This window comes from Arachis ipaensis, chromosome B6 (genome assembly GCF_059453495.1).
Source record: "Arachis ipaensis isolate K30076 ecotype BB chromosome B6, ASM5945349v1, whole genome shotgun sequence".
Taxonomy (NCBI): Eukaryota; Viridiplantae; Streptophyta; class Magnoliopsida; order Fabales; family Fabaceae; genus Arachis; species Arachis ipaensis.
The window spans coordinates 6,397,544-6,458,491 of record NC_142441.1 but is presented as its reverse complement, the minus strand read 5'-3'; the positions used below and the strand labels follow the sequence as shown (position 1 = coordinate 6,458,491).

Below are 60,948 nucleotides of genomic sequence, written 5' to 3'. Positions count from 1 at the left end.
AACAAATTAAGTATAACAGGATTATGGATGTGCCATTAACTTGTAACTGCATGTGATCATTCTCATCAATTCTAGTTTAATTTGTTAATATTGAGAAACCTCTCTGCCAACCTTTTGTTTAGTACTAACTTTTTTCTTTCCCCCCTCACATTTTTATACCCTACCATCTCACTCATTGTTCATCATAACATAGCAAGCCATCAATCAAATCTTCCCAATTTTCAATTGTGGTAATAGTGTGTTTAATTCATTGCTCAAACATGAATCAATTGGCGGACTTCGGACGCATATTCCAAATGTTTGATCATGATGACGACGGGAAGATCTCAAAGGAGGAGCTTTTAGAGTCCGTAACAAAACTAGGGTTAGGCGTCATGAAGCATGATTTGATTCAAATGATCGCGAGACTCGACGCGAATGGCGACGGATACGTAGACTTTGACGAGTTTGAGAGGTTGTACAAGAACGTAATGGGTGACGACGACGACGTCTGCGGCGGCGGCGGCGGCGACGGCGACGAGGAAGAGGACATGAAGGAGGCTTTCAAATTGTTCGATCAAAATGGCGACGGGTTTGTTAGTGGTGAGGAATTGAGTTCGGTTTTGTGCTCATTGGGCTTAAGGCAAGGAAAGAAGACCTTAGAGGATTGCAAGAACTTGATCAAGAAAGTGGATTTGGATGGCGATGGCATGCTTGATTTCAAAGAGTTTAAGCAAATGATTAAGCTTGTCAACTAATTATTAATGTGTGTATCTTTTATTGCATAGATGATTATTATTAGCTTTTGCACATATGATATTTATATCATCAGGAAGAAAATTGGATGTATCTCCATTTCAATCTTCTGTTTAATTATAAATTTAGTGAAATCCAGGCTTCTTTTCTATGTTCATTTCTATTTTATCTCTACATTCTTATCTAATGGAGACGATATTCGATCTAAGAACGGGAAGAGAAAATTTGATATGTGGATTATCTCTGTGAATAAATGCAAATCAAACAAAGCACACGTCACATTGAAGTGATTTAGAAAACCAACAACTAAAATATAATAACAGACTGTCAAACAAACAAAAATTAAAATTACATAACAAAACATAAAGTAAGTTTCTTCTTGTAAGTTATTGATGAGCACTCTATTTATTTTATCAATCCCGATAAGTAACCAAGGATTCTACCAACTCCAATCAATTCTTGCTTATGGCTATATTTAATAAAACTATTTTTATAAATGTGTCTAACGAAAATATTTTTTGTATAACTGTGTCTAATAAAAATATCTTTATGAATGTATCTCTTAAATATGTCTTTTTATATATATTTTTCTTATTAGAAGTGTTTTTAATATTAATTATTATTGACAATAAATTAATAGATAATATATTAATATTCTATACTTTTCCTTATTGTATTTGCCTCCATATTCTTCTTTCAAATAATTTTAGCATACTAATTATTATCATTCTATTTTCACAACCTTACCTGGTTCATCTCACTCCTTATTATCATATATTTATATTTGTTCTATGGTGTTTGCTGGTACAATAATAAAGTAATACGTTTAAAATATAGACAAATAATAATAAGTTACGTGGAATTTATTTTCTTCATCAGCATTTAATTTTTGTTTTTTTAAATATATATTATATCACCACTTTTATTAATATACTCCTTTAATTAAATAAAAATAAAAAAATATTTTTTATTTAATTTTATAAAAAGTCTTAAACATCTTTCTTTTATTTCATTAGATAAAAATATCCTTTTAAATTAACAAAATTTTAGAATTCAATTAATCCTAATTTTATACTTTCAAATAATTTAAATAACAAAACAAAAACATATTAAAAAAACAAAAAATCAAAATTTTTTCATCTTCTTCAATTTCTCTAATCATTTGTGTCCCTTTTAAGCAAAACATATAAAAAAAACAAAAATTCAATCGTTCTTTATCTTCTCCAATTACCCCTCTGAAGCAAAGCAGTGAAAGTCCCAAACCAAAATCCTAGGTTCTTTGCCGCCGCCGTCCCAGGCTCGGCGCTTCCGCTTCTTCCTCTTCCCCCTGTCCGGAACCCAGGTAACTTGGCACATCGTCCCCATCCTCGCTGGCTTCTGTGACTGTGGCTTGGAGCAGCTCGCCATTGGGTCACCGCTTGCCGTCGTCTCTGCTCTCGCCGAAAGTTAGTGGCCCTGCTTTTAATTTTGCTCTAGTTGCTGAATGCTCGATTTTTTCTTTTTCCTTTTAATTTCTAAAATTTTTGTTCAAATGTCATTGTAATATTTGTTGCTGTGTTGTAATTGTTGGGTTGTTGAATGATTATTTGATCTGGGTTGTCTAAAAATGCTTTTTTTTATTGTGATTTGATCTGAATTTTGGTGGATCATTGTGAATGAAACTGCCTTTTAATATCTATCATTTGTTAATATAACTACATAAATACAAATACTTTTAATATTAATGCTTTAATTTAAAGATTTTTACTTTACTTCAGCGTTATTGCTCCTTGTCTACTTGAAAATTGTTGATCTGCTTGTTTTATTTATATATAAATAATGTATTTTTATCATAAGTCATAACCATACTCTCCCATTTATTTATTGCCTTAAAATCAGTAGTGTTCTTAAATTTGATTCCAATATTTTGCATCAAATGATTTATCCATGAGCCTTATTCTTTAGGTTCCATTGCTCTAAAGACATTCCTTCCTTTCCATTTAGATCTCAGTCTTATTATCAATAAAGATCATAATGTCCTTTTCTTTGACCTTTAATTTTTCTGATAAAAATTAAAATATTAATTCCATACTTAAAATAATAATCTCACCCTCATATTTTTTAATAACACTCTCTCTCATAAAACATTTTATTATACCATGGATGTTTTCAAAGTATCCACCGTCAATCAAATTATTATAGCTAAAAATATATACTACACATACCCACTAACACTACTGCCCATTAACATGCTTTAATCCATCACCTTAATATGCTTTCTTCTCTTTCACTAATCACATTGATTTATAAGAACCTTAACATGCTTCCAATTACTATTAAACTTAAGTACTTCATTTTCAAAAATCTTTATACTTCTATTATGTCAAATAATTTAAATAATAACAAAGAATAATCTATTACATTTAACATCTTATTGCATCCAATTCTCAGACAAATTTTAATATTATTAGTACTCATTTATTATACACATCATCGTCACTTAAGGCCATCCACCATATTGTTTTCACCTTTGACTCACAAAATATACTTTCCAAGTTTCCATCTTCTATTTTATATACACAAAAAAATAAAATTGTTTTTAATGGTTTCTTTTAAATATTCAATTGCCTCGTAGGATAATGTTTGATGATTTGAAGATGAAAAAATAATTTCAAAAATAATTTGAAATTTCTGAATATGAACAACCGTTGATTATTTCAAAATCATGATTATCATACTAAATTAACATCAATATTAAATATAAAATAATGTAAAAAATAATTGCATACCCACCTTAATAACTTTACCATATATACAATAATGTTAAATGAAATTTAAACAAAATAAATTATAACCATCCAAATATAAAGTAATAATTCTGATATAAATCAGCTTATTACATATTTATATAATTATTAAAATAAGTTTAAATTTTTCATTCATTACCCTTTTTGAATACATTTTGAGAATTAATTTCTAATTTTACTAATTTTTTATATGGATTAAGTCAAATATTTTTTTTCAATGCAATACTAATGTATAATATACATTTTCTTTTTGTGAACATATACATTTTTTTTTAGTAATTTGGAAAAAACAGATACAAAAGTCTTTCAATGAGTGGACCAAAAAACTGGTCCATTTATATTTTTATTTAGTGCATAAAAGTAGAGAGAGAAGCCAAGCCCAAAAAAAAAAAGGTAGAGAGAGAAGGGTTTTAACTAGGGTTGAAGGTTCAAGCCAAGCTTCCATCTTTCTTCTTTCACACTCACTCTCACTCTCACTGTAGTACTTCCGATTCCAGCGATCTTGCTCCGTCAAATATGTGGGCTCTTCGTCGAGCTTCTCTTCCTCTCAGGTAATCCTAACCCTAATCGTCCTCTTTCTCTTCTTTTCTCTCCCTGCTATAAAAAAAAATCAATCTTATAGCTCCGTTCGCGTCCCCTAGTCTCGATTGCAACTCCGCTTTTGTCAATTTTTTGAATTGATTTTGTAATGGAGAAATTGGATAACAAATACGAAATTTGAGGGAGAAAAAATAATAAAATTAAATCAATTAGGATTTTTTTTTTTTTTTTTGATGTTATGCATCCGCGACACTAAAACACAATATCAATAGATTAAGAAATGAAGATAGACGAGCTAAATTTTATTGATTAGTACGTTGTTCTTATCAATTGGATTGCCTCACATGTCTAGCAACTTAGAATACATATATTATGCATTGTCTATTTGAAAGAGAAAGAATGTCATTTCCTTTATGAAATTTTTATTTGTCTGTTTCAGGCTTTACATTTATTTCTATAACTATAATACTAGTGAGGGTTAGGAGCTGATTGTTTAATGGTGCGAACTTTTTTTCCTAGGAACCGAGGGTTTAATGTGAGAGCTTCTTGCATCAAATCAGTTTCGGGTACTCGGGTGGAAGATGATTCTAGTACGTTGGACTCATCTAGAATGGCATATGGTCGTTTTTTGTTGCCGAATATGTTCTACCATTCCGGGCATGCCTCCTTAAAATTCACTGTGAGTAGGCGCGAACTTTCTTCACAAGCTGATGCCAGTAGCACGAAAGATCAGGATGATTTGGAGGATGGGTTTTCTGAGCTTGAGACACCAGCTGCTGATTCTGAATATGGTAAAGACGAATTCAATGATATTAAAGATGGTGAGGAGCCACGCGAGGAGTTGGAGTTTTCAGACACTGAGGTTGAACCAAGTGAGAAAAAAGTACGTCGACGAGCTCAGTCCGAAATTTTCAAATTGATTGATAGTTCTCCAACTACTTCTGTTCATGTGCTTATGGATAAGTGGGTTGAAGAAGGGAAAGAACTAAGCAGACAAGATATCGCACTGGCCATGGTTAATCTTCGAAGGCGCAAACTGTATTTTAAAGCTTTTCAGGTAATTGGATCAAACTATTTTTTTGCTCCTAATAAATAGAACATAGCATTAAAAGTATTGTGCTAGCAATTAAGTTAATTTCTCATTACCCTTATATGTCAATAATGGTGGATATTTGATGTTTTCTTGAATAATATTTTCAAGTAATGTCATTTTGAAACTCTCAAACTGAGCAAATTAATGTTGTCATTCAATGTCATGCCATGCTATGCTCCAACTCCTCCGTCATGACTTTGTTGTTCGTACCTTAGCCACTATTGATTTTTTTAAGAAGAATCTTGTGAGTGTTTAGTTTCCTTTGACGTAATCCTTCTGTTTCACTCCCTCAATGTTTCACGGAATGAATACCCCTTTTATGTAATGATTAGAATTTGGGTCATGAATGTGTATCGAACATTACAGCTGCTAATTTCATTTGTGACCTTGTGCGAAATTCTAACATTCATATCATGTTGATCAGCTGTAAATGCACCTGACCGTAAGTAAATTGTTCTGCTGTTGCAAGTTATGGGCATCTTTTCATCAGTTATTTGTTGTAATTATGTTCACATGTTAACTTTGGCTTTTTGTAGGTTTATTTTACTGATTTGTTGCTAGCTGTAAATGTTTTTCTTTTATTTTTTATTTTTACATTAATAATGTCTTCCAATGTGATTTTATCTATTTTTTATCGTTGGTTCTGTGTAGCTCTCAGAGTGGGTTGTATCAAAAAGTCAGCTTGAAGTTACTGAGAGAGATCATGCTACCCGTGTTGATTTGATTGCTAAATTGCGTGGGTTACATGAAGCGGAGATGTACATTGAGCGTATTCCAGAATCTTTTAAAGGAGAGACAGTATATCAAACCCTTTTAGCAAGTTGTGTTGCTCAGAACAATTTGAAGAAAGCAGAGGAAACTTTCAACAAAATGAAAGATTTGAAATTCCCTCTTACATCATTTGTTTGGAATCAGTTGCTTCTTCTGTATAAGAGGCATGACAAGAAGAAAATAGCCGATGTATTGTTGATGATGGAAAATGAGAATGTCAAACCTTCGCCTTTTACTTATAAAATATTAATAGACGCAAAAGGCCAGTCCAAAGATATTGATGGCATGGATCTAATTGTTGAGAAAATGAAGGCTCAAGGGATTGAACCAGACATCCGAACAAAAGCAGTTTTGGTTGGACACTACAAAACTGCTGGGCTTGAAAAAAAAGCCGAAGATATGTTGAAGGAAATGGAAGGTGAAAATTTGGAAGAGAATTCTTGGCTTGGTCGATATTTGCTTCCTCTATACGCAAATCTGGGTAAGGCTGATGAAGTGGGAAGAATTTGGGAGGTCTGTCAGGCTTCCCCTCGAATTGAAGATTGTCTCGCTGCGATTGAAGCTTTTGGAAAGTTGAAGAAAATTGATGAAGCAGAGGCTGTTTTCGAAATGATATCAAAGAGGTGGAAGCTTTCTTCCAAGAACTACTCAGTCATGCTGAAGGTTTATGCAAATAATAAGATGCTAGCAAAGGGCAAAGATCTCATTAAGCGAATGGCAGAGAGCGGGTGTCAAATAGGCCCATTGACATTGGACGACCTAGTGAAACTTCACATCCAAGCAGGGGAAGTGGAGAAGGCAGACACTATTCTGCAAAAGGCTATCATGCAAAGCCAGTTGAAACCATTAATCATTTCTTATATTGCTATTATGGAGCAGTATGCTAAGAGGGGCGACGTCCATAATTCAGAAAAGATTTTGCACAAAATCAAACAAGCTGGCTACACGATTCGTCTGAGGCAATACCAAATTCTCGTACAGGCCTATATAAATGCCAAGCTTCCGGCCTATCGGATTAGGGACAGCATGAAGGCTGATAACGTATTTCCCAACAGGGATTTTGCAAATCTGTTGGCTCAAGTTGATGGTTTTAGGAAGAATCCAGCTTCGGATTTGCTTGATTGAGGAAATCAATAGATATTTCTGTAAGGGTTGCTTCTACTCAGCCTTGCAAGCACTATTAGTTTAGTTGTTGATCGAACATCTTTAGAATTAAAATTTTTTATATTTAAAAAATCCTTTATGACTAAGAACAAAATCTGTCAGCTGCATAATTTTATTATATGTGGATTTTTGGATGAAATGGTAGCTAATTACAAAAGATGTTAGATGCTGTTGTGCTATATTAAAGGGTTGGGAACTTAATTTCATATTATTGACCCATTTGCTAACAAGTAATAATAAATAAACCACATCAATACATTAAAGTCATCATTGAGCTTGTAGTCTTGTTCAGATTACAGATGTACATAAGTCTATTTGATTTTATGATTTATTATTCAAGTTCATCATGTTATGCTCTGGATCATCATTCCTAATCTTAACTACTGTATAACCAGTTTTGATGCAAATGATCTATGATTTTGGCAATACGAATCTTGTTAACAAACCTCTTTGTTTTCTCCTTAAATAACTCGTGATGTAATGAATCTAATGATATGAGTTGCACTATCAGACGGTTAGCTAAATTTAACTTCATCCTTTCCACAATATCTTTTGATTTATGTTTAGGTATCTTCTCAATGAAAATGATTGTTTCTTGCAAGTTTGGCGCAGTCATTAACATGTGAGTTGTAAAGTTGTGCACGTTGGCAGTGGGAACGTTTCTTATTATCTATGATTAGTCGCGTCATTCAACTTGAGTGTTTTTTATAAAGAGAACTTCTTCCATATTTTTTAAGGTAACTACTGAAATGAAGATGGAAAAACATCTTTTTATAAAGATGTTTTGTTTAAAAGTGATTTATTTATTTAGGAGACCACTTTAATAAAGATATTAAAAATATCTTTTTTTTTTAAAGACGTTTACACATGTCATGTTATTATTGGACATTCTTATTAAATCAGTTAATAATTTAATTTTTTATTATAAACCAGAACAAAATCGGTTTATTATAGCAACAATAATAAATCTAATTGTCTGCATTATAATTATTAGACCCGATTTGATCTGATCGAATCATACCATCTAAACCGAATATCTTTAATTTTTTTTATAAAAAGACAATTATATTCCTGACTTTTTGTTTTTTGGCCATTTAAATCCCTAAAAATTAAAAAAATACAATTAAATCTCTAAAAAAAATTGGGTTTATTGTTATTTTATAAAAAAAATTGGTTTTATTCTAATTTGTTAAGAAATTCAAAAATAACCGGTTCATTAATACGTCCAAAAATAATGCGACACGTAAATGTCTTTACAGAAAGATGTTTTACGCATCTTTATGAGAGCATCCCCCATTTATTTAACTACATTTTAAACAAAGACAACACTTTTATAGATATTAAAATTTAATCATACAATCCATCATCTAAGGGTAAAAAAGAAATATTTTTAAATAAAGACAATTATAAAGTAGAGTAAAGTATCGTTTTTGTCCCCAACGTTTGTGGTAAGTTCTATTTGTATCCCTAACGTTTAAATCGTCCTATTTGTATCCTTAACGTTTATAAAAGTGATTCAATGTTATCCTACTATCAATTATACTAACAAATCAGATTATATTTTTCAATTATTTTCACTTAGATGTATTCATTCTCAATTAGGTCTCACTTGGATGTGTTCGATTTTAATATTATACCCACTATTTGTGTTTAGATTCAATTATGTCTATAGAAAAGTGAATTATGTAAATATTGTAGGAATTAGTTTCAACATTTGATGAGCTATTTTTCAGAGTAGATCATCGATTCTATCCCAAACATTTGTATTCTAACTTCAAGAAGAGATTTTTAAAACTCAAACTAAAGCGCTCATGATGTGTAATTGACGGCAGGATAACATTGAATCATTTTTACAAACGTTAGGGATACAAATAGGACGATTTAAACGTTAGGGACACAAATAGAATTTACCCCAAACGTTGAGGACAAAAACAATACTTTACTCTATAAAGTATTCATTGTAGTATCCACCATTTTTTTAATTGACTGTTTACCAATAAAGAAAAAAAATTTCTTCACATATTTTTTCTTTTTCAAAATAATTATTATTTTTATTTTAAGTTGTAGGATTTATTAAAAATTCCCTTTTTCTTTTTTTTCCTCATTTTTTTTTATTTTTCATTATCAATCTAAACAAAGTATTAACGTGTGTCCTAAGATTATAATTAATAAAAATTTAAAAAAAATTATTTTAATTAATACACAATAAATATATTAAAAGTTAAATTTTGCATTTTTTTTATATAAAAATATTTTTAATTGGTAACTTTTGATAACATTATTTGAATTCGTAGGTATATTTTTCACTTTTAAAAGGGAGTTTTTAAGAGAGAAATATGAGACCTTCAATCATATTTTGAACTAAATTTTTAACCAAGTCCCTACTCTTCTCTTTTATACACAAGTGGAATTTTTCTTCTTCTTGATGTTGTTTCTGTTTAATTTATTTTTTTCTTTTTTTTTCTCTCCTCATTCTCTTTTATTATAATCATCGTGTATGATAAGGAAATTAACAGCAGAAACAAAAAATGGAGGATTAATTATGAAAATAGAATTGAAAGGCACAAACTTTAATGTAAAAGGATAGAATTAACAGAAAAGAAATTATTTTTTCTACTAGACCTCTAAAAAACATGTTCTTAATAACTTTGGTTACTTGAAGGAATTTTTTACTAGACCTTCAAAATACTTGTCCTTGACAACCTAGATTTGAAGTTGAAGAAACCACCACGCAGAATCACCTTAGGTTAGATCCTTCAATCTTCTTCATGCAACAAGCGAAGCAAATCACTCACCTCACTTAATCACACTAAAACAATGTACTCGTCGTTTTCATCTTCTCCTAACCAATGAAATACATATAACACCCAAATAACAAAATACATTTGTAGCAAAAATTCATGTGCTATATATAAACATTTGTATATTGTACCAATAAAATATGCACAACACATAAATTTTAGTGATAGCACAGAAATTTTGATGTGCAACATAAATTTTTGGAGAATTACACACAACTCATCCAAATAACAAAATACATTTGCAGCAAACAAAATATATTCGTAACAACGATTTGTGTGCTATATGTAAAAATTTGTTATGTGAAAAAGAATTGTGTGCTATATTAATAAATTTGTGTTATTTGTAAAATTTTTTGTGTTAAATTTTAAAAGTTTGTGTGCTGCAAAAAATGCAAAAAAAAAAAAATAGTGACATACACAAACTTTTTTTTCTACTAGATTCTGTATTAATTTGGTTAGACTTAATTACAAAAATATTTGTACATATAGCATCACTCTTTTTAAAAAGAGGCAATTTTTCTAAGGGTTAAGTATTGTTTTCGTCCCTAACCTCTTGGGTCAAAATTAAAATCGTCCCCGACCTTTTTTCGTTATTAAAATCATCATCAACGTTCAAAAACGCTTTAAAATCATCCTTCCCCGAATTCTTGGACCAAAATACCCTCATCATCATCATTCTCCTTTTCACCTTCCTCACCCCACCACCTCCACTGCCACAACCATTACCACCACAACCACCATCAACACCAACACCACCACCAACACCAACCAACACCAACACCAAGAACACCAAATAACAGCAACAACACCATACCACCACCACCACCACCACCACCACCACCACCACCACCACCACCACCAACACCAACACCAACTAACACCAACACCAAGAACACCAAACAACAGCAACAACACCAAACCAAAAAGCAGAAACAGAAAGCAAGAATGCAGGAAAGCAAGAAAGCAGATGTAGATGGCGGAGGCGGCGAGGCGGCGAGGTTGCGAGGCGGAGGCGGAGGCGGCGAGGCGGCGAGGAACGGCGACGAAGGTGCGGCGGTCTCCCTCCCTTGTGCGCACTCTGTTCTTGACGGCAATGTGGCGTGGCGCGGCGCGATGGACGGTGGCTGTGGCAAGGCGACGATCCTGAGTAACGCAGCGGTGACTGGCGCGATGGTGGCGATCCTCCAACAGCGGCGATCCCCTCACCCCTTTCCCCTTCCCCCCACCCCCACCCCGCGTCCTTTCCCCTTCCCCCCTTCGCCGGCGCCGTCCCCCCTCCCCCTTCCCCCCACACGCGTCCTTTCCCCTTTCCCCCTTCGCCGGCGCCGTCCCCCCTCCCCCCTTCCCCTTCCCCTCTCCCTTCTCCCCTGCCCCCTCGCCCTTCCCCTTCTCCCCTCTCCCCTCTCCCTTGCCACCTCCCCTGTTTTCTTTTTTTTATTTATTTATGATGACGAGGGTATTTTGGTCCAAAAATTCGGGAAATGATGATTTTAAAGCGTTTTTGAACGTTGAGGATGATTTTAATAACGAAAAAAAGTTGGGGACGATTTTGATTTTGACCCAAGACGTTAAGGACGAAAACAATACTTAACCCAAATCGATACGTATTGTTTTCTTAAAAAAATTAGAAGATGTATTAAACATGTTTAAAGATAGACACCTTTCTCACTTTCAAAAAGGAAATTTTTTTTTTTCTTGGGATTTGAGTAAAAGAGATTTGCTTGAGACGTTGAGTGCAATATTTGTTGAGGTTAATGGCAATCTGAATCTTCTTCATAACAAAGGCCAGATGCAGCTTGAGCTACCAAAGGAACTACGTCCCAAACAAAGCCGTCAGAAATCAAACCAGAAAACAGTTAAAAAGAGATGAACTTGGACATGGTCACGTGCTTCTAACATCATTGCTGAGCCTTGCACAATTTGTTTCTTAATGTTCGCTGAAACGAATGGAACCGCGTATCTTGTCCAGGTGCAACATGTGGAACGTGCTCCAATAATCAGGGAACATTCATTCTAATTAAGAAATAAGAATAGTTCCACTATGATGGGAAGATTCGTAATTAACTAACAATAGTTCCCATGTGCTTTTTAGTTTTATTCCGCAGTCATATTTAATATCTATTATCTATTATATATTTTTAATTTTTCAACTAAAATGTGTCACATGTCACTTTTTCATTATAATTGAAATTAAATTTTTTTCTTCAAAATTAAGAAAAATTCTTCCATCCTCTATACTAATTTTACAACCAAAATGTGTCACATATCACCCCCTCATCGCAATTGAAATCAAATCTTTTTCTCTAAAATTAAAGAGTTCTTCCCTTCTCCTTTTTCCTTTCTCTATCTCTCTCATTCTTTTAACTATTCTGTCTATTTTATATATCATTATCAATATCAATGACTAATTACTAATCTGACAATCAAAATGTGCAACATGACATTCTTTAATTGCATTAAAATTAAAATTAAAATATTAAAATTGAAATTGAAATATACATATATTATGTATCATATATTACTATCTAATTTAATCGTCAAATATGTCACATGACACTCTCTTATTAAAATTGAGAGAAAATATTTTTCTTCAAAATTAATAAACTCCCTTCCTAAATTCTCTCCTCTATCTCTCTCTATTTTTCTATTTCTCTCTACCATTTTCACTCTATATATAATTTATATTTTATATTAATAATTTGACAAATCAAAATCTGTCATCCGATATTTTTTTATTACAATTAAAATAAAACTTTTTCTTCCAAAATTAACAAACTCTCACTCTCACTTTCATTCTTCATCTTTATATTTCTCTCTCTTTTCTCTCATTCTCTATTTTTTCAACTTTTTATTCTACAGAAAATAAAATTAACAAAATTATATAATTCAAATAAAAAATTATATTTTTTCATATAAAAATAATAACTAAAAATTTTATTATTTGATTTTTTTATCTACAGAGACATTGATATTCTTAACCAGAGACTTTTATCAACATACAATTTTTTTTTTGTAAAAATAGTTTGATTTTTTTAAATCTTTTGTGTCATGCATAATCTATACTATCAGAACAAAGTGGACCGTAATTTTAAAAAATTTATATTCCCGTAATGTTATTACGGGTAAAAATACTAGTTCTTTGCTCAATTCTAGTCCTATGCTATTTAAAGATAAGTGTTTGCTATGATGCTAAAAAGATATTGTCTAATTACTAAATAGGTAAAATAATTAATTTTAAATTTAAAAATATAAAAATTAAAAAAAATTATTTTAAAGTTATTATAAAAGGTAATTTAAGTAAAAATTAGACACCAAATAAAAGACATAGAATTGACCTTAAAAATATAAGTGACATAAAACGTGATACTAATAAATTAATAAACTAATAATTTGTAATTTTATGTTAAAAAATAATATTAAAAAGGTAAATTTATTACATATTGAATTATAACAAAATTGAAAAAATTAATGTTATATGAAATATTTTTTAGTATATATATATTTTTTTGTATATTCTTTACTTTTATATTCAAACTGATTAATAGAAAGCGAAATAAAAACATACACAGAAGTGTGCATATATATATATATATATCAAAATTATAACATTATTTCTTTTATGCATGTCAACTTAATAGCATTAGTATCTAATAAATTCCAAAAATCATACTTAAAAATGAATGCAAAGGCTATTATATGGTTTAACAAAAATATTATATTATATGTACACTAAAATTAATCACTACGTCATTTTATATAAATATATATATTATTTAACTTATTTTTGACGTATTATTTTATTTTAATTTATATTTTATATTAGTAATTAATTTTAATCTACGTCTAAATGGTATATTCAATTGGAATCTCATTCTCTAAACTAATGTTAAAAAAGAGAATCCAACTTAACTAAGTCATTAAATATTAAATATTAAATCTAAGACATAAATACAAAGACATGAGAAGGAAAAAGATAGTGACAGAGTCCAAGGTGATACCAAATCAACTTTGGTTGCTTGATGTGTTCTGTCTGTACCTAATAAAAGACAACCAAAGTCATACACAAACAAGCATCGATCGATGCGTAATGCCCATGACCGTTTTATACAAATCACACGCCATTTAGAAAAGACTTTTCCATCTTCTAAACCATAACATATTCAAGAATCCATTTAAAACTATCAGAATCCATTTCACACTTTGAAAAGAAAATAAAGAAGAAATCATTCTCACTTGCATTGTTTATTTAATTTTCTTTCTTTTTTGCTGTGTTTTATTTATTATATTTAGATGGCAATCCTTAAGATAACAAAGAAGCACAAGAAGCATTTCAATAACCCTTTCCCTACTTCTTCTGCTTCTGCTTCAACCACCATTCCTTATGTCAAAGGCTCTCTCTTCATCAACGCCAAGACAGTGCCTACTTCAGACCAGAACTTGTTCTTCCCAATTGGCAATGATTTCAAGCTTTCTTGGTTCCCAAACAATGGTGGGCACCTTTCAATTTCACACCTTTCCGAACCGACAAGGCCTATATGGAGTTCTATCCCAGGACAAGCTTTTCTCTCGGCTGCAATGGCTGACACTGAGGTTGAGGAGAGTAGAGGATCATTCCTTGTCAAAGATGGAGACGTTCATTTGGTTTGCAACCACCAAATCATTGATGGTATAAGGGTGATCAATGATAATTGCCAGTTTGATCACAATTTGGAAGACCATGAAAAAGTTTCTGCAGATTATTCTCCATGTGATGATGATGCAGAAGAAAAGGCGAAAAAGCCTCCGATTTTGTTGATCACTGGAAGGCTATTCAACAAGACTAAGAAGACAAAAAGGTTTCAGAAACATGGCATCAATGCAAGTATTCAGTTTGAAGCAAAAAGGCCTTCTGTGTATGCAACTAACAATAATTTTTCACTCACATATCTGCATCAAATGTTGCTACTTTGAACATTTTGAGTTTTAAGACTAATTCTATAATAGATTTCCATACTTGCATCTTGTATTGAATACTTGTATTCGTATTTTTGTGACATAGGTATGCAAGGTATTGGATTCTGTTCAGTCAGAAAACCAATCATCAGGTTGGTTTTCAAGTGAAGATTGAGAAACCAAGCTTCATTTCAGGAACCAAGAAGCAGGTTCCCACAACTACAACAACAACTTCTAGAATCTACCGAGGATTCAAGAAGAGAATGAACAATAGAAAGAAGAGGCTTGGTTGGTGTTGGTACCTTACAAAGCCAAGAGGTTTTGTACTAGTTTCCTCAGTGGAGGAAGAAGAAATGGGGAGCTTTGAGATCCCAAAAGCAGAAGAATTCAATAGAGTTTGGTTGACATATGCGAGTGAGGAGAATGAGAGGTTTTATGGCTTTGGAGAGCAATTCTCTCACATGGATTTCAAGGGAAAAAAGGTCCCAATCTTGGTTCAAGAACAAGGTATTGGTAGAGGAGATCAACCAATCACCATGGCAGCCAACTTGGTCAGTTACAGGTAGTTTAAAGCACCATCTTCATACACCGAATTCAATGTAGTATGAATCATTAAGATACACTTATACATGATATTGTTGAAGAAAAATGTTTTTTGAAATAGATGAGATTTCAATGTTGGCAGGGCAGGAGGTGATTGGAGTACAACTTATGCTCCTTCTCCATTCTACATGACATCAAAAATGAGATCTCTATACCTTGAAGGTTATGACTATACTATCTTTGATCTTACAAGACCTGACAGAGTACAGATACAGGTATTGAAATTGTGTGGTCAATTTGGTAAATTGGAGAATGTAAGATAGTGGGATGGAATTAAAGTTGCTGGTAGAATCAACAAATGATCAGTTTAATTAATAGTGACAAAATGAGCTAGAGCTTTGTATAATGGAATGACAAAATGCATCAAACACTTGACAAATTGGAATATACTTATCTGCTGCTACAATCAATATATATACTATATAGTATGCATTTACAATTTTTTGGACAATGGATTATGCAGATCCATGGAAATTCAGTTGAAGGGAGGATATTGCATGGGAACTCACCTTGTGAACTAATTGAGCATTTCACCGAAACCATTGGAAGGCTACCTGAGATTCCAGAATGGATAATATCAAGTGCTATAGTAGGAATGCAGGGCGGCACAGAAGCCGTACGCCGAATTTGGGATGAACTGAGGGATTATGATGTTCCTGTCTCAGCATTTTGGTTGCAGGTAATGCCTCACATCTACACTCAAAAGAGAGTTAAATTGATTCCTTAGACACTAAGCAATCCTGATATGAAGTTTTGAACTATTCATTCATTCATTTGCAAGAATTCAAGTGGTCTCTATCTTGAACCAGCATAACTAAGCATAACTCTCTGCTAATTTGGAGTTTCATTGTTTGATCGTTGTGGAAACTGCACAGGATTGGGTAGGGCAGAGAGAAACATTGATTGGTTCACAGCTTTGGTGGAATTGGGAAGTGGATGCACAAAGGTATTGTGGATGGAAGGAACTTATCAAAGATCTTGGTGATCAGAATATCAAAGTTATGACATATTGCAATCCTTGTCTAGCTCCGGTAATGCTTCCCTTTAATCACTTCATCTATAAACTTGTTTTTCTCTAAACTTAGATTTTTCAGTTAAAATTATTGTACTTATGTATGCATGTTTGGCTAGAGATAATGTTACTCACATCTATTTTCTTTTTTACTGATCTTATGTTAAAGGTTGATGAGAAGACAAACAAAAAAAGAAACCTGTTTGAGGAGGCAAAAGAGTTGGACATCTTGGTGAAAGACAATAATGGAAATCCATACATGGTTCCAAACACGGCCTTCGACGTGGGAATGCTCGACCTAACACACCCAAAAACTGGGACCTGGTTCAAGAAAGTCCTAAGAGAAATGGTGGATGATGGAGTAAGAGGATGGATGGCTGACTTTGGTGAAGGCCTTCCTGTTGATGCTGTTCTATATTCAGGTGAAGATCCTATTTCGGCTCATAACAGGTACCCAGAACTGTGGGCCAAAATCAACAAAGAAGTTGTTGAAGAACAAGAACAAGAGTTAGTTTTCTTCATGAGGGCTGGTTTTAGAGATAGCCCAAAGTGGGGGATGCTGTTTTGGGAAGGAGATCAAATGGTTAGTTGGCAAACAAATGATGGAATAAAGAGTTCAGTTGTTGGACTATTAAGCAGTGGAATTTCTGGATATGCTTTTAATCATAGTGACATTGGAGGATATTGTACTGTGAACTTGCCTATTGTTAAGTACAGAAGAACTCAAGAATTACTTTTAAGGTGGATGGAGCTAAATTCTTTCACCACTGTCTTCCGCACCCACGAAGTAAGTAAAAATTTCGAGTTTCCAATGCATTTGATGAAAACTTTCCTCTTTTTGATTCCTTAGTTAGTATTTTAGCTACATAGCAAAACTTCAAATGCTTATTTTCAAAAGTAAATATAGAAGATTGAGTAAACATTGGATTAGTCCTTTAAAGTTTTCTGCAATCTTGGATTAGTCTTTTAAAGATTTTTTTGTATCAAACATCAATTTAATGATGCAGGGAAACAAACCATCATGCAACAGCCAGTTCTATTCAAACCAACATACTTTTTCACACTTTGCGCGCTTCACGAAAGTATATGCTGCATGGAAATTTTACCGAATTCAACTAGTGAAGGTGATGCCAAAACCTCTCTTTACACACTAATTTAGTTATATACATTGAGCATTCTCAGCAGCAGGCAATTAAAAATGACCCTTACTCAATGTTCTTTCTGTAAACAGGAAGCTTCACAGAAAGGACTTCCTGTATGCCGCCACCTATTTCTACATTACCCGAATGATGAACATGTTCATCACTTAAGTTATCAGCAATTCTTGGTTGGTTCTGAGTTTCTAGTGGTTCCTGTTCTTGACAAAGGGAAGAAAAAAGTTAAAGCCTATTTTCCATTGGGAGAGAGTACTAGTTGGCTACATGTATGGACAGGAAAAGTGTTTTCAAAACAAGGAATTGAAGAATGGATAGATGCTCCAATAGGATACCCTGCTGTATTTGTTAAGGTTGGATCCATCATTGGAGAAACCTTTTTGAGTAACCTAAAAAGTTTAGGCATTCTTTTGTGAAATAATTCATTCATCATAGAAGGATGTATATAAGTAGTACCTATGTAAAGTCTCAATTCATGCCATTGAATTATTTATCTTGTATCATTGCTATGGAATATAATGTAAATTGTTGAAAGGATTTAATTATCTCAATCATATATGTCCAAGAAATGCTTGTACATTGGACTGTCTTCTTAATATATGACACATTTATCTGTCAAAATGTTATATTTCTACAACTTAATTTCTTTTAGATATGTAACATTGTTCAAAACTGAATTCAAAAGAATAATCAATATATACATACATACCAATCAAAATAGCCTTGATTTTCATGTTGGATGGACATCTTTTGCCATCAGATGAACATGCTTCAACACACCAAGATAAACTTTCAGTCAGAAAGGTAAAACTTATCCAATGATCTTTGACTCAAATGGTACCTCCTATTCCATTGCCTGCCCCTAATTCCAATAAGAGCACTTTAGAACAAACAAAAGCAAAGGGTGGAACTTACACAAACTGTTCCATGCATGTTAGGCTGAAGCAGCAAAAGAGTTTTCATCTATAAGTTCCTTGTTAAATCATGATTCATCATCAGTAATGTTGGTTGAAATGTTAATGCAGTTCTCTCTCTGCTGATGACAAGAAAATTTTTTGTATCTGTTTTATTTGTGTTGAATAAGATTTGTGCCTATGAGACTGGAATACTTTAATGGTATATTCTGTCTTTGGTGCCAAGAAACTTTATCCTTGGCAGTTTAATACCACAATTAGCATATTCTTTAATGGTATCTTCTGTCTTTAGTGCTGATAAACTTTATCCTTGGCGGTTTAATTCCCACAATGAAGCATATTCTTCATGTGTTCCCACGTCTATCCATTTATCTATTCTTAATATATAAAAGTAGATGGATAAGTTTATCCACATCACTTTTAAGACATCTTTCTCCTTCTACTAATACCATGTCAGTAATATCATTTACTTGGCAAAATTTTAGAATCAACCACTCAATTTTTGCCAAATCAACTATTATTTCCAAATCAGCAAAAAAATAAAATATACAAGTAATAAAAATATATACAAATTAAATTGAAAAATTACCAATGACAATAATTAGACATTAATAGTGTCTAACCAAATTTGTAACCTATAAGAATCTATATCCCTATATTTATTATATTTTACCGTTATAAATAATATAATAAATTTATAACTCCAATAATTAATTTATTAATTTTTATAAATAACTCATCAAATGTAATAAACATACATATTACAAATGTCATAATAATTTATTAATCATAATAAATTTTACGTTACAAATATTCAAATTTCATACTATTTGAACTACTTATATAAGTCTCTTATCACTGTTGGGTCAATTCTAAAGCCCATTGTTCACATTGTCTACAAAAGTCATTGTCTACTTAGCAAAACCCTTCTTCAAATAACATCATATTTAGCACAAAAAATTTATTTTCGCACTACACAACATCTCAAACTTACTCAATGTCAATGGAGTATCATTCTTTGGACAATATCACCAACTAAACAAACAATTAGTTTATCAAAGTTCACGTAATTCGTCTATGAAAAACATTAACACCCACAAATGAAGAAGAGTTTCTTTCTTTAGAAATGATTATATTAGATAAAAAGGTACAAACAAACATATTTATTATATTTTTTATTGTATTTTTAAATTGAACATTTTCCAATACTATTTTGAATTTGCATCAATTGAGACATTGTCTGACAGAGTGGGTCAAAGAAAAATATTAAAAGGTAATTTCGCTTTATACTATTTCAATTATTCTTATTAAAAATAACTTATTTAAAAAAAAATCTACACATTTTTTTTCTTTTTATTGTAGATGTCATTGGAAAACTGCATGCACATCAAAAGATTAAGGAGAAGAAAAATTATACAAATTCAAGACACATCTTCAAAAGAAGAACATACATACAAAGATGGAACAAACAACACAATAAAAAGTGCATACAACTAGTGACAGAACTTGAAACAATTTTGGGGGGCCAGATAGAAAATAATTGTCAAAATATTTTTGATATGGACCCCATTTAAGATAAGCTCATCTAATCTCATCTCTCTGGTTTGGGTGATATTGCCAAACTTAAAAGCCGTTTTTCAAGATCTCGTTCCAAAAAGTTAAGGTTAAAGTCATCAGATGTAACTTTTTGAACTTTTGAAGGTTATATCTCACTTTCTTCGTAATTCATTAAAGTAGAAGAACTATCTACGTGTGTTAATATTGTAAAAGTTATATATTCTCTTTTTTAAATATTAGCCTTCCTCTTAAAAAATATATCAATTCTTTAATTTTTTTATTATTATTTTATATAAAAATTTGAATATATATCCTATAAAATATGTAAAGAAAAAGTTAGAAAGACAAATATTAAAATTTATAATATTTATTGATTTTTTTTATCAATTTATACAAATACAATAATATTAATACTTATTGAATATTCGATTATTTTTTATCATATAAAAAATTAAATTAAATAAATAGTAAAATATAAAATAATATTAAATTAATTAAATAAAAAATATCTAATTTTTTATATTTGAACTTAAAGATAGAGAGAGTGTTGTTTATTGAACTTATTAGATACTTTAAGTCATAGTAAAGTGTTTAAGTCAATTAAACAATTTTTTATCTTTTGAAAAAGTACTACTAAATTTTTTATAAAAAGTTTGGAGGAGCCATGACCCCCCTTGTCTAAACTAAGCTCCGCCACTGCATACAACTCAACAATTCATAAAGAATATATCTTTACAAGAATCTACAACAAAAAGAAAAAAACAACTTTAACAATAATCAATAAAGAAAAAGGAGGACGAGCGCCACATAAGAAGACGAAGTCCATCAACCAAAGCAAATGCAAAAATCAAACCACCAAATAAAAATGTCACTTTGTACAACTCCAACATCCAAAACTTTTGTACTATAAATTATTTTAAACAAAATACTTTTTAAATTTAACTTCAGTTTATACATATTTAATTTAATTCTACAAAACATAGTCAATTTTAATATTTATTATATACCATCATTAATTTACTAATTTACTGTCCGCGCATCGAGCGCGTTTCATTCTAGTTCATTAATAAATTCACTAGTATCTCGGGGACTCAGTTATGATCTCCTTCCATGCATCGATTGCGTTTCATTCTAGTTCATTAATAAATTCACTAGTATCTCGGGGACTCAGTTATGATCTCCTTCCATGCATCGAGCGCGTCTCATTCTAGTTCATTAATAAATTCACTAGTATGTCGGGGACTCAGTTATGATCTCCTTCCACTTGTGCAAGTTGAGTGCATGGGGTTCACATCTTAATTCATGATGGCTGCCCACATGAAAAAGCATAATGATCATAATCCTGTTATGAAGGGAATTAATAAGATCAAAATAAGGAATTATATATAAAAAATTGTGTATATATTACCGTTCTTTTCAAGTAAGCCAGAGAGTCTATGATTAGAGATAAATGTTGCTATGTAAGAAACATCTTACAACTTTATTAGAAAATCCAGAATGGTTACAAGCATTTTACATATCATTCTTAATGAATGCAGCTAAATAAGTGTATATATACATGAACACAAAATTTTATACTTGGAAAAAAAGATCAGTTCTATATGCTCGTATCGCTTATCCTTGAGTTTTAAGGAACCAAAGACATGGTCGATGAACCACGACCGTGTTATCAGTGTGTGATTAATGGCCCGGATTTCACTAGCTTTCAGGGTTTCCATCTGTTCCTGTTATAACAGTATAACAGTCTAGCTAATCAAGCATCAATATTCAAGATCAACCATAAAACTGAATTGAGCATTCAATTAATTTGTTTTGATATTTCAGATAGATATATGCCACCATTGTAAGCTTTAATTTTAGGTAGAATTTCATAACAGAATTGTTCATACATAAGATTGAAGATTGATCTTCTACTAAAGTACCTAATGTGAATGATAACAAAGCATCAATGGGTCACACTGTGTATTCTGTCACAACAGAACCCTATAATCCATCAACACCATTTTTTGAATTCTTAAATCCTAATCTAACATCGAAGAATAATTTGAACTGATTTGGGTGGGATGAATGTACCAAACTATGCTATATTGCAAGACAAAGGTGACACATGAGAGTCTTAGTAGCAAACTACCACTATGGACTCTCTAGTCTCTCCCTATAAAAATTGATTTAATTCAAATGGACTATTAGCCCATGTATCAAATATTAAACTGATAAGAACAGGAGACAAATAATGATTATGCAGTTCTTATAGGTTGGAACAATGCGGCAATTAAGGTTATTAATAATATGATAAGAGAAATGATGAGAAAGGTTTAGGACCACCAGTCAAGTTTTCTACAGCAATTTTAGCTGGTGTACAATCTTTCTCATGCACTATTTACTTGATAATGCACCAAAAATACTACATCATTTTATGAAACATTACTATCTCCATCATTTCATTATTGGGATACATCTTGAGGGGCCTTAAATCAATAAATACAATTCCAAAAAGAGAGAGAGAACCTGACGAGGTTAACAAGGGATGCGAAGTTAGTCTGACATCGCTTGTTCTTAGCAAGACAAGAGCGTTTATATAATCAAAGAGTGAAATAAAAGGACACGACCTTACTTGAACAGGATCTGTTCTATAGGCTCGTACAACTGTATCCTTGAGTTCTAAGGAGACAGGAACCGAAGTCTGGTTGATGAATCATGACTGTGTGATCAGGGCGTGATTAATGGTCCAGATTGAGTCCTCTTTGGGGCACCCATCTGTGGCAGTGGAGGATCGTTCTCACCGCATTAACTGTGGTGGGGTGGTCACACGGTTGTCTGACAGACCACACAAAATATTTTTTCCTATTACAACAAATTTGCAAAATGATTTCTTCGCTCGAGAAATTTTTTTTAAATAATTTTGAAAATGAAAAAAAAAAAAACGAGGAAACTAACAGACGTTTATTTTAGGGAAAGAAAAAGGGGCTCAAAAGATATTATCCTTGGGGCTAAATATTTAGAGGAGGGATTGCACATTTTGATTTACCTGGCAACAGAAAAATAGAAAACCATTGGAATGGTGTTGAACTTGCATGGGGTCCACCATGGAAGCTTCGTTGGTGATGAGTCCTCCTGTCGGAACGGTAGTACAAATGAAGCAGATTGCGGTGGCAACTGGCAAGTCGAAACAAAGAAGCAGTTCCAAGTGTTTTTTTGTTTTCCTTTTGATTTTGGACACACAAATGCTTTGGTTTCTCATCAAAAGTATCCTAACTCATAAGTCACAATACTGCAGGTGAGGGGGACTTGCCACGTTCAATGGATAAGTATGGAATTTCAATCCTCTTAATGGACACGTGGCAAGTGGCATATTTCGCTGGTCCAGTCAGATCATTTATTTGGGTTTTCGCCATGTCTAAACCCAAGATCAAGTCCTTAGTTCATTAATCCTTTTTTAATATCCCAAATAGGTCCTAAAAATTTGGTAGTCCCATACATTTGCTCCTCAAAAAAATTAATTAAGGCTTGGGTCTTTAAAATTAGTAGATTATATGCTATATATGTCTTTAAATCAGATTGAATCGGTTAACATGATATTCTATATTTTACTTAAAAATTGTAGGTATAACGTATCAGATAAAATAACATGTATCGCGCTTAGGACATATTAGTCCTTGAACACATGGCTAAAATGACGTTATTTTGGGACAATATTAAACAACGTCATTTTGAGAAGACAAATACGTTCATATCTTTATTTTCTAATGTTTAAAACTTTTACGTTTTAAAGCCAAATAAATCTCCTAAAATTTTTATTATAAGTTAAAAAAGTCCTTGAATTTAAGTGGGTACCTTATATAAAAATCTTTTTCCTTTCTTTCTTTCTCTATAAAATTAAAGTATCCCAAAACCTCACCTAGATTTTACGAGCTAATCCTTTATAGACAGTATGTTGTAGGTGTAGATTAAGTAAGAGTTATGAAGTGGTTATGGATAGGTATTTAATAATAACAAAAATAATATAAGAGTTTAAAACTTTTATTCTATTGTGATGTTGTTGTATTGTGTTGGTTGCTTGGTTAACTTGTGATAGAATTTTATGTTTTGGTATTTAGATGAGTGAAGATATAGTATCTATATTTTATCACGTTGAAAGTTTTGTTAGAGACAACAAAGAAGTATTTGTGTACATTAATAGAGAAAGTAAAAAATTTTCTCCATCCATTGACTTGATCTATTTCTTTGACCTATAGAAATTTTTTTTGGACTTGGATTACCATGACCAGTTGACCACAAGGCAATGTATTAGTATGATTCCACATCTGCTAACTTGAAATCTGGTATTCACCTAATTCATGGAGATAAAGAGATTAAAGTTCTGCAAAAGAACAAGATACTAAATGAGGATACTACCGAATTCTAATTGTTTGATTGTAATTGTAATTGAGATTTGTCCTTTCATGTGCTTGGAACTGCATACTTTGACATACTTTAGGTAATTTTATCATAATTTTATTTTAATTCTGGTTTTAGTTGCTTAATTCGAGGAGACCAATTTGACATATATACTATAAATTCAGGAAACTTTTTGACTTATAATAAAAATTTTAGAAAACTTATTTAACTTTAAAATGTCGAAATTTTGAGAATTAGGAAACAAAGGTGGGGTGGGACGTATCTGTCCCCTCAAAACGGCGTCGTTTGTCGTTATTCCAAAACGATGCCGTTTTAGTCATGTGTCCAAGGACTAATGTGTCATGTGCGCAACGCGTGTTACTTTATCTGACACGTCACATCTACAACCTCCACGTATGAGGGAGAGTATCGTGTTAACTAGTTCAACTTGGTTTGAGGACCTATATGGCATATATATAGTAATTTTGGAGACCCGAAACCTAATTAATTTTTTTGAGAGACAAATCTATCATGCTGTAAATCTTTAAAGACCTATTTGGAGTATTACTGTTAAATGTAACAAATATTAGGTGGGCTGTTAAAATGAGTAAATTTTATCTTTAATATTAAATTTGTTTAAATTTTAAGTTAAATAGATTGAGTTCGATTAACCAAAAAAAATGACAGATTATATAAACTAGTACGTGGAATAAACAAGCCGTTCGTTTAAATTTTTTTATATTTTTTAAATAAAAAGACATTTTTAACCAATATCTTTTGTAATTTGACTCGAAAATTTAATCTATCAATTAATAAAATATTGTTTATTTAATATTTTTTACTTAAAAATAATATTTTTTATTAAAATATTTTTTAAAAAATAAAATAAAAAGTTAAACCTGTTTAACTCATCAGATTGGTTATAAAGGGTTTTTTTTTTTTTTTTGGTGACTGGTTATAAAGGGTTTAAGTGACTTTTAAGTTAAACATTTTTTATCCATAAACAAAACGAATTTGTTTAATCCACGGATATAGGTGGGGCATGCCTAGACACGCTGGAATAGCCTGATTGATAGTTGTAATTGAGAATTTAAGTTATGTGTTATTTATATAATAATTTATTGGTCGATAATAAATTAAATTAATTTTTAATTTGTTAAGTTAAAAAATATCATAAAAAACGGAAAAAAAAAATTTAACTGGCTTGTCGCCATAAACGCCCGTTGGAAATTCAACTCAAATGAGATAAATGAGGCGATTTAATTAAAAATGTTACGACAATTATGACACCAAAATCTTGATTGAAAACATTAATTGAAATAATGAATTATGGTTTATCTATTGGACCAAAATCACTCATTTACACGTCATCATATGTCATTATTTTCTTATATCCAATAAAAAGACCATTTGAAGACATAACACAAAAACGGCAGACTCATAACCATGGTTTTTGAGGGTGCAAATGTGCAATGTATCTCATCTAGTTTGATTAAGTGCACAAACACTTGTGACATTTTTTATTTAACCTCAAGAATACAAGAATCTATTAGTCCACTAAAATTTTTTTTATCATCAATGTACTTAGTACTTGAAAAATTTATAAATTTATCAAAACTTGGGACGAGTCTAGTATGGTAAAAGTATTTAATGATTTTTAAATCAAGATACTAAGATAAATTTAGAATAAATTTGGAGTGAAATCGCAAATATAATTTTTTTTTTTTTTTTTTTTTACATAGAACACTTGCAAATTTACATTGGATTAGAATTTTTTTTATTTTAAGCATTTTTAAATAAATACTTTATTTATTGATATATATTTTTAAAAAATACTTACATTTTTTATTATTTATGTCATTACCATTGCTAATGAGATAAATAATAAAAAATATTATATAATCAAATTATTTTTGTAATTAAATTCATAGATATCAAACTTCCATAACAAAAGAATCAACTTGGATTGGTCAACTAGTAAAAAAAAATATTTAACCTATGAATATATGATATTCTTACAACTTAATTTTTTTTAAATATGCAATATTGTTCAAAACTGAATTCAAAAGAATAATTGATATATACATACATACCAATCAAAATAGACTTGATTTTCATGTTGGATGGACTTCTTTTGCCATCAGATGAACATGCTTCTTTGCATTCTATAGAGTAAAAATAATTAAAAAAAATCATATTTTATAAATAATAAACAATTTTTGTATTTAACAAACTAGTTCATTTTAGAAAATATATATTTAATATTTGATTTTTTTGACATTTTTAAAATATTTTTAAAACTTACTTGTCATTAATATCTTTTAAAATTATTTTTGTTAACAATATAAACTTTCAACTATTATTTTAATAGTTTACTATTCAAAAAAAATTCTTTCTCCATCCAAAAAACTACCTTTTTAACTGAAAAAAAAAAATTTTTCCATAATTGAAAAACTTTTATAAAGCAATCAGAAAAACAGGAAATAGTTGCCACAGAAAACAATGCATGTATTGTTGTATACAACATCACTGTTTTCTGCAATCTGCATGTACCATCTTTAGCCTACAGCTTCTAAAGTTTACAGGTTGTTGTAAGGTAGAAAACCTGAAAACATTTAAACAAAATGAATATTTACATTCCAATGTATAAAAAAAAAAAGAAAAAAAAAAGAAGAAAGTCATTTTGGTATATATCAAATTCCTCCATTACAAATGACCATTCCCCTTGTGCACAACAGTGGTTCTTTCATAACCAAATGACATCAACAAAAATGGGGGCCTTGCTTGCTTCTCTGCATTCCATGGCATATATGAAAATATCTGTGCTTTCACCATATTGTAGTGTTATGGTTACTAAGGAAAACATTCAGCTTCACAATAAGTTGCACCATCAAATATCTAGCTGATCAAGATCAATCGTGTTTGCGGAATTTCTTATCAGATCCTTCCGAACATCCACCTATTAAAAAGAAAAACAAGAAAGAAAGATTACGATAATAAAAGTTTATTGGTGATTCAACTATGGAAACTGATTCTCTTAAACTTTTACATGACTTTGTTCCTTGTGATCTGTCATCTCTCTACTGATTTAAAAGGTGGAATCCAAACAATACATGAGATATCCATATGAAATAGTAAATAAAATCTAAGAGTAGTCAATCAAGCAAATCATTCAAGCAATTTTAAGATTGGAGGTCATGGCAACAGGGCATATTAGTGACATTACCCGAGTGCCCATAAGAGATGAAAAAACAATGTTCGCTTCAGCTGCGTCCTCAACCGTTAATCGCTTCAATAGCCTGCGTTCTGGATCCATGGTTGTCTCCCATAATTGCAAAGGCATCATCTCTCCCAGCCCTGGATTTATAAACACGTAAAAGAATGTATATTACCTCAAAAAATTTCATAAAACAATTTATTCCTGCAGAAAGATTGGAACTTCATTGTTGAAACATCCAAGTCATATCAAGTTCAACAAATAGATTGCATAAGCTTCAAGAAACTGATAGTTTTTTATACCGTGCAATTCTTCAAATAATACATAATAAATTTATTCTCTTAATTCTTTTCAGTTGCTATACAAGCTTACAAACAGTTGTAATATACAAGAAGCATGAAATCAACATAACATTTCATCATACCTTTGAACCTTTGAATGGTGTATGATGCATTTGGAGGAAATGTTTTTCGAAGTTTTTTAAGGTCTGCATCATCATAGCAGTAGTTTACTTGTTTTCCCCTTACAACCTGTTTATTTCAGTAGAGAGAGTTGCAAGTTAGCTTGATTGTATCTGATAGAGACAGGGAAGGCATTACATGAAGCAAAATTCTAGGCACACCTTATACAGTGGTGGGACACCAACATATATACACCCTTCATCAAACAAAGCTCTCTGCAATAAAGAAACAATGAATCAAATTTGATAAGTTTATTTACTTTTTTGTTCTCAAATGAGATGGGTTTTATTTTTCTGAGGTGAAGTAGATTTTGCAGGCATTCCCTACATATTTACCTGATATCTAAAGAAAAATGTTAGTAGTAGAGTTCGAATGTGAGCACCATCTACATCAGCATCAGTCAAAATAATGATCTTATGATATCGGAGTGCTTCCATCTTGAAATCTTCTCCCTGAACCAACAAAAACATAAGTTTAGTTAAATTGATGTATAATGGTTGATGATTCAGGTGCAAATGAACAACCATTTTCATTCTGATTTACTAGTTTTTATTAACATTTCAATCAATGTGGAATTTATTTTGATTCATTTACTTTTCCAATTCAGTGTTGAATTCATTTAGAGATTTGACCCAGATGGTTTGCAAGCACTTTCGATTCCCTTCTTAACTTAGACATTGATATCCAAAGCAGTTGTAGCCTTGCCTAATTCTAATATACCTTTATATCCATCTTCGATTTCCTGTTTCAAAAATCTCTTCACACTTAATATCTATTGTTATTTAGTTTTATAATAATGGCCTTCCAACTATTTGAAGACTGTCTTCACAATTTATGATTTAAACTTTAAGGTGTTTGCTTTACAAGATTCTAATCACAAATAGCTAGCACTTTTTGGATAAAAGAAACAAAATGTCATAACAGGTTCAAGTTAATTATTGAAGAGCCTCCATGAAACTAACAATTTTATACCATAGTTACATGAAACACAATACGTTCCGGCACAGGAACGGGCACATGGACGCAGTACATGTTACACCTTAGTTAAAATATCTTATATGGAAAATCTACTTATGGCGTTCTGATACACAGATGAATTGTGAATTGGTACGTCACCTATTTAGTGAATTTATGTAACTGTTATACTTGAAAAGGGTCTGTTACTTTATTTTTCAGAGCATTTGTTCTTCTCTCCTTTACTTATTTTCTTTAACTCCTTCATTAACAATGAATGAATGAAACAGGAAAAGTTTTAACCTTCACTCCAAGGCCAAGACCGAGAATTAGATTTTGGATCTCTTCATTTTTGTACATTGCAGCTTCATCCCTCCTTTCAATATTCAGAATCTTACCTCTTAGAGGTAGAATGGCCTGCACCAAATACAATTTGATGGATATACACTTAAATAGCTACCAAAAATTTGAAGGAACAAAAATGTTTCTATAAATGTACCACCAATATATATATATAACAAAACAACTGCTTACACATGTCAGTAAACAAAGAATTCAAGTCAGTTTAATTTCAGCTCATATAGTTGGCCTATGCATTTTTAATGTTCCAAGTTAAAACAACTGTTGTGTTTAGGAGCATGTTACAGATATAACAAAGCCAATCACGTGCCTTCACAAAAGAGTTGATCTTTGTTATTTCAAACTTTCAAGGACTCCTAACAAAACAAGGTTAAAAAATGTTTTGCATATCAAGAAGTTATAGTTTTGAAGGCTTTCTTAAAAAAATTATATACCTGGAATCGCCTGTCACGCCCTTGCTTAGCACTTCCTCCAGCTGAATCACCTTCAACTATGAATATTTCTGCAATACATGGAAACAAGCACAGAAAATTTATCATATTCGATACATTTTGATATTAATTGGAAATAACACTGAATTTCACAACAACAATAATAACAGTAGTGGTTGATAGGCTCTTACTGACATTTTAGTATAAATTCTAAGATGAATTTTCGTTCATTTTTAAAAGGAAAAAAATTAACTATGAGGGATAAAAATGTCGGTTGATGATATTTATTGGCTAGAAGATGCTTTTACAAATTTATCTATTTTTTCTATTTGTATTCAATTGATTATGTATACATTAGTAAAAAATGTGTACATAACCAAATAAATTTTTAAGATCATTTGTAGAGATAAAAAAGCAATTACATATGGAAGCATGCATCATTGCAAAAGGTTTAGATCATGCCAAATTCTAACAGGTTTAGATCATGGAGATATTTCTTATCATTGAACTAGGTCAGAACCAAATAGAACAATCTTTCGAAATTCAAATGGATCTTTATGAAGCATAATATATTCTGCAAAATGGAAGCATGCATACCACATTCTTCAGGATTTGTGGATGAACAATCAGCAAGCTTTCCAGGAAGAGATGAAGATCTTAATACACTCTTCTGTCTCACCAATTCCCTAGCTCTTTTTGCTGCTAAAGCCGCCTAATTAATCGATAAATTCATCATAGCAAAAGTTTTCTGGTTAAAATATGTAAAACAATGATATAAAGAAATCTAAACTTTTCTTTTATATAGAGCAAAATAATCAGACTAACAAGTTTACAAAAGAGATTGTTACCTTGAAAGCATTAACAGCTTTAGAAAGTATGGAATCAAGAACATCTGGATGCAACTCCAAATACTCCGAGAGATACTCTTGCAAAGCTTGATCAACCACTTTCCGCACCTCAGGATTTCCCAATCTTGTCTTTAATAACAAAGAGAACAGTAAGAAAGAACTCAAATGAGGACAGGAAAAGCTTCAATATTCAAAAGTAACCCAAAGTCACAACTATGCAGTCCACTAAATTAATATAAAGTACCTTCGTTTGTCCTTCAAACTCTGGATTTGGGACCTTCACTGAGACAACACATGTTAGACCCTCTCTCACATGCTCACCACTTAAAGTAATGTCCTTATCCTGGTAAGACAGGTAAACACTTTGTCACATCAAACACGACAAACCATCAAAAGCACCCTTAAACAAAGCACGATGACATAGATTCTGGCACCATATACTGTAATTCATAAATACAACAGGATTCCATCAGATAAAATCACAATAAGATATGCAAGGAATCTCATATTTCAGGAGAGTGAATAAGCATAACATCAGGGGAAAGAAGTGGGTGAAAAAATACTTGAGAAATACCTTGATAACTTTTGATTTCTTTCCAAGACTATTAAGTGTTCTAGTTAAAGAAGCCTTCATACCATCGATATGGGTGCCACCATCAATAGTGCGTATACTATTTGCATATCCCAATATAGTGTCTGAATATGCATCTTCACACCTATTGAAGAAAACAAATCCAGCATATTGATAAAAAGTAATACTGAATTTAAAAAATTAAATCATGACACAATTTATGGAACATATCTAGGCAACAAAAATCGTAAGAGGTGAGAACGATCGGGGGCTTACCATTGAAAAGCTATATCAATACTGATTCCATCTGTTTCTTTGCTAAAACTCAGAACATCGTGAAGAGCTTTCTGGAACAGGTCATTAGTCAATAATCACTTCAATAGCAATGAAAACATCTAACCAAAATAGAAAAGAAAGCAACAACAGCTAAGAAAGTAAATGAAACGGTTCAAAATGGACAATAACCACACAGTACAAAATAAAGTAAACAATATAAGACCTTATCAGTGTTAAGCCATTTCACATATTCAACCAAACCTCCAGCAAAGAAATATTCATTATATTGGATCTTTTCTGGATCATCATCTTCTTTCTGAAGTGTGATAGTAAGCTGAAAAAGATCAAGCAAAAGAGATAGTAAGATGTAGAGTTGAAGAAATCTTGCAAGTTTATGAAGTGCTTCACTAAATCACTATATGTTATAATGAAAAGCGATAAAAATAAGATCTAACCACATAAAAAATATAAGTGAATGTTAAAAGAGAAACCTCAAATAAAAATTATTTAATCAATAATTTCACCTTTGGGTTGAGGAAGGCCAACTCCCTAATGCGCCCAGCTATTGTGTTGTAGTCAAACTGAATAGCAGTGGTGAATACTGCATAGAAAAGCTTGCATTAAAGTGAAGCATACACAAGACTTTTGAAGTCTTAAACTTCAGAGTTAATAGTCAAAACACAACCTACAAATGAATTAACATATAAGATTATATGAACCTTCTTTGTCAGGCCAAAATCTTATAGATGTTCCCTGACGATCTTTCTTTTCATTTGAAAGCACAAGGCATGTCAGAGTTGTTATTGGCTTTCCACGAGAATACTTTTGCTTGAATTCTAATCCATCACGCCAAACTGTTACCTCTAACACCTGTGAAAGTAGATATCAAACAAGACTGTTAGATATATCAGCTAGTAACCTCTGACTCAAAACAAAAAATATTAAAGCAATGGTATTATTTGTTCATATCTAGATCTAGGTCAAAACCCATGGACAAATAAGGATGTTCCAAAGTGAGTGCAAATGTGATTCATAAAATTATGCATCACAAATCTCCACGCAAATCTCAACAGAAGGTTGAACTGGAAATTTGGTTTTTTTCTTTTTTTTGAGGTAAAACTGCTAAAGGAAAGGAAACATACCTCAGACAAGGCATTGACAACGGATAAACCAACACCATGTAAACCTCCTGAAACAGAGTACCCACTGTTGGCCCCGCCAAATTTTCCACCAGCATGCAAGACCTGATAAGTTTATAAGACAGTATATAATTGTGTCAAATTGAAAATATGCAAAAAGATCAATTATAACATGTTAAAATGTACTGCAAAAGTAGCTGAAACTGCTAGACAGCATAAGGCCCAAATTTCAAAACCTCTGAACTTTATCTTTACGGAACTATACAGTGATAAAGTCTGTTCATAATACATATCTAGAAATGAACAAGTCTATTGCCAAAATATGCTACATAACGATCAAATTCGCATCTCATGTATGTTATACAGTAAACAAAACAGATAATCAGGATAGGGAAATAGCTTGATGTGCCAATGGCGTTAAAAAGGCAAAAGTTTGATTCCTTCCCTTGAGCAATTGGACAATATGTTTAAAATATGAGAACTGTACCAAGCAGAAATCAACTCCAATTACTCAACTAAAGTTCAAACTTCAATTGGAGTACTGGAAATCGGTTCTTTGATACAATAACATAACAAACTCAATTGGAATTTAATTGCATTGTATCAAAAGAAGCATGTAGCCTAGACCCTCTGGACATGTTCAAAGAATAGTCATATGCATTGCAAACTTAATATTCAAGCATATGGAACAATACCGTCAACACTGTCTCCAAAGCCGATTTTTTTGTAACTGGATGCAAGTCGGTAGGAATCTGCATTCCATGAGTGAAATTAGTATGTATAGTTAAAAGCTCAAAATCATCCAACAGATAGTAAATAAGTAAAAGTAGCTCAAATAACTCAAAAGTCAGATTTAACTTTTCAGAATGGAATTACTTATTACAGTAGAAGCTTCAAGAGCTAAAAGCATTGAAAAAGATGTACTGCAAATTTTAGTAATTCCATAAGCACAATATCATTGCATAGTTCTTGATTAATATAGAAAGCAAAATCAGTATACTATGTACAACTAAGATTTATGAGTCCAAATTATACATCTAAAAGGACAACTGGACAAGTTTCAAACTTCAAATTAACAATGCCTACTGTCATGGTTGAAGAGCCTTGTGAGCACATAAGCTTAAGATATACTGTCATACAGAGCTATGAGAAAAATTAGAAACAAAGCGTACCCCACGACCATCGTCAGTTATGCTTACAGAACCATCCGATTGTAAAACAACATCAATCTTGGAAGCAAATCCAGCTTGTGCCTCGTCAACAGCATTATCCAAAATTTCATAAACCTAAGATGCACTCTGGTTCAGTCAGATAAAATACACCACAAGACTATCAAAACTGCTGCAAATATGAAAGTGCAAAGACGATACCAAATGGTGCAACCCACGTGGGCCAGTGCTTCCAATATACATTCCAGGTCTTTTCCTAACAGGATCCAAGCCTTCAAGTACCTATGAAAGTTACAACTATATTAAGCCTGTGCCACTTCCAAAGCATATTTGGTGAAGCAACCCACAATAAGTGACAAGAAATACAGGCACTCAATTTCCTTTTCAACACAATAACACATATCACTTCCAATATGCAGTTAACTAGTTTCATTAAATTGCATTATTAGTCCAGATATGAACTAACTAAAAAAAAATACCTGAATTTGATCAGAACCATAAGCTTTTGAACTTTCACTCCTCTGAGAAGTTTCAGCTGCTGAGAGTGACGACATATACGCCCTTGGTGTGACACCATTTTGCACCAAACGGAAACTAGGCAACTTTCCCAGCTGCAAACTCACCCTATTAAAACCACAAAATCTCTCATTACTTAATGTTACAGTGTTAAGACGCAAAACAAACCAACCCCTCATGGTTTAAATATTCAGCAAAACAAAGCAGAAGAAAAGGGCATTTAGAAAGCGTTTGTTGGGTTGTTGGCACTAAAAAATCTTCCCTTTTTTTCCCAAAAATAAAAAACTCCGATTATTTTACCATTAGCAACAAATTGGGGTACCAAGTTTATTGATATGCAAAAACATGTAAAGAAACAGAAAAAGGGGTACCTGGGTTTGAAGAGTGAAGAGGGAGAGGTGGAAAGAGAGAAAGATGAAGAGAGAGTAGCAGAAGAATGGGGAAGTGGATGGAAGTGGAAGAAGGAGTGAGAAGAAGTTGCGGAGAATAAGCGAGAGGAAGCCATGAAGAAGCGAAGAGTACGAGGAGGAGGAGGAGGAGGTGGGCGTAGAACAAAGAGAAGAAGCGCCATCACTCACAGTCACAGTGACTCTGTTGCGTTCTGTGCGTCATAGAAATCAAAATGTAAACATAAACAATTTTTGGAGTTTGGACCAAGGATGTTGTTTTTCCCTCCTCTCACTCTTTCTATCTTCAATCTTTATTTATTATTTTTTTTCCCTCTATAAAGCTTATAAAATATAAACCCTACATTTTATTTTAGCGCATGTCACCTGTTTGATGTTTTTCCCTCCACAAAACATGAGCACCATTTTTTCCCTTCAATTTGAAGGTGCTTTTACTCTACTAATTTTTGTTTATTACTATTATGATTAGCCTAATTCAAATTTTTTTCTATTTAATAAAATAAAGTGAAAATAAGGTTGCTTTTTACTCCTTATCTTAATTAAGGTACTTATATAGTTATATTAGGAGCTCCATACTCAAAAATCTAATTTTATAATTTCATTTAATGTCAATGAAAATAAGTGTTATTTTACTCAACATTTATATTCATTAACTTTTGAAAATTTTAACCGAATACTATTCTTATTTCCACTTATTAAGAACAATTTCCATTTTAATCACACCCTTTATTTAAACTCCTAGAACAATTTTCAACAATCAACAAGCAACAATACCACTCCCTTAGAAGAGTTTAGTGAGCAGTTAGTTTGATAATGTGACAATAATAAGCAAAACTTCAATCAAATTTTTGGACCTTAACCATTTCATTTTTGGAGTCCAAATGACACTCAGAAGCAATATGAATTAACTTTGAGGAAGGCAAGAAGCCATGTTCAGATACTTCCATACATCAAGTTGAACCATACATTCTAAATTTCCTTTCTAATAACAGTATACAAAGAAATATACAAGGTAATGGTTTCCCTGAAAAACACAATGCAAGGTCCCTTCTTTACACACTACCCCCCGAGACAGCCAAAAAGCTTAAATAGAGGAAATACGGAAAAGGTAAAAAAAAAATGATAAATCAACAACTCTATTCAGCACAGGGGGTAAGAATTCAAATAGATAACCCCTTTAGTCTCGTCATTCTTGCACAGGATCATGATCACAGCGAAATCGATTTGGTTAGAAGTTACGTGCACTCCTGAAACATAATTTGAAAAGTGTTGTGAATTAATTGCAAAAATGAAGCAACACTAGCAGAAAGGCAATGTCCAAAATGACCTAGGGCATGTTCTGATAAAAGCAACATCCCAAATCCAGTACTTCATAAATCAAAGCTTCAATAAACTGAAAATTATGCTTTTAAGTGTCAACCTCTCTATTATCACCTTACCAAAAAACTAGACACACAGACCCTCTGTTTCCAGTATCAAACTGTCTCAGTTATAATCTATTGTACTGTTATACATTTGTAACCAGAGGAGGCTGCTACCATTCATAAGAAATTCAACAAGTTGTCAGAAATCCTTAGAGTACTACAGGTTTCTTGTAATTTCATAATAATTTAAACAGATTAATTGATCATCAACGACGAGTGGTAATCATCTCTGTTCTTGTAACTCAACAAAGCTTATCCTATCCGTTCATAGTTATAACAATGGTAAGCAAAAAGCCTTAAATTTCTGGGAATAACCACAAGAATAAGAAAACACTATCATATCAGAGATAGAAAACTGACCTGGCAGAAATTGAATGCAAACTATGTACCGAGCCCCTAGGAGCACTAGATCGCCGCGTCCTTTGATCATTTTCCTTGCTAACCCGCATAGCAGCCACCTCCTTTTCCATGGAAGCTACTTCCCGACGCATTTTTTTGGCCTCGACTTCCATAGCTTTGTTCAATGTATCAACCTTTTTCGCCAACATCTTACAACAGTGAAACAACAAAATGAATTAGGAGATAAAAATGTTGAATCAGTAATCTTATTTAAGAAAGCAGATATGAGACCTCAATTGCATCATCCTTGTCTTTGAGAGACTGATCTTTCTCATGACAAGCTTTCCTGAGAGATACAACCTCCTTTTGCAGCATGTCATACAGCATTCCAGAAACATAATCTTCATGTTCTGCCTTTGTTTTTTCAATCTGAATGCCATTTGCACTCCGTTCCTGCGTAGCAATTGTCTCATTTGTGATGGTCTGATCACTGATGTTGGTTGGCATGTTATCTACCTCATTTGTATCTGTAGTTCGCCTTTCTCTCTCCAGAGATCTACTGCCACCATCAAACGATCTAGAAGAATGTTTTGTATGCTTTACTAACAGACTAGCACTATTTGATCTTAGAGACCCTAACTTTGGACTCAAGTTTTTCCTGGATAGATGTCCATTAGAGGAGGATAACATGGGGCTCTCACCACCACCAAAAGACTGACGTCGCGAATGCCCACTCACAATATTTCTTCCATCTAATATAATTTTAGAATTACCATTAGATGCTTTAATCCTTTCTTCCAAAACTTTGAAGCGCAATTGATATTTATCCTGTGAATCAATTAATGTGTTAAGAAGAGACTAATAAAGAGAAATAAAGAGTTTGGAGTAAGTAATTAGTAGAACCTATATAACCTTCATTTGTGCTTCTGCTTTTGCAGCACGCTCAGCTACAGCCAATTTGTCACGTAGTTGTTGCATTTCACCCTAAAACGTAATGGAAAGTAACAAAGTTTAGTAAAAAGAATAACCTATATGAATAGTGAGTGCACAGCCAACGCAGGTCAGAAGGTAAGGGGATATATAGAATAAAGAATATATCCTGGTACTTGCACTTGAGTTAATATGAAAACCCCAAATTGCCATACCTACTATGTTTGATCACAAATAATATTTCTCTTACCCTCTTTAGTCTTTATAGCAATAGCAGTTCGTGATAATATGACCTTGGCATCACATATGCATATGATATAACCACAATGATGGCTAAGAGTAGTGTCATATGGTAATAGTAAAACTAATACATTTCTTGCACATACAATTGTTTTGCAAACATCAGTCAACTTGAGAATTTTATCAAAAAACACCCACATAAGTAAAGGACAAAGCAATAGCAAATTTCAGAAGAATTTACACTTTACATGCCTGAAAAAATCTTCTTTCTTCTAGCCACTGCTTTACAGGCATCACTTTGTCATTAGCATCTTTCCACTCATTTGCTACTACAGTGGCAACCCTGTTTGCGGTAACTTTAGCACGAGCTACTTCCCGCTCCAATACTTTCCTTTCCTCCTATGTCAATATAAAAGGTTAGAACTTATATGCAGATTAGAGCTTCCGCATAGAACTTATATTCAGCAGAGAATGAGTATCTGAAGAGTGTCAATAATTACATTCATCTCTAGCATTTTTCGCTGGTAATCACGGACAGCATTAGCAGCAGCCCCACCGGCCAACACAGCCTCTTCAAGCTCACGAACAGTTTGTGTTAGCTTTTCAACTTCAGCAACCTTTTGCCTATGCATTTTGTCCAGTATTTTGTTCTCCTCCTGACATAAGAACATGAAATAGTAAAATACTTCATTAAACATTGCATGCCAATGTTAAGTACCCACGTGAAGAAAACAAGAAGAATGAGGGAAAAAAGGCAGTTAAGTTAGTTAGAAAAGAGAGTGGTAAATAGCTCCTTTGCCTTTTATTTACAGTTTAAGAATGAAAGAAAAGAGAGTTGAAGATGAAAATAGAGTAGGATCAGCTGATGTAACAAATAGGACAGCTGGAAAAATTAGTGGGGAGGGGTGAGTGAGGGATGAATTCTGTTATAGGAGAGAGGATTGAGAATGTATATAAGAGGCGTGAAGGGAATCACTAGAGGAAGGAAAGATTTAGGGTGGGAAGGACCTTAGGAGTGTGGTAGCATCTCCAAGGCTACCTTATTCTCTACCTTTCAGTATTTGGTTCTGCAATTAATTCATCAATCCAGCGCCTCTGTTTCTTATCCACTCTATCTTCTACTTTCTCTTCTATAATTCTCTTCTTACATCTCCTGTTCTTACTCTGTTGCTACTGCCTAGACTTACAGCCACTCATTGACGAACATAAACATAAATGAAAAAGCATGAAGAACCTGGCATATTTCAATCTGCTTCATTAGCTCTTGGTTTTTATTTTGCAAATCATCAACCAGAGATGCTTTTGCCAAAGCAATCTGAACAGTTCTCTCAGCTTCAAGAAGTGCAGCCTCCTTTGATTTGGTTAGCCGGTCCAGTGCTCTGTTGTCATCCTGCAACTTTGCCACCTACAAAACAATAGAAGTGCATGTAAGTAACTTGATTCTGATTATGGAGCAAGATATCCAATAAGATAATGAATAACAGAATAAACTATCACCCAATCCAATTCAATGAAAATAATAAATTTCCGAGTAACCCAACAAAATGTACCTCGGTCCTAGCAAGTTTGAGCTCTGCCTCCAGAGGTGCGATAATGGCTTCAATAGGAGGCATTTCATCATCTTTTTGAGCAGCATGAACCCTTCTAAGTGTTGCTTCTGCAGCAAATTGTGCAGCCAATGCACCCTTTTTCTCATCATTGATTTTTTTTATTTCAAGGTTCTGTCAAACAGAATACATCAATAGTGACTAGAAATAATGGCAATTGAGAAGTGGAATAACATTAACAAGGCAGCAACTACTGTAAATAATGGTAATACCTTACTTTCCAGAAGAGCTTCAGTTGCTTTTAGCTTTTCATCCACTTTGTTCAGCTCATCAGTTAGCTGAAATAATTAAATATAAAGGATGACATACATATATCACATCGCAGAAACTTACCCCACAATTATACTTGGAGTTGGATAATCTAATAAAATGGATATTTCCAATAATGCATTCTTTTGCTTTGCAAAGATAATAAGGAAAACAGAATGTGTAGTAGTTGACTGTTTCCATGAAATACTAAATCATGAAAATCACATCAGGGTGCCTAGGTTCCTTGTAGTAAAATTCAGAACTACAAAAAATTATAACATATACCAATACATTGGACCTTGTAATTTCTTTTGCACAGGTATCTTGATGAGACTAATTCACTATTCCAGTATCAATTGAAATGAAAAAAACATATGTTCTGGATACAGATTAAATTAATGATTCTTAATGTAATCTATTTTTGTACAGCTGCATGTATCTCTATGAATCTTAGCAATTTAAAAGAATAAAAGAAATGCTTTGCTCATCATCCTCCACTTGCATCAAATACAATCCTCAAAATTACAAAGAATACTACAATTGCATGCGATTTGGAGAATTTACTAGCATGAAAATGGGGAGAAGGAGAAGAAGAAGGTACCTCTTCGACGGCCTTTTCTCTAAGACGCTCTGAATTCCTCAAGGACTTGATTTCCGCGAGAGACTCCCCCAACTCTCTATCTTTCTCTGCAAATGACACAACAAACAAATCAGTAAGACGACCATTTTCCCAAATTCAATTTTAAAAAACCAATATAAAATATTACTAAAACTTTGATAAATTTATTCAAACCAGATTGAAAATTTAAAATGAGACCATTGCCATGAATAAAGTAATCCATACATAATCCAAAACAAAAAAAAGGGGGAAAATACTATTCATGATTTCTGACTTCGTAATTATCATGATATTCGTCATTTTGCTAACCTTTTTTTCTCCCTTCAAAATGAACTATAATCGTGTAATAATTTCTATGTCGGGTGCATAAAAAACTCTATAATTTGAGAGATGCAAAGGGAAAGGAAAAAACATATATCAGAAGGAAAAAAAATGATTCTGTCAAGTTGAAATGTTGAAACATGAAATTCAACCGGCATTAGCATCGAATTGTGCATGAACCAAATACTGGAGAGTAAGAAGAAGAAGGAGGCAAAATGACCTCGAAGCTCATTGTCGAGGCGAGTGAGCTCGACGCGAACTGGATCGGAACCGTGGAGGAGCGTTAGGAGGTCATCGACTTCGGAAGGAGGGCGGAGGGCGGCGGCGGCGGCGGATGAAAGCTTCTTGGTTCGAATATGAGTAGTGCTGGCCATCACACGCAGCTCACAGATCTCTAGCGTCAATGGCAATGGCAATGGCAGCACCACCACTCCACTCTAATCCAATCCCTAACCTAATCACTTGAATTTCGAAAACAACAACCCTAACCACAATTTCAATTTCAGAAAAATCTCTGCGTGTGAGAGAGAGAGAAAGAGAAAGAGTGTGTCAGAAAGAGAATAACTGCGTTGGTGTTACTTGTTATCAGTTATTATAACAGTTTTCCAAGCACAGAAACAGAAGGAAGCAGAGTTAATGATACTTAACTCATTAAGCTTAACAGTTAACAAGGATTTATTAGTAATTTTCTTTTGTTTTCTATTTCTTTCCTTTTAGATACTGTATTTCATGATGGTGACTGCCAAAGCGAATATGCAGATTAATGAAGAAAGGTTATCTTATTTTCATTCTCTATTATTTGTTAATTAAATTATATTTTTATTTTTAAAATTGAAAAAAAAAAATTCTTTTAATTTCGGATCTTATCAATTTGTTATGAAATTATTTATTCAAATTAATCATTATTTTAAAATAAAATAAGTATATTCCACTCATAAAAGTGTTATTGTAATTAGAATAAATTGAATTTATGTTCTTATAAAATATGGACCAACTCATAACTACTTGTACTACACTCCATTGATGTAGGATGGTTTATCTTGTTTATTGGGTTAGATTTTCCCAACTAAAATTGCATTGATCCCTCGCCTATTTGAAGAATTGCATTTTTCTGTTTTGACCCTTCGTCAGTTTGAAGATTACATTTTCTTTTTTTGCTATATATGAAAAACCACAGTTTTTTTAATATTATAGAGGTTTTAACTTTTACATGATGACCTTTTATTTATGGAGGAGAAAAAGCACTTATTTATCGTTCAAAAATTTATTTAGGTGATAAAATTTTAAACGTACCAATATTCTGTCATTATAATTTTATTTAATTCCACCATTAATTATTTTTGTTGGACTCCATTAAAATTTAGTTGATGTGTTAAATGTCACGGCTATACGTACACGGTATAACACATGGCAGATTCAACACGTGTAATATGCAACATAACTTTATAATATAATATTTTTCATACATGTAATACATCATGTAAACTTACTTACTATATACATCACTTAATTGAACAATGGAATATAAGTCTATGGACTATGGCAAGAATAACGAAAATAAAATTTGATATAAAATTTAAAATAAAATATCTGTACAGAGTCAAATTCCAAAATAGACCATAGTTCCTTGTTTATATCCATAATAAATGTTATGATAAAAACGTAATTAGGAAGCAAAATAAGGGCAAAAGAGGAAGAGAGAAAGCGAGTCACAAGCGCACATGAAATGTGGGAAGCGTGACGTACACGTGTCAATGTCAGGACAAATTTTGAATCCAATTCTTCTCAACCCATATATAGTGCGTCTCTGTTGGTCCCCTTCTTTTTTTTTTTCAGATGCTTTTTTTTCCCTCTCATTATAACTCTTTTTTAAAATGATTTTGAGTTTTTGACATTAGATATTTAAGTAGTGGAAAATATCTTCTATTAACTTTTTTTTTTCCGGATACTTATTCCTTAATTTGATTTTATTAATAAAGAAATAACTGAGAAAAACTGGTTTTATTATTTTAATTAACTATAAAAATAAATAAATTCATATCACAAATCTTATATTAAAAGCTAACAAGTTAGTTGTCGACGAACTATAATTCAAATAGTATAATCTTTCCGTAGTCACTTAAAAATCGTGATTACGAGAAATGCATAGATGATTCAGCCATAGAAGTGTAGAGCCCACACGTGATGGGGAAATCTGATTCTGATTTCAGAGTGAAATCCAAACTTTGTCTCACATTCGTATGATTCGCTTCCGACGCATGTAACGTTTACGAGAAATGAAAATTACGATTCGAACTCACTCGTGTACATAGAAAAAGACTCGTTAACCCCTTATACTCTATTATTTATTGCCCTCTGCTATGCTATCTAAAAATTTGGTGTCCAATTATTAAAGAAGGTTAAATAATTAATATTTAATTTAAAAATATAAATTTTAATTAATTTTAAATATTTAAAAAATTTATTATAAAATATCAACTAAATAACAATAGATATAAAAAATAAACACTGTAGAAGTGGTCTTTTTATTTATATTTATGCACTTTTGTGCATTTGTGTGTGTATATATATATATTATTATATTTTATATAATAGCTCAAATTTAGAATTTATGATTTAGAATTTAGAGTTTACTAGTTTAGGATTTAAAATGTAAATTTTAGAATTTAAAAAATGATGCCTACTTTTTTCGAGCACATTAGCATTTGATATATATATATATATATTTTGGGATTTCTGGTGGAAATTTCATGGGCTTGCCCATCACAAGATTCCAAATGTTTTGGAGTATTATATAAGCGAAAAAAAAAACATTGGCTACTTGCCTACTTCTAAAGATGTATTTAACGATATTTTTAAAATTTGGTTTAAAGAATTACAACAACTATATATAATATAATGTTATATGAATAGACCAAATTATTTCACCTTTGAATTATTTAGTGGATAATGCACCAAGTTGAACTCAATACATTATAAACAACAATAAAAAACAAAACATGAATGCTTGCGTATTACTCTAGTCTACTTGATAATCAAGTATTATAGTTTAACTAAATGTTAAGATATGTATTTTTCATTTATACAAAATTGTAGTATTTTCTATTAAATTTTCATGGGTGTTATATATTTTGTGGATACTTAAAACTCACCACTCATATTGGTTACCAGAATCTAACTAATTGAAGGATGGAATTGAATGATTTGACTCAATTCTCTTTTAACAAACCTAACCATGTTAGAGAATCTGGAATACCTTATGGCTTGTTGCTTTACATTGCTTGATTTAGAATGAACAAATATATGCTAAGATTCTATATTCTAAATCTAACACACACACTTTGCAGAAATATCAAGGTTCTATTTCTATAATACTTTTTCAGTGACCACTCAGAGAGAAGTATTCGTGTGAAAATAATAGTTGAAAACCATCAAATAATTTGACCTGGTTGACTAAACTATCATCTTCACAAGTAATCACCTGTATTTTGAAGTTGCTAGACATTTTGTAGCACCAACAATTATATAGGCATGGATATTTATTATTTACATCAAACAAAGATGAAGTCCAAATTTATGGTAAATGGAAAATTGTCATTATAACAAGGGTAGTAGATAAACTACACATATCAGATATATGTCACTACAAATTGAGTTACTATTTAGGAAAAATTCTTTCTAGTAAAACAATAATTTAGACATACAAATATGTATATATACAAATACACCACCACTGCACACAGGTCCATAGAGGATTATATGTGCATATGTTCAAACCACAAACAATTAAAAATGAAAAATAAATAAAGGAGAGAGGGGCATCCCCTCAAATAAGCTTAAATTTCTGAAGATACAATGAGAAGCTGTACCCTAAAATACACAATACTACTCTACATTTCCCCCTTCAGATTCTATCTATCAAACACCTATTAATCAAATTATTGAGACTATTTTCAAAGCCACATGAAAACCATTAAAGGGAAAGGGTTCTACCACACCATCACTATGTGGAGAGATAGAGAGAGAGAGAGAGAGAGAGAGATTATAGGTGGAGAGAAGAAAAATCACATTATCTAAAGTACAACACCACAAGTAGAGATTCTAGAGATTCTCCTTTGTGAAGAGACACCAACTTCATGAAATGCAGGTGAGCTTATGATTATAGGATCGGTCTTTTTGAATGAGTCGGTCTTTGAAATACTTCATTCCCTTGGTCGGGCAAGCCACAAAGAACTTAGAGCTCGCAGCCGCGAGAAATAATCACTAATCGCAAGGAGAGCTCTAGCTGATTGCCTAGTTGTCAAAATTCGAAGCATTTGTTGTAATGTTTGTTGCCGCAGATTATCAGCCTAGTTAACATGAAAAAAGAAGTTACAAGTCTATGGCATGTTTAACACTTTGGATCAGTTTTTCCTTTTAGTTTTCATGCAGGCCTATTACTTACTTCTAGAGAGGGTGAGAGCTTTAGCCGAATGATACGGTTTACTGAGTGATCTAAAATCATGAGTTTAATTCTCGGAAACAGCCTTTTCACTTTGGTGGTAAAGCTACAGACATCTAACCTCAGGCACTAGGCGACCCATTATTAACCTATAGGCTCGCGTTTGAAACACCTTTGACCGATGCAATGAACTCGCGTTTTCTATCATCTCTATATATATAGTCTATTTTATTTTGAAGTATTTCTATTAGAAGGTTGCGAAGTGAGATACCGCGTGCATACTGCAAAATGACTTGCCTCAACATGCACATGCATACAAGCTGGAAATAGTCTTTCTTTCACTAAAAATGGAAATTGAGAATACACTCAATACAGGCATGAAGATTCTATGTTCACCTATTTTTTAGTTCTAGCCTCGTGACTTTGGAAATTTGGAAGTAGAAAAATGGAAAGTGGACAGGAAAACAGGTGGATAGTTGAAGTTACCTGGCGAAGAAACCCTTCAAGAGTACCGAGCTTTCCCATGGCCATAGCCATTTGCCCCATATAGTTTGCTACGTTTCCTGAAGAGCCTGATGGGTTGGGTGCACCATTCGCCAATGTCTCAGCAAGTGATTGTTGCAATGCATCCATTCCCTGAGACAATGCATCTTCGGCCTGCTGCGATGATTGCTGCAAGTTGTAGATGCCCATCAATTGTTGCTCGGTTAATGGCTCCAGTTGATTTACAAGAAGCTGCAGTATTGTCAATCCAGTTTAAGGTTAGCCAGCATAAAGTTTAAAATATGTCACCAAGTTGTCATTTCTAGAACAGAGAAGTTCCTTACAGATCTTGAATTTAACTACCAATGACTTTAAAGAACATAGTTTCTATCTATTTTTAATTGTTTTTCTTTCACTTCATATTTTATATCCTGCAGGGTAAGGAAGGTTATAGGTGTGGAACCATACATTGTTAAAGTAGTTTCAGAAAGCATAATAGATAGATGGTAACAACAGAGTTGTAACAATTGCCACATTTCCGATAATGTCCAAAATGGCCTTTTAAACATGTTCTGTTTGTTAATCTTCCATTAGATTTGTGGAAAGATTTTTTCCAATAGAGAGTAATAATTACAACAGAGCATAGAAGGTTTACTATACCTCTTTCTGTCCATAATCTAAAATGAAGAAAAATAAGTGCAAGAAATTTCTCATACAACCATCCAAGTTTAAACATCAAACGTTAGCTTGTTCATTGGGGAAAAAACTTTTATGTATACATTAAGAATTAAGATGATATTAGCTGGACATGTACGAGTATTCAAGAAATCATAATTCATAATAATGTATTACCACACGTATACTTCAAGCGTTGATCTCTTTTTTTTATGGGTAAGGAAACTTCAGCATATTATAAACCAGGTAAAATGAAAAATCATTAAACAACAGTTTATCGCAATATGAGAAATCCTCACTTTAAGAAGCTCGGATGAGCGAAAGCCTCCGATCCACATGAAACACCTCTCAGCTGGAGTCTTCCACATCCCTGAAAGAATGTGGAAAACATCGGCTTTTGCAGCAATACCTTTGAGCCTGAAGATGTCATCAAATTGCGTCATGAAATTGTCGACAATAGTACGAAGTTCAATATCTCCAGCATGAGAATTTATTGCAGCCCTTAGCTCATTGGTTTGCCTATTATGCTCTTCCAACCATCGTGCATACTCTACGTCAAAAGCCATAGCACCTACAGACCAAGAAGATTAACAAATATGACTTATGGTTTGAAACACATAATAAAAGCTTCCGAAAATATACGAAGAAAACATATGCATTGCACAAATTTAACAAAGCTCTGCTTCTAACTATGCTTAGTACAATTTAGGCATAAGAAAATTTAGTCTCAAATAGAGTGCTTTTGCCAAAACCGCACAAAGCAATTGTTACCGTGCCTCAATTGCTTGATACAATATCAACAAGGCCTTCTCCCAGTAAAAGCTTTACATACAAGCTAATTTGAGGACATTAAATTCTTAAATGAATGTGAAGCCATACATTAGCAATTAGAGTAAAACAGAACATTGTCAGAAAATTACTACAAGTTTTAACTATACAATTTCAAAAAGTAGTTTAAATACCATTTCCACTCATTGAATGGGTCTGATCTCCTGAGCTTGAAATAAATATTCCCTGCAAAAGATTAACGACCAAATTGTATTACGTAATGTTGTAATTTCATCATCAGATCAATGATAGTTGGCAAAGGGGAGGGGGCACAAGTATCAAATTTTGAAAAGGAGACGGTAAATAAAGCAAACAACCAAACCTGCTGGCGGGCTCGCTGCAGCTCCTGCTCAAGTTGGGTCAGTTTCAGCCTACTGCTCTCTAATTGTTGCACATATGCCTAATGAATGGAAAGAAGAATTAGAAAAACAAAAAAAAGTGGAATGTAACAAGGTCAAATATGACAAATTTAACAGGTCTAAAAATAATAGGACAATGATGCTATAAGCAACTAGCCATTATATTAATGAGGTTTTAATAGAAGGAACCATTTTATAAGGTCATAAGATAAATACAAAAAGAACCTACCTTTTTCCTCAACCGGCTTTTTCTGGCAGCCTCACGATTTTGAGCAAGCCGCCGTAACGTCTGAATGAATACACAATAACTCAATCACTACATAGCAACAAAACCATGTATTCCTTAAAAAAGCAAAACCTTATGTAAGAGATGAAAACTCACATACAGACACAGTTGTCTTCATGTGAAGTTGATAGTTGAGAACTGTTAGATGATAATTTAGTCAAACTTGTTAAATCATCTAGTAGTTCTCAACTATCAACTTCACATGAAGACAACTATATATGAGTCTCCACCTATGTAAGAAAGTTACTGTTAGAACCTTTTGATCTGCTTTATCTTTTGATCTTTCACTGGATTCACCCCTTTCAGGCTGCAAAGAAACACCAGAACCATATTTCACAGTAAGAAAAAGAATGCTTCCATGTCTTTGATATGTTGAACAGAGTAAAAATTATTCTTAAATGTCACATCATAACTGACAAGGCATTCAATTAGTTAAACTCCAGATGCAGAAAAACTGTGTCATGTAAGCAAAAGAATTACCATTTGATTTTTATCTTCTGTATCATCTGTTGAAGTATCTGTCCTAGGGCTTGCATCTGCCATGTTGGACTCTCCCCAGTTCTCACGATGACCAGCAGATGTCGAAGCCAGATTTGGTTGCGAATCCTTTTGTAATGACAACGCTTGAGAGCCGGCAATTGCCGCAGATATGTTTATATCCGAGTTTGCAATTGACTGCATCTTATATGTAAGATAAGAATGTCAATTGCAGCAAATCACAATGCTTTTGGATTGATATTTATTCTTGGAAACTCATAACTGCGTAAAAATAAGAAATTACCTTACTTAAAGCACCAAATTGAACATCAGCACCTAGAGCTTGGCTATTTGATTTCAGTTGAAGTTGATTAAACAATGGATCTGAAAGATTAAAGAAAGGGGGGGACAAAAACAAAAAAGGGTAATAGAAGTTTGATTAGGCACCAACAGCCAACAAAAGAGTTCGCAATTCTATCATTATGTTCTCCCCCAAAAACTTTTTTGCTTTCATTTCTAGTAATTTCATTCCAACAACAATCCTACATCATTGCTTTCAATGTCATACTTGAGAAAACACATATTTCTTTAGGATAAATGAAGACATATAGATTTTATTATGAATTAGTAAAGTAGAAATCAATGAATGCCTATGTTAATTATAACAATATTGGAATTTGAGACAACCATAGGAGAAAATATATTCATTTGGTTTCTAATATAAATTGTATATTGTTAGGCATAGATGGTAGCAAAAATCACTAAGAACCATACCAACATCTTACAAAACAATTGAAAGTAATATTGCTCATAACAATCTAGTTAGTGCAGAAGCCTAACAAACAAGCATTAAGCACTGACAACAAAGGCTGCATAAGAGAACAAGCACCTTGGCATGTCATACAAATGTGATTCGACAGGATATGATTCCTGTCTCAAAAACACAACATTGGCATGCATAACAATATAAGCAATGGAAGTAAGAGTTTCAAGTTACTCAAAACACAAGCAACATACTTCTGCTAAGATTAATGGCATCCTCAACGCGAAATCCTAGAGATTGTTCAAGGTTTCCAAATTCAGAAATTCGAGAAGGAAGAACATTAGTTGCATCAATGCCCCTGCAAAACCAAAATCATCACAACGTGACAACAAGCTAGTTAATGCATATCCAATTATCTACACAAGGTCCAGAAAGCCAAGAAACAAATTATGGCATCCATGTTTCCATCTCTCAAGAAGAAAAGTCAAAATTGAACACAACAAGGTCTAAAATCAAATTCAAGAGAATATTTAAAAACCAAAAAGCATAACAATAATTTAAGCAAAGCTGAAGCCAGCACCACATGTGCACACACACAAGGGAGAGTGCATAGTTTCAAGAATTGAAATAAATTGTTATATTCTGTTTCAGTAAGGATCAGCTATATAATATTTTAAGGAAGTGAAAGGGTGTATTTGTCACCACTAAGGAATCCCCAGCAAAATACAAAGTAAAATCAAATATACAAAGAAACTTATTATCATCTTCATTCTCCAAGCTTTCCTCTGCACCGTTGCACATAAGGCCTAATTTCGACATCTCAGTTCTCCCAGAACATAACCAATTTCTTCTACTCATTCAAGAGTTATACCAGAATAGCATAATTGCCACCATCAAACCACAAAATTGAACCTTTTGACACCAAAACCAATTACCAGAGCAATCAATCAATAGTGAAATTATCATTAAGCAGAAAACAAAAGAGACAGGAAGGCCTGAAAGATTTACATGGAACTAGAAGAAGAAGGCATAGGAGGTGGAGGAGCGTAACTTGGCATCCCGTTGACAACGTTGTTACTGTCCCCAGTGCTGCTAACGTTAACTGTTCTAGCTCTACTACCCATCAATAACCATGCTCAGCTCAAAGACCATCTTATCTCCGCACAAAACCGCAATCCAAGGATGCCCCTCAACTATTTCACAAAGCTCACAACTTTAGTCAAATCCCACAAAAAAAAAAGCTTTAAACTCAGCTAAAAATTCTTCAACAAGAAAATTCTTAAACATGCTTCTCTGATCAAGCTAAAATTCCAACAACAATCAAAACAGAACAGGTCAACAAAATTGTTGAATAACATGAGCAACAAAGTAAGACTTCTGAAGGGGAAAAATAGTAAAATAAAAAAAATTTTGCATCATCTCCGTACAATCCACTTGAAAGTTGAAACAAGGACAAAACTTTGAAAACAAAAGAGATAAAAAAATTAAAATTTGAAAATTAAAATTGAAGGCCCACCTCCTAAAAACTAAGCTAAACAACACAAGCTTGAAAAAGAGAAGCTCCCCATGCTTGGTATTGAAAAGGGTAAGAACAAAAAAGCGATCTTTGCACGAACTCAGTGGGTGGAAATTGAAACTCAAAAAGAAGAGGAAAAAAATTTTTGAACTTTACACATACCCAGAAGAAGAAAAAAAAACGATGGAATAATAATAAGCTCTCTCTCTCTGTCTCTCTCTCTCTCTGTGCAGAGTGCAAACCCTAACCAGTGGCAAGTTGACGATAAATACCGAGGACTTTTTGACTTTTTTGGATTGAATGAATGGAAATGGCACCTTTAATATTTTTATTATTTTATTGTTAAACTATTAATGATGTTACACAGTACAATTTCGTGTTTAACCCTGCAAATAAAAACAAAAACAAAAACAAATCATGATTCTTTCAATTTTAATTTTATTATTTTATTGCTTTTACCCACATATTCAAAGAGGAGAATCATGTCAGCAAGTTGATCTTTTCTTTTCGGTAGCAATTATTATTTATGATTATTATCATTGTTATTCATTCATTCATTCATAATATTAAATATTAAAATTATTATTTTATGATGATAGCAGGGGGGTGGAAAAGAGAGAAAGAGAGAAAGGTATGGTGTGTGTGTGGAAGAAGCGTGACGTTGAGACCATTCCAATTTGTTGCATACGTCGTTTTCGTCTGAAACTCTAAAGCTCCATTTTTACACACTAAGCTTTGCCTTTTTTTAAATTCTTCAAATTTCTGTTAACTTTACCGCTTTTTTTTTTTTCTCCTTTTCTTCTCTCATGTTTTCGAAAATGCAGAGATTCAGGTGCAGTCGACTTCACCTGAAGCCTGAGAGCCGTTAAATAATTTGACTAAATTTTTATCTAACAGCTCTTAAGTACCAACTTTATGTGAAGTCAATTTTACCTGAATTTTTACCTTTCGAAAAACCTCCCTAAACATTTCACAAATTAATTCTTAAATAAAAATATTATATAGATTTAATTATTTTGTTGTTCTTATAATTTTATTAGGGTTATTATAGTTTAAAAATTTAAATTAATTTTTTATATTACATACAAAATTTTAATTAGATCATTTTTAATTATTTCTTTTTGGTTAAAAACAATTATGTTTATGTTCAGTTATATATGAATGATGTAGGATAAATTATGAAATATTTTAAAAGCAACTTGTTTTAAAATTAGTGTATTTTATTCTGAAAATAAAAACGTTATAATTTTTTATCTAATATAAAAATTTAATTATAAAATTTTAAATTGTAAAGAAATAATTAAAAAATTAATAAAATTATAAAAATTAACAGAATAATTAAATTTATTATTTTCAGACCAAAAATTAATAATTAAATTAATTATTATATAATTTTATATAAATATATATATTATTTATTTTTTAATATATATTTTATATAAATAATTAATTTAATAGTTAATATTTTATGTCACACAGTATGGTTGTTTTTAGATAGGGGTATAGGTGGTATAATTTTTTAAAATAGGTGAATGGAGTATAATACACGTATATAAGATACTTTTACCTTTCGCAATCTTTAAATAAAAAGACTTATTTAGGTAAAGATATCTATTAACTATTTAACTGTGCAAAATAAAATATATTTTTATATATGAATTAGTTAAGAATAATAGAAACTGAAATTCTTGCCGCTCTTTTCAACTGATGTGGGAGAAACTATTTGTTAGCTCAAACAAATGGAGGTGCTTACTTTGAATCCAAAGTTAATATCTCCAAATAAGGGTGAAAATTTCGTCAATTGGAAGCTAACATTTATTAAAGGGCAATTTACCCAAATAAATAAACTAGGAGAAATGTTTACCCAAATACACAAAACTGAATCATCATACGTGTATGTGCAAAAACTATTTCTATGTAATCCGTGGCAACTAACCACGGTTTTTGAGTTGTACATAAACCGTGGGAGGTTCCAGCGGTTTATGGGGAAATTTGGTTGTGCATAAACCGTGGGAGGTTCCAGCGGTTTATGAAGTGGGCATGCAAGGCATAAAACGTGGTAAGCTACCACGGTTTATGAAGCAGATGCAATGGTCATAAACCCTTGTGGGCTACAGCAGTTTATGAAGGATCAGTTATGGCGAGAAAACCTTGTAAGTTCCCACGGTTTACAATGAGGGGAACTCTATATATATGTGGGTGATTCAAGCTCCATTAGAGATCATTCTCACAATGGCAAGTGAGGAAGAGAGTTTTCTTGCCTTAGTGCATTGCTCTGGGAAAATTAAAAAAAGCAAAAGCTATGGTGTGAAGTTCACTGACAGAGAACCACTGAGTATTTTTATCAGTTCGTCAATGAGTTTGTCAGATTTGAAGAACAGCATCTTGCAGAAGCTTGGCGTGTTGGGTAGCAAGTGGGTGAAGAAACTATTCTACAAGATTCCCATCGCAGTTGTCTCGACTGTTGTTCAGTATGATACCTTTGCGGTTAAGGCTGATGAAGATATTAGGGTTTTGTTCTATTGTGTAAGGAGTTTTCCGGAGATCAGAATCCATGAGTTGTTCGCGAAGTTGGAGGTCGGTGTCGATAGTTCTGGGGCATCCGCTCCAGTTCCTAGCTCTACTGCCGCGGGAGGTGCATCTAGTTCGATGCCTGCGATCAGACCGTATCTTCCGCCAGTTCCATCACCTTCATTCGCTGCTGATTTAGACCGAACGGAGGTTGTTGGTTCTGTACCTTTGGAGAATGCAGCAATCTTTGAGCCTCCTCACGTTGTGGGCACCGGTGGTGGCCTGTTACCTTATATGGAAGGGTTTGGTGGACCTGATCAAGTAGAGAATGCAATGTGTGACGATGACTCTGACCAGGAGCCTGTTGATATCGTAGGTGACAGCGACGATGACGCAGGTGCCGATCCACATGCGCAGCATCGGCCTTCAAGTTCTACTTCTCAGCAGTACCCTCCACACTTCTCCACACTAAACTTGGATGCTCTTGGTCAACAGGAAGACGGTGGTAACACAGTGGGGGGCTCTTCTACAGAATTTCAGATTGGGCAATCATTCTAGAATAAAGATGAAGTTGTGCTGAGTGTCAAGGACTATAGCATCCGGCGAGGTGTTGAGTACAAAGTCATCGAATCAGATCATTTGAAGTATCATGGAAAATGCAAGGAATTCGGCAAGGGTTGTAGTTGGTTGATTCGTGTAGCGCTGCGTTCACGAAAGGGCACTTGGGAGGTTAGGAGGTACAACGGGCCACACACATGCTTGGAAACCTCTATTTCAAGTGATCACCGTCAGCTGGATTACCACGTTATCTGTGCGAGGATTCTTCCTTTGGTTAGGGCAGATGCTGCGGTTACGGTAAAGGTACTACAACAAGCGACAGAAGCCGACTACGGTTTCAGGCCTAGTTACAGGAAGGTTTGGATGGCCAAGCAGAAGGCAGTGGCACAAATATATGGAGATTGGGAAGAGTCTTACGCAGAGTTGCCACGTTGGATGCTCGGGGTCCAGTCAACAATGCCCGGAACAATGATAGTGTTGAAGACCTCTCCTGTTCGGCTTGGTGGTGAGGTTGATGAGTCGACGGTGTACTTTCACCGGCTTTTCTGGACATTTTCACCCTGTATGGAGGCATTCCGGCATTGCAAGCCCCTTGTCAGTATTGATGGTACCCACTTGTATGGGAAGTATGGAGGGACGCTGCTGTTGGCGATAGCTCAGGACGGGAACTCGAACATCCTCCCGATAGCATTTGCCCTTATGGAGGGAGAAAATGCAGAGTCATGGTCATTCTTCTTGTCCAACCTACGAGAGCATGTGACTCCTCAGGAGGGTATCCTTGTTATCTCTGACAGGCATAATGGGATCAAGGCAGCGCTTGAAGCACCTAAGACTGGGTGGCTGCCTCCCCGAGCTTTTCGAGCGTACTGTATTCGGCATGTGGCTGTGAATTTCGCCCTAACGTTCAAAGGTAAGGACTCAAGGAGGATGTTGGTGAATGCTGCGTACGCAAAGACTGAAGCTGAGTTTTATTACTGGTTTGACATCATGCGGACTGAGAATCCAGCAATGTGTGACTGGGCCAACTGGATGGAGTACGACAAATGGACCCAACATGAGGATGGTGGTCGACGGTTCGGGCACATGACAACCAACATCAGTGAATGTGTGAACTCCGTGTTAAAGGGAACTCGCAACCTCCCGGTCACATCGTTGGTTAAGTCAACTTACGGGAGGTTTGCTCAGCTATTTGTGGTACGGGGACAGACAGCAGAGGCACAACTCGGATCTGGGCATGAATTTTTTCAGGCGTTGGTGAAGGCTATTGATCGGAACCTAAGAGACTCTAGGTGCTTCACTGTGACGTTATACGACAGGCATCAGTCCGAGTACACCGTCGCGGAGACGACACCAACCGGGAGCTTCTCGCTGGGTAGCTATAGAGGTTCCCTTAAAGATCACAGATGCGACTGTGGCCACTTTCAGGCGCTGCATTATCCTTGTTGCCACGCCATTGCGTGTTGTGCCTACTCTCGCCTTAACTGGGCGTCATATGTTCACGAGGTGTATCGTATGAGTGAGGTGTTCAACGTTTACAAGCAGGGTTTTTTTCCACCTATCCCTGAAGGACTATGGCCTCCATATGCTGGGCCTACTATCATTCCTGACCCTAATATGCGGCGTGCAAAGGAAGGTCGTCCAAAGGCAACCAGGATCCGTGGAAGTATGGATCAGTCTCAGGAGAACCAGCCGAAGCGCTGTGGGCTATGCTGTCAGGCTGGGCATACGCGGAGGAACTGTGACCAGCGAAGACAGAGTGGTGAAGGGGATGCCTAGATCTCATGTCATCTAAAATGTCCTCTATGTTGTTTCAGTTGTTTTAGGAACATGATAATTTTAGTAATGTATGGTTGGTTAAGTCTATGACTGTCAACATGTTTTTTTAATGCAATAATTTCATATGAATAAATTCCGGTTGTTTTACATGTTTGATTGCATCACTTTGGTGTCGTTTCTATTGTGCATGATAATTGTGACCGAAGAGTTACATATCAAAGAAGCTCAAACCGGTTTAACTACTTAGTCAAAAGAAAAATAACATTTCACAAAAGTCTCAAAGATATAAGTCTCACTAGCAACCACAGTACATAAACTAACAAAGTCCCTACCGGACGAGAAAATATGACATAACTAATCAGAATCCTCAATGGTGTCACTGTCATCATCGTCGAACTGACCAAGCAGGTGACCTCCGGTGCCACACAATGGAGGACGCCTCACCCGCCTCGGTCTCTGATCTGCCGCTGGTGCTGATGGCTGTGCGGGAACGGCGCTGAATGCAGAGGCAGGTGTCCCTCCTAATGCGAACCATGGGTCAGACGGAGATGCAGCAGGCTCGTTGAGGTCAACGACCAACTGAGCCTGAACGTCGTCACTCCGTGGCTACTGATCAGCAAACTGGACATGCTCCTCAGGCATCTGTGGCCTATAATGGGTATCATCATCATCCCTGAGCATGTCTGCTATATCCCTGTAGAACTCGGACTCAGTAACAGGATCATCAATGTCCATCCCGACAGCCGCGGTAGTAAACTCAGCAAAAGCATGTGGCGTGACGTTCCCAAAGAGCTGAGAGCTACTACCCACATCATAGGTCGGCTGATCCATAGCTGAGGCTGAACCAACTACGTCCTCACCGGGCACGTGCTGAGTCCCGTCATCCTGCACGGATGGTCCTTTTGAACGAGCACCTCCACGGTCATCCCGGCCAGCCTGCCGTCTCCCTCTACGTCGAGGAACACGGTAATCCACTGCATCCCCAGGCTCAGCTCCAGGGAGGTCCTCCTCCAAACGGTCGGCAAACCATCGCCACTCGCGATCAGTGGTCTGGGTCCCTATACGGCGACGCCGATCGACTCGTCTGTTATCTGGTCTGTCGTAAACGTGCACTCTAGGAGGTGCCTGTGACGACCCTCTGTGACGAGCCTCCTCAGTCAACACAATCGGCCTCGGATCCTGAAATGCAACATCTGGGGATAGGAATCTGTGCGCCACACGGCACCACCACTCCAGGTACTCTGCTGATGGACCGGGGTCAAGGACTCGATCGACCCATATGACTGACTGAAGGAGATGCTGAACACCGCCGAACTGGGGTAGAACCCTATCGACCTGATGCCACTCAATCGCAGCAAAATATATTAGGCTAGTGATGGCCGTCCATAGCCTACGGTGCTGGTCAACTAGTATCTCCGGATGAATAACAGCAGCAACCTCAACAGAAGAATAAGGCTCCCACACAAACTGTATCGAAACAGTAAGAGTTTCATCAGACAATGACATTTAACAAAAACCAGTTCAAGTATCAGCAATAAATAAATGACTCACATCGTGGACACGCAATCGATCCAATGCAAGGCATGCGGAAACTAATCTTTGTGCCCCTGCATCGTTCCTCGGCATAAAATTGGCCCACCTACAATTTTAATTGAAATGATGTCAAAACAAAGCATAACACATGATGTTCAACAACTTATGAATCAAAAATAATAAACCCTACCTGGAAGCAAGAGGAAACCCGAATCGGTCAAACCCAGTGGGCCTCAGAGTGGGAAACCTCCAGAAAATCTAAGACTGTAGCAGCTGTAGCGGCCCAGCCAAGTTGACAACGTTTCGGTTTGTCCCACGACAAAGACATCTATACAAACAGGCCAGTGCAGCCGAGCCCCAGCTATATCTGCCCAAGTCGTCCAACGATGCCAAATAAGGCAACCAGCGAAGGTGGACCCGGTTTGCATTCTTGTCCGCAAACAGCTGAGACGACAACAGCATCAGAATATAAGCACGTGCGTATATACGCACGGTCTCATCACTAGCATCTGCTGGGAGAACCCGAAACCTCTCATGGAACCATGTGTAGCACACTGTCATCTGCTTTACTTTACTCTGTGGAGGTAACTCCCCAAACAACTCCCGGAACCACACCCATGCTGGTCTACCGTGTTCCATCAGATTCTCAAACTCAGTCAGGCACCCACTAACGGGCGCACCATCGATTGGCAAACCCAGCTGATATGCCACATCCTGCAAAGTAATGGTGCACTCACCAAAGGGCATGTGGAAGGTGTGGGTCTCAAGACGCTACCGCTCAATAAATGCGCTAAGGAGAGGCTCATCAACCCAGAACCACTGACTATTTAGCCTAGCCAAATGATACAAGCCCGCAGTCTCAAGATACGGTATAATCCGGTCATGTAAGGGCATATTCTGTTGTCTCCTAACGGCGCTAATAACCCTACTAAGCTGCAAAATGTGGGTAACAAAATCACTCAACATACAACCATTACTAATAACATCAAACATAATTTAGAAAAAATTATTAGAATACTCACATTAGTTTTATTGATTCTCTTAATATTAAATTTAAAATCCAAACTACGAGTACTCTGCACTCATGATTACAATAAAAATAAAGTAATAAAATATTTTAACTAACAATAACCATAATAATAGCGATATTTACAAAAATACTATTAATCAGAATAACAAAATAAATAAACATAATAAAATATTTTTACTAACAATACCAATAATAATATCAACAATTATATAAACAATATTAATAACAACAACAATAAAAATAAAAATAATAAAATATTTTTACTAAGAATAACCATAAAAATATTGATTTTTATATAAACAATAAAATTTTAATTTACGGTAACCATAATAATATCAATATTTATATAAATAATATTAATCAGAATAACAATAAAAATAAACATCATAAATTATTTTTACTAACAATAATCCTAATAATATCAATATTTATATTTATAAGAATTTTAATAATAATAATAATAATAACAATAATAATAACTAACCTCTTCGTCAATATATCCTGCCAGGTGAGCAACGCCATTTAGTCGGTACAAGCGATCCTCACCCTCCATTGGCTCCACCATCCACGCCTCGTTCAAACCTTCTAAGCTTTTCCTAAATCCTCTCAACACAACAAGCTTCAGAATTTTTTTGCTGAGACAAATGATCCGTGCTGAGCTTCAACGGATTAGGTATTTATAGCCCCTAACACATAAATCGTGGGAGGCTACAGGGGTTTCTGTTTATTGCGCAGTATTCATAAACCGCGGTGGGTTACATGGTTTTATATTTAATTCGTCTTCTTCATAAACCGTGGTAGCCTACCACGGTTTATGCCTTCCATTCCAACTTCATAAACCGCTGGAACCTCCCACGGTTTACAAAGAACAAAATTCCCTCATAAACCGTCCCTTGCAGCCACGGATTATGTACAATTCAAAAACCGTGGTTGGTTGCCACGGATTACATAGAAGTGGTTTTTGCACATGCAAGTAACATGATTCAGATTTGTGTATTTGGGTAAACATTTCAAGTACTTTATTTATTTGGATGAATTGCCCTTTATTAAATATGTACTTCAATTCTGTTAACAATTAAAAAAATCATAAAAAATAATATAATATTATTTGTCTAAACTCTAAAGTAAAAATAATCTGATATTTAATTAAGAAAATAATAATCTTAACTGAAATTATCTTGATAATAAAATCAATAATCAATAGTTATATACTAGTATGTCTATTCTAATCTTTTTTTTTTCATAAAGTTTTTTAGTTGCTTTTTCATGATTTTATTATGGTAAAAACTCACATGCAGTTATTTTTATGTGAAATTTATAGTAAAAAATCGTAAAATAACAATTTAATCAAATCTATCAAATTATCTAATGATTTTTTACTATCAACTTCATATGAAGATAACTGCATGTGAGTCTTCACCTTTTACTACTTAAGAGATTGTTTCAGATTTTATACTCTTTTAGGGTGTGTTTGGTTGGAGGAATTATAAAATATTCCTATGTTTGGGTCATGGTTTAAAAAAAATATTCTCAAGGTTATGGATAAAATAATGATGATAAGCTTGAATATGGATGCATGGTGAGTTGTCCACAGATGTGGACCTGCGTTGTTCAGTGACCTGCAAAAAAATCTGCAGCTGCTGCAAAACGCAGGCTGCGATTGGACTTGGAAGGGAACCAAGTTGCGAAACGTGCCCTGCATGCTGACAGGAGCAGGTGTTGACCAGCATTGGACTAGGCAAAACGCAGGTTGCGTTTGTCAGCCTTGCAGAGCAAAACGGATGTTGCGTTTTGCAGCCTTCCTAGCTGCATGCGCGCCACGTGTCTTAGAGGGTGTTCACATGGGTCCTTAAAAGCCAAAACACAGATAACTAGGGAAGTCAAGTAAAAAACGAAATTACTGAAACTGAGGAAGAGTTGAAGGAGAGTGAGGAAGCAAGAGTGAAGAGGGTTAAGAGTGAAGAAGCAAAGTGTGGGAGAAGAAGAAGTATACGCTACATGAACAAAAAATGGTGCGTGATTTTACCAAACCAGAAGAACATATTATTGAGTATTTGGATCATTCTCAATGGATAAGTAAATATTTTTTTTAATATTTAACGATGAATATATATATTTATTCGAATTTTATTTATTTAGGTTGTAATTAGTACTATTGAGGTAAATAATATTATTATTACTAATATTATATTATTATTTATTTCTCATTACGGTTTAATTTTTTTACTATTATTATATTATTATTGTTATTATTAGGCAAATTAATTTCTGTATTATTAGTGACGTTGTTGTTATTATTATTATTATTATTATTATTATTATTATTATTATTATTATTATTATTTGTTTATAATAGTGGGTATAATAATGAGAATAATTTATTAATATTTTTTAATAATAATAATACCGTTTAGTAAACGGTTTTTTTTAACAATGTTTAATTAAAAAAAATTATTATTTTTTAATAATTTATTAATATTTTCTAATAATAAGTAATACTGTTTATTAATAAAATATCATTTAAGATAATGATAATATAATAAATGGTTATTATTATTGTTATTATTGAGTAATTATTATTATGATTAGTATATTATTATTTATTTATAATACTGGTTATGATAGTGAGAATAAGTTATTATTAATTTTTAATAATTAATAATACTGTTTAATAATTTATTTTTAATTTTTAGTGATTTATTATTATTTTTCATTTATGATAATGATAATAAAATGGTTTAGTAAACGGTATTTTTTTAACACTGTATAGCAAAAAAAATTATTAATTTTAATAGTTAACTAATATTTTGTAATAATAAATAATATTATTTAATAATAGAATACTGTTTATTATTATTATTATTATTATTATTATTATTATTGTTGTTATTATTATTATTATTATTGTTAATCATTATAGAATATTGTATAATAGTTATTATTATTTTTTAGTAATAAATAATAAATATTTATGATTTTTTATAATTTATTATTATTTTTTAAGATAATAATAATACTGTTTAATTATTGTTGCTAATTTATTTTTGAATAAATTATTAACTGATATTATTTAGAATTTAATAATTATTATTTTTCTTTTTGTAGGCTATCAGGAATTTTTTGTCTAGAAAATTCGATCCGCCAGATACTTTTAACGAGGTAGCTACAGCGGCACTGGCATTGACTGGGTTTCAA

The 60,948-nt window shown here is 33.4% G+C and overlaps 5 protein-coding genes, 1 long non-coding RNA gene, 1 other non-coding gene and 3 pseudogenes across 10 annotated transcripts; 4 read left to right on the top strand and 6 right to left on the bottom strand.

Annotated features, from left to right (window-relative positions):
• The first annotated feature begins 260 nt into the window (after positions 1–260).
• LOC107647994 (calmodulin-like protein 3 pseudogene) lies at positions 261–737 on the top strand (annotated as a pseudogene).
• A 3,112-nt stretch (positions 738–3,849) lies between these two features.
• On the top strand, positions 3,850–7,246 carry LOC107645561 (pentatricopeptide repeat-containing protein At1g80270, mitochondrial). The gene is made up of 3 exons (XM_016349619.3): positions 3,850–4,072; positions 4,581–5,118; positions 5,806–7,246. The coding sequence occupies exons 1-3, from the start codon at positions 4,038–4,040 to the stop codon at positions 7,048–7,050; spliced, it is 1,818 nt and encodes a 605-aa protein (XP_016205105.1). The 5' UTR covers positions 3,850–4,037; the 3' UTR covers positions 7,051–7,246.
• Positions 7,247–14,020: 6,774 nt separating this feature from the next.
• On the top strand, positions 14,021–18,228 carry LOC107647937 (uncharacterized). The gene is made up of 8 exons (XM_016351985.3): positions 14,021–14,782; positions 14,929–15,384; positions 15,508–15,640; positions 15,889–16,104; positions 16,301–16,456; positions 16,607–17,224; positions 17,445–17,561; positions 17,669–18,228. The coding sequence occupies exons 1-8, from the start codon at positions 14,181–14,183 to the stop codon at positions 18,005–18,007; spliced, it is 2,637 nt and encodes an 878-aa protein (XP_016207471.2). The 5' UTR covers positions 14,021–14,180; the 3' UTR covers positions 18,008–18,228.
• A 2,814-nt stretch (positions 18,229–21,042) lies between these two features.
• On the bottom strand, positions 21,043–23,299 carry LOC107645560 (uncharacterized). The gene is made up of 2 exons (XR_015885733.1): positions 23,091–23,299; positions 21,043–22,906 (listed from the first exon to the last, which is right to left on the bottom strand). It is a non-coding gene; the product is annotated as an uncharacterized LOC107645560 (long non-coding RNA).
• On the bottom strand, positions 22,125–22,344 carry LOC148554478 (U2 spliceosomal RNA; annotated as a pseudogene).
• LOC148554477 (small nucleolar RNA U3) lies at positions 22,667–22,889 on the top strand. Its single transcript, XR_015886313.1, has one exon. It is a non-coding gene; the product is annotated as a small nucleolar RNA U3 (small nucleolar RNA).
• A 3,734-nt stretch (positions 23,300–27,033) lies between the features above and the next one.
• LOC107645558 (DNA gyrase subunit B, chloroplastic/mitochondrial) lies at positions 27,034–35,177 on the bottom strand. Its single transcript, XM_016349618.3, has 21 exons — positions 34,753–35,177; positions 34,345–34,489; positions 34,067–34,147; positions 33,869–33,982; positions 33,392–33,448; positions 32,700–32,801; positions 32,277–32,427; positions 32,082–32,158; positions 31,781–31,891; positions 31,558–31,628; positions 31,285–31,426; positions 30,955–31,053; positions 30,711–30,839; positions 30,460–30,574; positions 29,866–29,933; positions 29,375–29,488; positions 28,453–28,569; positions 28,279–28,332; positions 28,081–28,186; positions 27,666–27,796; positions 27,034–27,398 (listed from the first exon to the last, which is right to left on the bottom strand). Exons 1-21 carry the CDS (start codon positions 34,950–34,952, stop codon positions 27,330–27,332), a joined length of 2,253 nt encoding a protein of 750 aa, XP_016205104.1. The 5' UTR covers positions 34,953–35,177; the 3' UTR covers positions 27,034–27,329.
• A 478-nt stretch (positions 35,178–35,655) lies between these two features.
• Positions 35,656–41,211, bottom strand: LOC107645557 (microtubule-associated protein 70-1). The gene is made up of 11 exons (XM_016349617.2): positions 40,738–41,211; positions 40,179–40,264; positions 39,541–39,606; positions 39,272–39,442; positions 38,956–39,126; positions 38,222–38,377; positions 37,974–38,120; positions 37,464–37,535; positions 36,843–37,379; positions 36,573–36,760; positions 35,656–36,035 (listed from the first exon to the last, which is right to left on the bottom strand). The coding sequence occupies exons 1-11, from the start codon at positions 40,889–40,891 to the stop codon at positions 36,017–36,019; spliced, it is 1,767 nt and encodes a 588-aa protein (XP_016205103.1). The 5' UTR covers positions 40,892–41,211; the 3' UTR covers positions 35,656–36,016.
• Positions 41,212–44,178: 2,967 nt separating this feature from the next.
• LOC107645556 (transcription factor TGA2.3) lies at positions 44,179–50,785 on the bottom strand. Of its 4 annotated transcripts, none has more exons than XM_088490113.1 (12): positions 50,508–50,785; positions 49,838–50,022; positions 49,084–49,187; positions 48,371–48,450; positions 48,070–48,264; positions 47,846–47,896; positions 47,533–47,592; positions 47,267–47,344; positions 47,079–47,130; positions 46,416–46,687; positions 45,445–45,693; positions 44,179–44,866 (listed from the first exon to the last, which is right to left on the bottom strand). In XM_088490113.1, exons 2-12 carry the CDS (start codon positions 49,951–49,953, stop codon positions 44,720–44,722), a joined length of 1,404 nt encoding a protein of 467 aa, XP_088346239.1. In that variant the 5' UTR covers positions 49,954–50,022; positions 50,508–50,785; the 3' UTR covers positions 44,179–44,719. The 4 variants fall into 4 exon arrangements, with proteins under 4 accessions (XP_088346239.1, XP_020959473.1, XP_088346238.1 ...); XM_021103814.2 differs by having other exon boundaries at positions 50,346–50,764; XM_088490112.1 differs by having other exon boundaries at positions 48,070–48,270; positions 50,508–50,639.
• A 4,759-nt stretch (positions 50,786–55,544) lies between these two features.
• Positions 55,545–58,318, bottom strand: LOC148554476 (uncharacterized; annotated as a pseudogene).
• Between the last annotated feature and the right edge of the window lie 2,630 nt (positions 58,319–60,948).

What these genes read in the sequence shown, in the direction of transcription:
- LOC107645561 (XM_016349619.3), top strand. Translation starts at nt 4,038, where the DNA reads ATGTGGGCTCTTCGTCGAGCTTCTCTTCCTCTCAG. An exon ending in CGAGCTTCTCTTCCTCTCAG is followed by an intron (nt 4,073 to 4,580) that starts GTAATCCTAACC and finishes TTTTTTTCCTAG; the next exon opens with GAACCGAGGGTTTAATGTGA. An exon ending in TGTATTTTAAAGCTTTTCAG is followed by an intron (nt 5,119 to 5,805) that starts GTAATTGGATCA and finishes GGTTCTGTGTAG; the next exon opens with CTCTCAGAGTGGGTTGTATC.
- LOC107647937 (XM_016351985.3), top strand. Translation starts at nt 14,181, where the DNA reads ATGGCAATCCTTAAGATAACAAAGAAGCACAAGAAGCATTTCAATAAC. An exon ending in CTGTCTTCCGCACCCACGAA is followed by an intron (nt 17,225 to 17,444) that starts GTAAGTAAAAAT and finishes TTAATGATGCAG; the next exon opens with GGAAACAAACCATCATGCAA. An exon ending in ACCGAATTCAACTAGTGAAG is followed by an intron (nt 17,562 to 17,668) that starts GTGATGCCAAAA and finishes TTCTGTAAACAG; the next exon opens with GAAGCTTCACAGAAAGGACT.
- LOC107645558 (XM_016349618.3), bottom strand. Translation starts at nt 34,952, where the DNA reads ATGGCGCTTCTTCTCTTTGTTCTACGCCCACCTCCTCCTCCTCCTCCT. An exon ending in ATGGTTCTGATCAAATTCAG is followed by an intron (nt 34,148 to 34,344) that starts GTATTTTTTTTT and finishes TAACTTTCATAG; the next exon opens with GTACTTGAAGGCTTGGATCC. An exon ending in CATTTTTCTTTAGATATCAG is followed by an intron (nt 28,333 to 28,452) that starts GTAAATATGTAG and finishes TCTTTATTGCAG; the next exon opens with AGAGCTTTGTTTGATGAAGG.
- LOC107645557 (XM_016349617.2), bottom strand. Translation starts at nt 40,891, where the DNA reads ATGGCCAGCACTACTCATATTCGAACCAAGAAGCTTTCATCCGCCGCC. An exon ending in AAGCTCTTCTGGAAAGTAAG is followed by an intron (nt 39,443 to 39,540) that starts GTATTACCATTA and finishes TCTGTTTGACAG; the next exon opens with AACCTTGAAATAAAAAAAAT. An exon ending in GAAAAATGCTAGAGATGAAT is followed by an intron (nt 38,121 to 38,221) that starts GTAATTATTGAC and finishes ATATTGACATAG; the next exon opens with GAGGAAAGGAAAGTATTGGA.
- LOC107645556 (XM_088490112.1), bottom strand. Translation starts at nt 49,953, where the DNA reads ATGGGTAGTAGAGCTAGAACAGTTAACGTTAGCAGCACTGGGGACAGT. An exon ending in AATTTGGTGCTTTAAGTAAG is followed by an intron (nt 48,271 to 48,370) that starts GTAATTTCTTAT and finishes CTTACATATAAG; the next exon opens with ATGCAGTCAATTGCAAACTC. An exon ending in AAAGCCGGTTGAGGAAAAAG is followed by an intron (nt 47,345 to 47,532) that starts GTAGGTTCTTTT and finishes TCCATTCATTAG; the next exon opens with GCATATGTGCAACAATTAGA.